The sequence below is a fragment of the Cetorhinus maximus genome, chromosome 23 (assembly GCF_964194155.1).
Source record: "Cetorhinus maximus chromosome 23, sCetMax3.hap1.1, whole genome shotgun sequence".
Classification (NCBI taxonomy): domain Eukaryota; kingdom Metazoa; phylum Chordata; class Chondrichthyes; order Lamniformes; family Cetorhinidae; genus Cetorhinus; species Cetorhinus maximus.
Genome location: NC_135901.1, coordinates 52,075,501 through 52,134,738, shown reverse-complemented (window position 1 = coordinate 52,134,738; position 59,238 = coordinate 52,075,501). Strand labels below are relative to the sequence as shown.

At 45.1% G+C, this 59,238-nt stretch overlaps 1 protein-coding gene and 3 non-coding genes across 4 annotated transcripts; 1 reads left to right on the top strand and 3 right to left on the bottom strand.

Annotated features, from left to right (window-relative positions):
- Positions 1-1,525: 1,525 nt before the first annotated feature.
- LOC144698033 (uncharacterized) lies at positions 1,526-54,852 on the bottom strand. The gene is made up of 7 exons (XM_078569972.1): positions 54,470-54,852; positions 54,050-54,388; positions 53,806-53,976; positions 53,554-53,724; positions 11,968-12,406; positions 3,937-4,150; positions 1,526-1,593 (listed from the first exon to the last, which is right to left on the bottom strand). Exons 1-7 carry the CDS (start codon positions 54,850-54,852, stop codon positions 1,526-1,528), a joined length of 1,785 nt encoding a protein of 594 aa, XP_078426098.1.
- Positions 28,388-28,461, bottom strand: trnan-guu (transfer RNA asparagine (anticodon GUU)). Its single transcript has one exon. It is a non-coding gene; the product is annotated as a tRNA-Asn (tRNA).
- Positions 33,632-33,713, bottom strand: trnas-aga (transfer RNA serine (anticodon AGA)). Its single transcript has one exon. It is a non-coding gene; the product is annotated as a tRNA-Ser (tRNA).
- On the top strand, positions 38,664-38,735 carry trnae-uuc (transfer RNA glutamic acid (anticodon UUC)). Its single transcript has one exon. It is a non-coding gene; the product is annotated as a tRNA-Glu (tRNA).
- Positions 54,853-59,238: the final 4,386 nt, after the last annotated feature.

Sequence of the window (59,238 nt, the reverse complement as noted above, 5' to 3'; positions counted from 1 at the left end):
AAGTATCAGTGCCTGTGAAGAACACTGTTTTTGGCACATTCAAGTCAACATCACCCTCCATAGCCTGTGAGCGGTTTTGACCATCCAATCTCACCCCTTTCTCTGAACATTAAATCTACATTGAACAAAATCTGGGACAGAGGCTACAACACAATTAGAACAATGAGCTGTCTATTGCCAGCTTTGGTGATAGTGGGAGGTTGTAAAATTTCAGAACAACATCCTGGATAATTGCAGCCTCTAATTTCCTCTTGGAATGACTTAAAATGTCAATTCCTCTCATGTTGATGGTCTGTTTGATGAGAGAATTCTGAGACAGGTCACATGGAGAAAGAATATAATGTTGTTTTGACTCTGTATCCAACATTCCCCTGAGTTTGTTCATTGCTGCCCCAATGTCCTGAGACATGTTCCTATGTTCAAAAGGGACTAATTTGTATCAGCAATATTAAAAAAGACTCAATACACCATGTGTTTAACACAAATCTGATTCATCTGATTGTTATTCAAGATATAAACCCCTATAACTGGGCTGGAGTTTATTAACATCAGCAGAAACAGACCCCAATCAACATGGTTCAGACCTGCATGTGATTCACAGCAAAATCCAATCACTTGTTAATTGTGAACTCGCTGGTGTTTCAGCAGGTTAGTGACTGAGTGAATCCTTTCCCACACTCGGAGCAGCTGAATGGCCTCTCTCCAGTGTGAACTCGCTGGTGTATAGTGAGTTGAGATGATCATCTGAACCCAGTCCCACAGTGAGAGCACATGAACGGTCTCTCGTCAGTGTGAACACGTTCATGGAACATCAGTTCACTGGAATTTTAAAGCACTTCTCACAGTCTGGGCATTTAAGAGGTCTTTCATCAGTGTGAATTTGTTGATGTGTCTGTAGATGGGATGACTGAGTAAATCTCTTCCCACACTCAGCAGCTGAACAACTTCTCCCCAGTGTGAACCTGCTGGTGTCTCACAAGGTTGTTTGAATGGGTGAATTTTTTCCCACACTCAGAGCAGCTGAATGGCCTCCCCTCAGTGTGAGTTTGTTTGTGTCTCATCAGGGTGGATAACTGAGTGAATCCCTTCCCACACTCCGTACAGGTGAATGGCCTCTCCCTAGTGTGAATGTGCTGGTGTATGGTGAGTTCTGATAAATATATGCCTTCTTTACCACCTGATCCATTTGTCCTGCCACCTTCAGGGACCAGTGGACATGGACTCCGAGGTCTCTCACTTCCTCTACCCTTCCCAATATTCTCCTGTTTATTGTGTATTCTCCAGCTTTGTTTGCCCTCCCCAAATGCATTAGCATGAATTATCTTTCTGTTTTACAGCTGATTTAAAGTTGCAGATTTTGCTCCAAAGGTTAAATTGGGATTGATATTCAAAGTTAACTATTTAACTGCAGCAACAACTTCAACTGGGAGTCAGTGAATTAAGAGGAAAGATCCCAGACAGCGGTTCTTCAAGGTACACTGCAGGCCCGACAGCTCAATCAGCTCCACTCTCAGCTCAGGAGCGCTCAACAACTCCACATTATGTCCACAGGGGAGATCTCCTGGTGCAGTGAGACCAACATTCGTGCTTTAACTAACACCACCAAAAAAAAAACTGGATTAATCAGTTAGTCTGATTGCTGTTTGTGGAATCTTACTGTGCACAAACTGGCTGTCATGAAACAGAAACAACTTGTATTTATATAATACCTTTAATGTAACAAAACGTGCCAAGATCCTTCACAGGACTTTCATAAAGAAACATTTGACATCGAGTCACATGGGTCGATATTAGGGTAAATAGACAGAACCTTGATTGGAGAGGCAGATATAAACAAGCCTCTTTAATCAGGAGAGAGAGGTGGAGAGGTTTAGGGAGGAAATTCCGGAACTTAGCACCGAGGCACGGCCACCGATGGTGGAGTAATTAAAATCAGGGATGCTAAAGAGTACAGAATGAGATAGGACACACCATCTCAGTGGGTGTGCGACTGGGAGTTAGAGATAGGGAGGGACGTGGCCATGCAGGGATTTGTTAACAAGGTTACGAATTTTAAAATTGAGGCATTGCTTGAACAGGTGCCAATTTAGGTCAATGACTACAGGGGTGAAGGGTGAAGGGGACTTGGCCTGATAAAGCTCACGGACAGCAGAGTTTGGATGACCTCATGTTTCTGTGTGGGGACGGGATGAATGTGAGGGGCCAGCTAGGAATGTATTGGGATTATCAAGTCTAAAGGTAACACGGACATGGATGAGGGTTTGAGCAGCAGATGAGCTGGGGTGAGGTGGAGACAGGCGACGTTATGGAGATTGAAATATCTGGTATTAGTGATGGTGTGGATATGTGGTCAGAAACTCATCTTGGGGTCAAATAAAAGACCTAGATTGTGAACAGTGTGTTTCAGCCTCAGACAGTTCCCAGGGAGAGGGATGGACTCGGTAGTTAGGGAACGGAATTTGTAGTGGTGACCGAAGACAATGGCTTTGGTCTTCCCAATTTTTAATTGGAGGAAATTTCTGCTCATCCAGTACTGGATTTGGGATAAGCAGTTTGATAATTTAGTAACAGTGGAGGAATGGAGAGGGATGGTGGTGAGGTAGAGCTGGATGTTGTCAGTGTACATGTGAAAACTAACACGGTGCTTTTGGATGGACTAAATTCAACAAATGTATCTTCAATCCCAAACTATTTTCTGAGAAATAGGAGTGGCCAAGGATAGATCCTTGGGGGACACCAAGGACAAGGATTTTGGAGAGGAAAGGGAGGTTGGAGATGGGGCGGTAGTTTGAAAAGATGGTCAGGTCAAGCGTTTATTTTTAGGATGGGTGATGATGATAGATTTGGTGATGAGAGGGACATTACCAGAAGAGAGAGAAACATTAACAATATCAGCTAACATGGGGAAGTTGGATAATCAGCAGTTTAGTGAGAATAAGGTCAAGGGAGCAGAGGGAGGGCCTCATGGACAAGATGAGCACTGAGAGGACATGAGGGGAGATGGGAGAGAAACTGGAGAAAGATGCGAGTTCAGGGCTCAGGCAAGAAGGAACCTTAGAGACAGTTTGGCCTAGTGGGAGAGTAGAAGGGAGGGAAGCAGCAGAGGCAGAGGATTGTCTCAATCTTAGTAACAAAGAAGCTCCATGAGCTCCTCACACTTCTTGTTGGAGGTGACAGGGGAGAAGCAGAGTATTGGAGATATTAAAAAGATTCAACACACATTGTATTTCACACCAAGTTGATTTAATTGATTTGTATCAACAATATTAGCCTCTACAACAGGGCTGGAGTTTATTAACATCAGCAGAAACAGACCCCAATGAACATGGTTCTGTCCAGGATGTGATTAACTACAGTAATTGGATTTTGCTGTTACTTGTCAACTCGCTGGTGTCTCAGCAGCACAAATGACTGAGTGAATCACTTTCCACACACAGACCAGCTGACTGGTCTCTCCCCAGTGTGAACTCGGTGGTGTTTCAGTGGGTAGGTTCAATTAATGAATCCCTTCCTACAGTCAGGGCAAGTGAGCAGCCCCTTCCCCAGTGTGAATTCGCTGGTGTCTCAGCAGGTTGGATGACTGAGTGAATCCCTTCCCACACATGGAACAGGTGAACGGCCTCTCCCCGGTGTGACTGCGCTGATGTACAATGAGGTCAGATGATCGCCTGAACCCAGTCCTGCAGTGAGAGCACCTGAACGGTCTCTCGTCAGTGTGAACATGTTGATGCAAGATCAGGTCCTGGTAACTTTTATAGCACTTCCAGCAGACTGAGCATGTAAACTGTCTCTGGTCTGAGTAAACCAGCTGATGTCTCAGTAGGTGGGATGACCTAGTGAATCCCTTCCTACACTCAGAGCAGGTGTACGGTCTCTCCCCAGTGTGATCTCGCTGGTGTGTCAGCAGGTTGGTTGAAGTAATGAATCCCATCCCACGCTCAGAGCAGGTGAACGATCTCTCCCCGGTGTGAACTCTCTGGTGTGTCAGCAGGTTGGTTGAACTAATAAATCCCTTCCCACACTCGGAGCAGGTGAACGGTCTCTCCCCAGTGTGAACTCTCTGGTGTGTCAGCAGAGTGGATGACTGAGTAAATCCCTTCCCACACTCAGGGCAGGTGAATGGCTTCTCCCCAGTGTGAGTGCGTCGATGAGTTTCCAGGTCAGACGGGTAATTGAATCCCTTCCCACAGTCCCCGCACTTACACGGTTTCTCCCCAGCGTGAGCAGCACTTTCTGCTTCCATGTTCAAAGGCTGATAGTATTCAGGTCCTGATGAATCGAGTGACTCTCTCAGGTCTTGGTGTGAGTTTCCCAACAGCAAACCTTCCCCTTCTAATACCCTGTGAAATTGATTTAAAACAGAAAAAAGGGAGTGAGAGAGAACCCACAGAAACACAAAGGCAGGTTGTGAAATTGAGCTGAATGAATCTGGGAATTTGTGGGGCCAGCACGAGGAAAAAGTGACATGAAAACTGCTGGATTGTCATAAAAACCCAACTGGTTCACTAATGTCTTTCAGGGAAGGTACCTGCCACCCGGTCTGGGCCTACACAAGATTCGGGCTTCCAGGAGAGGAGGGAGAAAGAGCGAGAGGGAAGTGAGAGATGCAGGAGAACCCTGACAGAATCTCCCAAACCTTCAACCTCCACCCCCTAGAAGGACCAGGGTAGCAGGTGTATGTGAACATCATCACCTCCAAGTTCCCCTCCAAGTCACACACCATCCTGACTTGTCTGACATCCAGTACTGGATGAGCAGAAAATTACTCCTTTAAATAATGGGAAGATTGAAGCCGTTGTCTTCAGTCGCCACTACAAACTCCACTCCCCAGACACTGACTCTGCACCTCTCACTGACAACTGTCTGAGGCTGAAAAAGACTGTTCACAACCATAGTGAAATATTTCACCCCAAGATGAGCTTCCAACCACATATCCACATCTTCACCAAGACCGCCTATTTCCACCTCAGTAACATCACCCGACTCCAGCCCCTCTCATCTCATCTGCTGCTGAAACTCTCATCCATTCCTTTGTTACCTCTGGACTTAACCATCCTAACGCACTCCCGGCCGGCCTCCCACATTCAACCTCCCTGTAATCTTGATCCAAAACTCTGCTGCCCATATGCTTACTTGCACCAAGTTTTGTTCACCCATCACTCCTGTGTTCACTGACCTACACAGGCTCAGACAAATCTGTTAGAATTCTGTGAGGAGGTAACGAGTAGGTTAGACAAAGGAGAGCCAATGGATGTTATCTGCTTGGACTTCCAGAAGGCCTTTGACAAGGTGCCGCACAGGAGGCTGCTCAGTAAGATAAGAGCCCATGGTTTTAGAGGCAAGGTACTAGCATGGATAGAAGATTGGCTGTCTGGCAGGAGGCAGAGAGTGGGGATAAGGGGGTCCTTCTCAGGATGGTGGCTGGTGACTAGTAAAGTTCCACAGGGGTCAGTGTTGGGATCACAACTTTTCACTTTATACATTAATTATCTGGATGAAGGAACTGAGGGTATCCTGGCTAAGTTTGCAGATGATACAAAGATAGGTGGAGGGACAGGTAGTATTGAGGAAGTGGGGAGGCTGCAGAAGGATTTGGACAGGTTAGGAGAATGGGCAAAGAAGTGGCAGATGGAATACAACGTGGGGTAGTGTGAGTTTATGCACTTTAGTAGGAAGAATAGAGGCATAGACTATTTTCTAAATGGGGAGAGAATTCAGAAATCAAGAGTGCAAAGGGACTTGGGAGTCCTAGTCCAGGATTCTCTTAAGGTTAACTTGCAGGTTGAGTCGGTAGTTAGGAAGGCAAATGCAATGTTGGCATTTATTTCGAGAGGACTAGAATATAAAAGCAGGGATGTGCTGCTGAGGCTTTATAAGGCTCTGGTCAGACCACATTTAGAATATTGTGAGCAATTTTGGGCCCCGTATCTCAGCAAGGATGTGCTGGCCCTTGAGAGGGTCCAGAGGAGGTTCCCGAGAACGATCCCAGGAATGAAAGGCTTAACATATGAGGAATGTTTGTGGACTCTGGGTCTATACTCGATGGAGTTTAGAAGGATGAGGGGGGATCTGATTGAAACTTACAGAATACTGAAAGGCCTGGATAGAGTGGACATGGGGAAGATGTTCCCATTAGTAGGAGAGACTCGGACCCGAGGGCACAGCCTCAGAGTAAAGGGAAGACCTTTTAGAACAGAGATGAGGAGAATCTTCTTTAGCCAGAGAGTGGTGAATCTATGGAATTCATTGCCACAGAAGGCTGTGGAGGCCAGGTCATTGAGTGTATTTAAGACCGAGATAGATAGGTTCTTGATCGGTAAGGGGATCAAAGGTTATGAGGAGAATGGGGTTGAAAAACTTATCAGCCATGATTGAATGGCGGAGCAGACTCGATGGGCCGAATGGCCTAATTCCTGCTCCTATGTCTTATGGTCTTATGGTCTTATGGCTCCGGGTTAAGGAGAACCTAAATTATAAAATTCTCATCCTTATTTTAAAGGCTGTGTTTGCTGCCGTTGTGCAAGCGCAGTTGTTCTGTTTTACTCTGTCTCCATAGGGTTAATCTCTCGTCCTCCTCAGACTCAAGTCACCACTGCAGACTCACCGAGAGGAAACTGAGACTGTCCTGGTTACAGTGTCCACCAATCAACCAATTCAGAACTCAGTCAACAGCAGAGAGCTTTGATTGTACATTCCTAATCTCTAATGCTTTTTATAAATGCATACTGTTCTTTGAAATGCCTTGGAAAGTTTTATTACGTTAAAGGTGCCATATTAGCACAAATTGCTGTTGTTGATTTGGACAGATATCACTGTTCCTTCATTATCGCTGGGTGAATAACCTGTAACTCCTTACCCAACAGCATGTGGGAGTACCTTCACCACACGAACTGCAGCGGTTCAAGAAGGTCAAACATCATTTTCTCCACAGGCAACTGGGGATTGGCAATACTTGCTGGTCTTGTTAGTGAAAGGGCAGGGGAGTGGGACTAGCTGACTTGCTCTTTCAGAGAGCCAGCATGTGCACAATGGGATAAATGGCCTCCGTCTGTATTGTAATCATTCAATGATTCTATGACTTGATGAAAAAGGACCTACACTGGAGGCCAGGGACCAACTTCTGGTAACCAACACCCACCCTGATACAAACCAGCTCTTAATTGGTCCGTCTGTGTTTGTAGACTCGGTTCTGTGACCAACGCCTGCAATAAAATAATAGCAAAATACTGCAGCTGCTGGAAATCTGAAATAAAAAAAAAGAAAATGCTGGAAATACTCAGCAAATCAGGCAGGATCTGTGGAGAGAGAAACAGAGTTCACATTTCAGGGTGTGCAGAATGGATTACAGGGAATAAAAATGGTGCAGAATTTGATGGTCAATATAAGCTCAGAAGTGGAAGAGAAATGGACTATAGCGCAGGAAAAACAATTCCTGACTGGGAAAGATACTGTGGGAAGATAAAGCTGGTAAGACAGCAGCACATGGTCGGGGGATGGGCAGCAGTGGAAACCTTATTTGGACACAATCAGCAGAAGTAAAAGTTAAATGCCAAACACAGCTAAAATGCACCCAGTATTAGAGACAGAGAAAGTTAGACAATGACAGAGAGGTGATCAGGGATGGCAGAGGTGAAACAGAGCAAAAGATGGACATGGATTCAGATCCACAGGAAAGGAGCCACACCAGCCCCAGAGCGATGGAACCTCTAAAAGATAGCAGAGCAGAGAACTAAAAGCTCCAAATTGTAGATGAATGGTCAAAAATACTCAACTCTGAAACAATTTCAGTTTTCGACTTTAAAATCTCCTGCAGCTGAAAAGATATCAGAAGCACTGGAGTCAGAGAAAAATCTCCCAGTGGAGGAAATACCCGGGGAGCGGGGTGATGTCACTGTGTAATTGTTGATGTGTGATGATGTCACCGTGTAATTGTTGATGTGTGATGATGTCACACACACAGACCCAGAACATTTGGGATTGTACAAACCAGTGATCACCACAAATTATGAAGGATGGGAGGGTCCTTGAGAGGGGGCAGAGGAGATTTACCAGAATGGGTCAAGGGATGAAGGATTTTAGTTGCAAGGTTAGGTTGGAGAAACTGGGATTCTTCTCCTTGGAGTAAAGTAGATTGAGGGGAGATTTAACAAAAGGTGTACAAAATTATGAAAGGTTTACATAAAGTAGTTAAAGAAAAGTTGTTCACAGTAGCAGATCATGAAAGGATTATGGGTCACAGATTTAAGATTTTGGGTAAGATGTACAGGAGGGATGTGAGAAAGAAATGTTTGCACAGTGAGTGGTAATGACCTGGATCTCAATGCTTACACTCAGAGGCCGATAGAATCCAGTTCCTGAATTTCTATTCTGGACTGACAGTGACAGGTTTGGGAAATGGTTTGTACAGAGCATTAAAAAAGGAGGATCCAGGTCCTGATGAATTGAGTGACTCTGTCAGATCTCACCCGTCTGTAAATGTTCCCCTTCTAACCCCCTGTAAAAGGAGTTTCCAAAATCCATCCCTGTCAGTCCAGGATAGAAATACACAACATTCTCTCCTCCTGCTATCTGGCCCAGGATGATCGCGCATGCGCCCCGCTGCACATTGCCCCCTATAAAGATGGCGGCCATTACCCCGGGCCTGGCGAAGGGGGAATCCAGATTTTTTCGCCCGTTCTCTGCGAACACAAGACCGGTACCTTGTTATTTGGGGTCTGCGGCCTGCACTGTGTCTTTATGAAGCCTCCCTACCCACTCCGCTGGCTCCATTCCTCCTCACACACCCACTAACTCTGTTATAAAAACAAAAACAGAAATACCTGGAAAATCTCAGCAGGTCTGGCTGCATCGGTGGAGAAGAAAAGAGTCAGAAATTAACTGATTTCTTCTCCACCGATGCTGCCAGACCTGCTGAGTTTTTCTTTTTTTTGCTTTTGTTTTTTCACTAACTCTGTTAGTTTGCTCCACTCGACATTCTCTCACCCGCTCTGAGCAGCTTCAGTCACAGACCAGCACTGCGCATGCTCATGAAACGGACCGCAATGCGCATGCTTCAAGCCCACACCCTAATACGCATGTGTAGGGAGCTCCTGTTGTGAGGATAGGGTACATTCTGGCCCCTGTTGAAGGCTGGGTAACCAGGCTGCCATTAAGAGGTCGTTTTTTTGAATAGAAAATTATGTTTTGTGATCCGATGATGAACGAAGCCCAAGACCAAAATATAAAATTATTCAGTCAATTGGTATGACAAACAAACTGCATGGGTACTCTGCCATAATACTGTCCCGGGTGTAAATAACTGCAGTAAAACTACCTACATTTAGATGTGAACTCACTGGAGTCTCAGTCGGTGGTGTGAACAAGTATTTTTTCTTCCCATATACAGAACATTTAAACTCCGTCTTGTCAGTAAGAACATGACAATTCAGCCGGTGAACAATCCTTTCACAATGTCATTTTACCCCTAAGTTCCAGGACCATTGTGCGTGGATTTGGGAGGTAAGCATGATTTTGGAGACGGAAGACTGGTCGGAGATTGGATGCGAATTGCAAGGATGTCGGGGTCAAGGATGTACTCGTGGGAGGGAGGGAAGCAGGAGAGGCAGCTGATCTCAATTGTCTCAATATTCTCAAGATTGTCTCAATCTTAGTGACAAATAAGCTCCATGAGCTCTTCACACTTGTTGGAGGTGTGGATGCAGGAGACAAGGGAGAGGGAGAGTACGAAACAAGGATTAACTTGTGTTAGAGATGTTTTTAAAAATTCAACATCCTCACAGAATGTTGATTTATTTGACCTTTATCCAGAATATTAACCTTATAACTGGGCTGGAGTTTATTAACATCAGCTGAAACAGACCCCAATGGGTATAGTTCATTCTTCTACATTATTAACAGCAAAATCCAATCACTGTAGTTCACTGTGAACTCGTTGATGTCTCGGCAGGTGGGATGACTGAATGCATATCTTCCCACACTCGGTGCAGGTGTACAGCATCTCCCCAGTATGAGAGCGCTTGTGCAGAGAGGTGAGATGATTGCCTGAATCCAGTCCTATAAAGAAGGCATCTGAACGGTCGCTCATCAGTATGAATACATTGCTGGCGGATCAGTTCCTGAGAACTTGTAAAGCACTTCCCACAGTCTTGAAATTTAAAAGCTCTCTTTGATGTGCAATCAGGTTGGATAAATTAATGAATCTCTTTCCACACAGCACAGATGAATGGCCTCTCCCCAGTGTGTCGGCAGGTGGGATAACGGAGTGAATCCCTTCTGACACTTTAAGCAGGTCAATGGCCTCTCCCCAGTGTGAACGCTCTGATGAGTTTCCAATTTCGATGGGTAAATGAATCCCTTCCCAATGTCAACATTTGCACAACTGCTTTCAGTTGTGACTGCATTTATGTTTTGACCAGGCCAGATGATTGGCTGAAACCTCATTCACATGCAGAACACTGTGAATGGTGCTTTCTTCTCCCATTTTCAAAATCACACAATTCTCTGCGGCCCAGAAACCGCTCTGTCCAATAGAGACGCCCTCTGAAGAAGGGTCATACAGACTCAAAACTGCTGTCAGGCATCACAAGGGCCAAGGACATAAAAGTTCATTCACAAATGTTACAGGAACGGATAGGTTATAATCGCCAGGAAAGGCTAAACAGCCTGAAGCTCTTTTCTTTGGAAAAGAGAAGGCTGAGAGATGACCTGATAGAAATAGGATAAAGAATGGAGTTGGTAGCTCAGGAATGAAAACAATGGCTTCAATCTTCCCAAAATTTAATTGGAGAAAATTTCTGCACATCCACAAACAGTCTGATAATTTAACAAAAGTGGACAAGTCGAGAGAGGTGTTGCTGAGGTAGAGCTGGGCACTGTCAGTGTCTATGTGATAACTGACACTGTGTTTTCAGATGATGTTGCTGTGGGGAGAATTTTGCTGAGAAATAAATGGAGGCCAAGGCTGGATCCTCTGGGGACACCAGAGGTAACTGTGGGACTGGGAATGGAAGACATTGATTATGATTAGATAGAGAAGAATGGAACCAGGAGAGAGCAGCCCCAACCAGCTGGATGACAGTGGAGAGGTGTTGGAGCAGAATGGTGTGGTCAACCTTGTCAAAGCAGGTCGAGGAGGGATAGTTTCCCTTTGTCACTGTCACATAGGATGTCATTGGTGGCTTTGATCTGAGCTGTTTCAGTACAGTGGCAGGGGCAGAAACCTGATTGGAGGGATTCAAGCAGGGAATTCTGGGAAAGATGGAGATGGATTTGGGAGGTGTGCACACTTTTCAGGAGTTCAGAGAGGAACTGGGGGTTGAAGAGAGGTCAATACTTTGCAAGGACAGGAAAGTTAATTAATTGTTTTTTGAGGAAAGGGTGATGATTTGAAGGAGAGAGGGACAGTACCAGAAGAGAGAGAACTGTGAATAATATCAGTGAACATGGGGAAGTTGGGTAATCAGCAGTTTAGCGGGAATAGGGTCGATGGAGCAGGAGGTGTGTCTCATGGACAAGATGACCACTGAGAGGGCAGGAAGGGAGATGGGAGAGAAGCTAATGAAAGATGTGGGTTCACGGCTTGGACAAGGTGGAACATTAAAGAGACAGTTTGTCCCGTTGGGCTAGTGGAAGGGATGGAAGCAGCAGAGGCAGCTGATCGGATTGTCTCAATCTTAGTGACAAAGAAGCTCCGTGAGCTCCTTACACTTGTTGTTAGAGGTGAGGATGGAGGAGGGAGGGGAGAGGGAGAGACCTTCCAGAGAAACTAACTTGTGTTAGAGATATTAACAAGACTCAATGTGCTATATTTAACACAAATATATTTCATTTGTCCTTATCCAGAATATTAGCCCCAATAACTGGGCTAGAGTTTATTAACATCAGCAGAAACAGACTACAATGAACAAGGTTCAGTCCTGGATGTGATTAACAGCAATGTCCTGTTCGTTATTTGTGAACTCACTGGTGTCTCATCAGTTGGGATGACCAGGTGCATCCCTTCCCACACTCGGAGCAGCTGAACGGCCTCTCCTCAGTGTGAATTCGCTGGTGCTTCAGCAGGTCAGAGGACACAGTGAATCCCTTCCCACATACAGGGCAGATGAACGGCCTCTCTCCAGTATGAATTCGCTGATGTCTCAGCAAGTGGGATGACTGTGTGAAGCCCTTCCCACAGTGGGAGCAGGTGAACTGTCTCTCCCCAGTGTGAATTCGCTGGTGTCTCAACAGATCGGATAAATGAACGAATCCCTTCCCACATTCGGAGCAAGTAAATGGTCTCTCCCCAGTGTGAACTTGCAGGTGTGTCAGCAGGTTGGATAACTGAGTGAATTGCTTCCCACAGTCGGAGTAGGTGAACAGCCTCTCTCCAGAGTGAACTCTCTGGTGTATCAGCAGGTTTGATGACCTTGTGAATCTCTTCCCACACTCGGAGCAGGTGAATGGTCTCTCCCCAGAGTGAACTCTCTGGTGTGTCAGCAGGTGGGATGACTGACTGAATCCCTTCCCACACTCAGAGCAGGTAAATGGTCTCCCCCAGTGTGAACTCGCTGGTGTGTCAGCAGGTTGGATAACTGAGTGAATGCCTTCCCACACTCAGAGCAGGTAAATGGCCTCTCCCCAGTGTGAACTCTCTGGTGTGTCAGCAGGTAGGATAACTGAATGAATCCCTTCCCACACTCGGAGCAGGTAAATGGCATCCCCCCAGAGTGAATTCGCTGGTGCCTCAGCAGGTTGGATGCCCGAGTGAATCCCTTTCCACACTCGGAGCAGGTGAACGGCCTCTCTTCAGTGTGAATGAGCTGGTGTCTCAGGAGGGTGGATGAATCAACAAATCCTTTCTCACATACAGAACAAGTGAAAGGCCTCTCCCCAGTGTGAGTGCGCTGGTGAGTATCCAGCCTGGATGGATAATTGAATCCTTTCCCACAGTCCCCACATTTCCATCGTTTCTCTCCAGTGTGACTGTGCTTGTGTTTTGACAGGCCAGATGATCGACTGAAACCTCGTTCACACACAGAACACGTGTACGGTTTCTCCCCACGGTGAACGGTGCTTTTATCTTTCATGCTTAAAATCCGATGAAATTCAGGTTTTGACTAATTGTGCGACACCGTCAGATTCTGATGAAATGCTGGGTTTCCCGATTGAAAATCCTGGGGAAATAGTTTAAACAGACAAAAGTGAATGAGAGAGAAACCACAATATCACAAAAACAGGTTGTGACATTGAAGTGAATGAACCTGGGAATTTGTGGGGCCGGTACCAGGAAAAAGTGACCATGAAAACAGCTGGATTGTAATATAAACCCAACTGGTTCACTAATGTCCTTCAGGGAAGGGAACCTGCCAACTGGTCAGGGACTATACAAAATACCAGCATCTACTGGGGGAAATAGAGAGGGAGATGGGAGAGGCAGGGGGTGAAGGAAAGGGATTTTATGCATCTACAATTCCACCAACATCTCCCAAACCCTCATCCTGCACCCCCTAAATGGACCAGGGTAGCAGGTGTATGTGAACACCATCACCTCCAAGTTCCCCTCCAAGTCACACACCATCCTGACTTGTCTGACATCCAGCACTGGATGAACAGAAATTTCCTCCATTTAAATATTGGGAAGATTGAAGCCATTGAGTTCAGTCCCCTCTATAAACTCCACTCCCTGAGCATCAATGCCGTCCATCTCTCTGACAACTCTGAGGCTGAACCACTGTTCACAATCTTGGTGTCATATTTCACCCCAAGCTGAGCTTCTGACTATACATCACTAAGACCGCCTATTTCCACCTCAGTCATTTTGTGTAACTTCATCTGCTGCTGAATCTCACCCATTCCTTTGTTCCCTCTAAACTGGACTATTCCTAGCCACCCACATAAAGATGAGGTCATTAAAAGCTCTGCTTCCCATGTCCTTGCTCTGCACGGCTGGATCTGAAATTTAAAAGATAAAACACTGAAAATATTGAACAGGTCAGGCCGCATCAATCGAGTGAGAAACAGAGCTTGGCCGTGAGACTGTCAGAAAAATCTCAGCGACAGTCACTGACTAATGTGGCCATAGTTCCCACTATTCTATGCGTCCAAGGGACCGCTGTATCTAAAAGTTGTTCATCATTTGCGAATTGAATGTCGGTTGTCGGAATCTGCAGATGACAACAATCCTATAATTCCAGCTAAGAAGGTGAAGAACTGCAGCAAAATACAGGAAGACATAAACAGCCTGGCTGATTGCACGGATAAATGGAAAATTAAATTCAAAATAGTAGAATGAGGGCGGACTGGGCTCCTGTATTTGAGACAGACCGTATTCTACCTCAGAGCATTCTGGGTAGCATCACCCACCATTACTGCAGAACAATAAGCCTTCCTTCTGCGCTTGCGCACCCACACTAGGGCCGAGACTAACAACCATTCCGCATCCAGAATCACCGCAACCTGCAGCCTGGAACTGGGAGTGGGAGAAGCGGGAAGAATGAGGAGAAACAATATAATCTAACACTCACAGCAACCTCCAATCCACCTCCATTCCCGGGATAGTGAGACAGAGTTTAGAAACACTCACCAACACGACTCCAGTGAAACTTCCACGAGGAAAAGAGGGAGCAGTGACTGTGCCTGCTCTGATATAGCCCCAGACCTGTCACTCAAACCCCCCAACTCCACCCAGTTCACAGCTCAACCTACCAGCTTGCAGCTTCCTGCACCTTGACCCCCGCCCAGCCCAGGTGTGGGACAGTCCAAGGTGAGTCGTTTGTGTAACCAGGGGAGTGGGGGAGGGGTGACCTCCCGCCCTTTGTTTTGTCCCAAATGGTTCCATTCTCCCCTCCCCCAGGGCCCTCTACACACTGCATGCAAATGGCTGATGGACCTTGGAGATCCTCACTGACCTGCACAGGTACATTATCCTGTACCCCACTCATGAATCACTCTGTGAACAAGTTGTTTTACTTTTTTTTTCTGCTACCCCTTCATGTAAACTTCTTGTTACATACAGATCTTGTTCAATCTTGGTTAATCACAGGCTCTGGGAAAAGGGAGGGAGGTGGCACCAGGTAAATTGTTCCTTCAGTGGGCCAACACAGGCATGACCCACCGAGCGGTCTCCTCTGTGCTGTAACCATTCTATGATTCTCTGATGTATCTGGATGAAAATCTGGAATTAAAAGTCTAATGATGACCACAAAACCATTGCCGATTGTCATGAAAACCCATCTGGTTCACTAACGTCATTTAGGGAAGCAAATGTGCTGTCCTTACCTGGACTGGCCTACATGACCAGACCCACATTAATGTGGTTGACTCTTAAATGTCCAGAGGACAAGGGGAATTAGGGATGGGCAATAAATGCTGGCCTAGCCAGCGACACTCACATCCCATGAACGAATAAAAAAAACCCCTTTTGTCAGTTAACCTCTCCCAACCTGCAGCCTTTCACAGTCCTTTCCTTCTGTTCTTCTTCCCACCTCCCCTCTTTCACTGGCTCACAGTCCTGAAACGTTAATTCTGTTTCCATCTCCATGGATTCTTTCAGATCTGCTGAGAGTTTCCAATTTTTACTGTTTTTATTTCAGATTTTAGTAATCAATAAATTTATAATAATTGACACTAGCCCTCTCTGTGGCAATTGTCCGAGGCTGAACCAGACTGTTCACAAACATGGTGAAATATTTCACCCCAAGATGAGCTTCCAACCACATATCCACATCATCACCAAGACCGCCTATTTCCACCTCAGTAACATCACCCGACTCCACCCCAGTCTCAGCTCATCTGCTGCTGAAACTCTCATACATTCCTTTGTTAAGACTTAACTCTCCTAACGCACTCCTGGCTGGCCTCCTACATTCAACCTCACTGTAATATTGAGCTCATCCAAAACTCTGCTGCCCGTGTGCTTACTCGCACCCCTGTGCTCACTGAACTACAAAGGCTCCTGATTTATAACACATCTGTGAAACTCGTTGGAAAGGTCTAGTACACAAAAACATTCCATACAAATGCAAATTGTTGTTGTTGATTTGGACATATATCACTGTTCCTTCATCATCTCTGGGGGAATAACCTGTATCTCCTTACCGAACAGCATTGTGGGAGCACGTTCATCATACCACATGGACGGCAGCAGTTTAAGAAGGTCAAACATCACCTTCACAAGCAACTGGGGATTGGCAACATTTGCTGGTTTTGTTAATGAAAAGGCGAGGGAGAGGCTAACTGATTTGGTCTTGCAGAGAGCCAACAGGGGCACAACAGACTGAATGGCCTCCGTCTGTATTGTAATCATTCAATGATGCTATAACTTGATGAGAAAGGACCTACACTGGAGGCCAGGGACCAACTTCTGTAACCAACAGCCACCCTGATACAAACCGGCTCTTAATTGGTCTGTCTGTGTTTCTAGACTCGGTTCTGTGAGCAACGCCTGCAATAAAATAATAGCAAAATACTGCAGCTGCTGGAAATCTGAAATAAAAAGAGAAAATGCTGGAAATACTCAGCAGATCAGGCAGTATCTGTGGAGAGAGAAACGGAGTAAACATTTCAGGGAGTGCAGAATGAATTACTGGGAATAAAAATTATGCAGAATCTGATGATAAATATAAGCTCAGAGATGGAAGAGAGATGGACTATAGCACAGGAAAAACAATTCCTGACTATGAAAGACATGGTGGGAAGCTATAGCTGGTAAGCCAGCAGCACATGGTCAGCGCAGCAGTTGGCAGAAGTAACAGGAAAATACTAAACAGAGCTAAAATACACCCATTATTAGAGACAGAAGAAGTTAGACAACAGCAGAGAGGTGATCAGGAAGGGCAGAGGTGGAACAGAGCAATGGATGGACACAGAATCAGATCCACAGTAAAGGAGTCACACCAGCCGCAGAGCTGTCGGACCTCACACAGATAACAGAGCAGAGGACTAAAAGCTCCAAATTGTAGATGAATGGTCAAAACTACTCATCTCTCAAACAATTTAACTCTTTTCAGCTTTGGAAATTCCTGCTGGAGCCTGCAGCTGGAAAGATATCAGAAGCACTGGAGTCAGAGAAAAATCTCCCAGTTGAGGAAATACCCGGGGAGCGGGGTGATGTCACCGTGTAATTGTTGATGTGCGCTGATGTCACCGTGCAATTGTCGATGTGTGATGATGTCACACACACGAACACAGAACATCTGGGTCTGTGCAAACCAGTGATCATCACACATGATGAAGGATGTGAGGGTCCTTGAGAGGGTGTGGAGGAGACTTACCAGAATGGTTCAAGGGGTGAAGGATTTTAGATTAGTTTGGAGAAACTGGTGTTGTTCTCCTTGGAGCAAAGTAGATTGAGGGGAAATTTGATAGAGGTGCACAAGTTTATGATTGGTTTACATGAGGTAGTTATAGAAAAGCTGTTCACATTATCTGAGCATAAAAGGGTTATGGGACACAGATTTAAGATATGAGGTAAGATTTACAGGGGGGGGGGTGTGAGGAAGAAATTTTACACAGTGAGTGATAATGACCTGAAACTCATTAGTTACTCTCAAAGGCCGAAAATATCCAGGTCCTGATGAATCAAGTGAGTCTGTCAGATCTTGATCTGATGTTTGGTTTGAGTTTCCCGTCAGCAAATCCTTCCCAGTTAATATCCTATGAAAAGATTACAAAACTATCAGTCCAGGACAGAGATTGATAAGAGAGAAAAATTTCTCGTGGTTTGAGTTTGCTGTGTGTAAATCCTCCCCTTCACACTCCCTGTAAAAGGAGTTTCCAAAATCCATCCCTGTCAGTCCAGGGTAGAAATTCACAACATTCTGTGGAGGCCAGGTCATTGAGTATATTTAAGACCGAGGTAGATAGGTTCATGATTGGTAAGGGGATCAAAGGTTACGGGGAGAAGGAGAAAATTGGGGTTGAGAAACTTATCAGCCATGATTGAATGGCGGAGCAGACTCGATGGGTCGAATGGCCTAATTTCTGCTCCTATGTCTCCTCCTGCTACCTGACCAGGATGATTGCGCATGCGCCCTGCTGCTCAGCCGCTCCCCCGGGCCGAGCAGAGGGAGAGATCCAGCCATTGCCGGTCTGTTCGCTGCAAACGCGGGGCCGGTAGTTTCTTATTAAGGCTCTGCGGCCTGTACCAAGTGTTTATGAAGCCTCCCTGTCAACTCTGTTGGCTCCATTCTTCCCGTCCACCTAATAACTCTGGTATTCTGCTGCAGTCGCCATTTTCTTACCCTCTCTGCGGCTCCAGACACGGACAGCTCTGCGCATGCTCAGACAGGAGACCGCAATGCGCAGGTGCGAATCAGATTCCGCAATGCGCATGCGTAAGACCCTGGCGCTCTGGGAGGATGTAATTGCATATACAATAAATTTTTATGAGCCGATGGTACTTGCAGCTTTAAGGTCAAGATATAAAATTATACAATCAATTGATAAAATAAATTGCATCGGCTTCTACCATACTTCTGTTCTAGGTGTAATTAACAACAGAACAAACCCCTACAGTTAGATGTGAATTCACTGGATTCTTCGCAGGTGAAGTGAAGAAGTGATTTCTCCTTCCATACACCAAACATTTAAACTCCGTCTTGTCAGTCAGAATGTGCCTATTGCGGAGCAAATCCTTTGAACTTTTATAGCTGGATTGTTCACTGGAGGTCAAACTGAGTAAATGCCTTCGGACACATGAAATCTCTGAATTTTCACCATCAGATGTGACTGCTGCTGTGTCAACTAATCAGATGATCGAGTAAACCTTTTTTTCCATAATTAGCTGCTGAATGATGTTTTCACAGTGTGACTGTACCTAGGCGTGTCCAACACAGACTTGGATCTCTAATCCTCCTGGCAATGGGCTCTACATTATCATCTGAAGAAAAAAGGAAAGCGATGCTCTAAATCTGAAATAAAAACAGAACATTTTCGAATTCTAAACAGGTCTGGTAGTGTCTGTGGAGAGAGAGACATAGTTTTCATTTCAGGTCTGTGACTGGTCAGCAGAACTGTACTGAATCAGTGCACAGACCTGAAAATATAACTGTGGTTCTCACTCCACAGAAATTCCCAGATTTGCTGAGTATTTCCATTATTTTCTGCTTTTATCTCTGGTTAAAGACGTTGCTTCTGAATTGGACATTGGATTTCCTGTTAACCAACTTTTATTTATTCTTGTCTATCCGCAAGTAGAAACATCTTCCAAACCCTTTTGGAATATTAAAGGCTTCGATCAGGTCATTCCCTCACCCTGTTTTCTAGAGAAAACCTATTTAATCAGTTCAATCGTTGTTGAATGTTAAAAGTTTTCAGTTTTAACATCACTCCAGTAAATCTTTCTTGTACCTTCTCCGGTGCTTCTAGATCCATCTCATAATATGGAGACGGAGCTAATCTGTGTATCAAACTGATAATTGCTCCCAAATGCCTGTAAATTGGAAGGATCAGCATTGCAGTGGGAGAGAGGAACATGGTTACAAGCTGTTATTCACCAACCACTATTTTGGCCATTTTCCCATCTGCAGAACTTAAAATGAAATGAACACATCCAATAAAAAGATTTAGAAAGTTGGTGTTAGTTTTGTTTGTGACTCATTCACTCGGGTATTCAGTAAATGCTGCTCGGAGGTTAGGGACTGGGATATAATACATTTGCATTTCCTGAGCCTATGTTCGGTGAATTGGGAAGTTTGGCCCGGGTTGGAGTGACTTGTGTCCCAGGAACGGGCAGTAACCCACTGATTGAAGCTGCAGTCGCCTCTTTCTGCTGGCAGCGGGTGACTGGAGAGTGCAGGGCTGGAATATTACTGCTTTTCTGCTTTTCCCTATCTCACTCACTGTGGAGCTAAGGAAGAACGAATACCTGATGGGTTTGTTTGAATCCAATAATTCTATAGATTTCGAAAGCGCTCGATGTAGGCCTAAATGTTTTTTTCATTATGTTGCAGATTCATGAACGTTGACCAGGACACATGGCTGTGAGATCAAGCACCTCCTCATTTTCCTCTGTCGAAATATACAATCTAATTCCCCTTGCTGTACAACCTGTTACAGAGATTGTTATAGAAAAGATGGAAAGGTTACAGTTATACAAAGCCCTGGTTAGATCACACCTGGAGGACTGTGTATAGTTCTAGGAGCGGCACCTTATTAAGGAACAATATTTGCCTTGAAAGTTTCAGAGGAGCCGCATTGATGAGGTTGGTGGGTTTTGGAAATTGAAAGTTGTACATCCGCAGCTTGTGGCACTATTTCACCTCACTGTTCATTTCATGTTCATGTCTAACACACTCGATGCTGTTAGTGGCTCTACGAGTCTTCTCTGTTTTGACTAAACATGCTATTATTTTGTAGGAGGAACGAGGAGAGACAGTATAAATTGCAGGGTTCTGGAGAAAAGGTCGGGTAATGGCAGTGACAGGACGGGCAGAAGGCCCACTTTCCCTGCTGTAACCATTCTATGATTTTAAACAAATAATATTAACATGCTAGCAAGTTCTGTAGTTGTGGCCCAGTCTTTAAGGTGAATGGGTTTAAAATCCATTGGGGCCTCCTGACATAGGTTCGAATCTTGCTGACTGTGCTTCTCGTTATTTCTGCTTGACTGTAGAATGAATTCTCATTCAAATAGAAGAAAAGCCATCCAAACAAATCCATTTATGTGTCAGTCTTCTACAAGCCTCCAGTCGGATATGAAATAAAAACTGAGCCAAGTTGGTGACATCTCGTTTTCTGGGCGTTTGTCTCTCCTTAGGCCTCTGTTACTCTCGGTGTATCCCTCTGTGTGTATCAATGTGGTTCAGTTTCCCGAGGGGTTGAACACATTTTACCAGCACAAACTTTATTTACTTTCATTGTGCAACTTCATGTTAAAATGTTACAAGGAAAAACTCTCAGGGTAAAAGATGCAAGAGGAGTTTGTCTATTTCTCTGTATGTTAAACTGCAACAACAATTTATATTTATAAACCGCCTTTAACCCAATGAAACGTCACAAGGTGTTCCCCAGGATCATTATATTACAAACTGTGACACCGAATCACATATTCGGTCAGGTGACTAAAACCTCGGTCAAAGGGGGAGGCTTTAAGAACTGTCTTAAAGGAGGAAACTATCGATTTCATGTTCCAGATAACAGCAATGGTTCTTCTCATTGGCTCATTGTATTGAACCTGAACAGACCATTTGGTCAGAGAAATTTATCTCTGGTGAAAGGGATCGGGAATGAAAAAATGCCAAAATGAGCCTCCATAAGCCATATTTCCAGCCCTGTCAGCAGCTTCCCTGATGGCCGACTGGTTAGGGTTCAGCATTTTCACTGCTGCGTCTCAGGTTTGGTTCCCTGTCAGGGAATTGAGATTTACTGCTCTTGGGCAAACTGTTAAAACCAACATTATTTTCTTCCAGTCTGAAAACAACACAGAACAGCTCTGCCAGAGTCAGGGGAGTGAGAGTTAAAGTTTCACATCAGAGCTGGAAATGTCACACGGGCAAAACTCGGGAACAAATGCAGAGTCCGAGTGAGGGAGTGAAAATAAGAGAAGGGCTGTGATTGGTTACAAAGCACTGACTATCGAGTTGGTGGTGGACGGCAGAATATTATTCCTGCATTACCCATGTTACTTGCAGTTCTAATTTCCTGATTTATTACAGTGCCCAACATTACCACTGCAGTTTGGTGACCTATAAACAAATCCCACCAATGTTTGCTGCCACTTGTTGTTTCTTAGCTCCACCAAAATTGATCCTACACCTTGATCCATCAATCTAAGATCCTCTCTCACTAATGTACTGATCTTGTCGTTATTAACTGCGCGACCCCGCCTCCTTTCCCTTTTTGTCTATCCTTCCTAAATGACGAATACCCTTGAATATTCAGATCAATCACACTGCTCTTTGAAAGCAGCACACAGGGCCGAATGGCCTCTTTATTTGCTGTAACTTTCTGGCATTTTGTGTTTCCTAACACCCCGGTTGCATCTCTCTAAGTTATTCTGCCATTTCATAACTCAATCTAGCGAGAAGTAATCCCTGCCCTTCTATCTGACACTTTGAATTCCAGACACTAAACAAATTCATGACCGTGTTTAGTATTTGATGTATGTCAGTTGCTTTTAGTGATGAATATCTGCTGTGAGTTCCCTTGTCAGTTTCACAGGAGCCGCAGTGATGAGATTGGTGGGTTTTGGAAATTGAAAGTTCTACATGAGCAGCTTGAACAGCGAGTTGAACAAGTGCCAGCGCAAATCGAATTGTACGGTTTGTGTGCGGTGTTTCATTTTAACAGGAAGAACGAGGAGAGACAGATTCAAAATAAATTGCTGTGGGGAAAAAGGCGGGATTATGGAATGAGTTAAATTGCTCTTCCAGAAAGCCGCCACGGACAAGAATGTTCTCCTGCTCTGCTGTAGCCACCCATGATTTCATACTAACAACATCACCCTGTGCATTGAGTCACTCGTGGTGACTGAGTGGTGAAGGCGATAGAGTCCAGATCCATTGGGGTTCCCCGCTTCTCATTATTCCTGGTTTTAACTCTGTGTTTACAGAGTTAATTATCGGTTACATTGAATCAAGTCCATCCAAACACTCGGGCGTTTTCCTATTTCTGTTCATTCACAAAAATATTCGCGAAACTTCCAGTCAGAAATGGAACAAAAACGGAGCCAGGTTGGTGTCATGTTTGCTTTCTGGGTGTTTGTCTCTCCTTAGAAACAATCGCTTGTCCTCTGTCACTGTCGGTGTAAATGTCTGTGTGTGTTCCTCTGTGTGTGTCAATGTGGTTCAGTTCCTCATTTTTACCATCCAAACATTATTTACGATAGTTTTGTGGCTTCAGATTAAGATGGTCCAGAGAAAACAAAAGCGCTGTTTTAAAAGATGCAAGAGGGCATTTCTTTCTGTTTCTTTTTGGGTGGAGACTATTCAGCTACTAAATGTCCGGATGTTACAAAGCGGATGATGATTGAAGTTTTCACATGATCTTATTAAGTAGCTGAGAATGCCCGAGGGGCCGAATGGCCTATTCCTGATCATATTTTTCCCACACTCTAATTCAGAGCCGATGCCGGTCAAGGCAATGGTTGTTTCTGCTCTAAATGTGGTACTGAGTCGCCGATTGGGCTAAGATGCTGGCCGAGGCTTTCCTGCTTTGGGCTCCAGTCCTGCGGCTGTTAAACTTTCCGGCGGTTTGTTGTTTGAGACGCTTCCAAAAAATCCTCTGTGTGGCCAGGGGACGGCTGACCTGTGCAGTGTTGCATTTTGGTTGGGGGAATTGGGAGAGGTGGTTGGGGCAATGGCACGGACTGAAAATCTCTTTTATCTGTTACTCCCTGTCTCCATTCTATTATTTTATACAAACAATAGCGAACTTTCACTAAGTATTGTGGCGAATTGGTTAAACTGATGGACTGGAAATTGGCTGGAGTTTTCTCACGCAAGTTGGAGCCCTGTAGTTTATGCTTCTTATCATTCCTGATTTTAACTGACGGTCTGTAGAATTAGTTATCGGTTAAATTGAATATAAAACATCCAAATACCCCGTGATTCTTATTTCTGTTCATCTGCAAATATTCATCAAATTCACAGTCGGAAATGGAAGAGTAATTGACCACTCCTGATCAACCAATCACAACTGCTCTTTGACAGCAGCAGCCCAGGCCGAATGGCCTCTTTCTTAGCTGGAACTTCTCATAATTTTATGTTTCCCAACAGCACGGATGATCTTTCCCAGTCATTCTGCCATTTTATAACACATTTTATCGAAATGTACTTTGTTACTTTGTGTCCTGTCCTTCTGAAGTCAAGACCCGGAGTGAATTCAGTGAGAAGTTTTCTTGTCATTTCCAGCAGGAGATTTGGAACCAGACCAGTTCATTGAGTTTAAATGGTCCCGACTCTTCACTGCAGCTCGTTGTATTTTTGAGTGGAGATGATTTTTGTTTGTTACGAAGTGCAGGATGATCTGATTAACTGACGGAGCAGATTTGAGGTTCGGAATGATCTATTCCTACTCTGAAACAAAACCAAAACATGCTGGAAAAACTCAGCAGGTCTGACTGCATTTGTGGAGAGAAAGACAGAGATAACGTTTCGAGTCTGTATGACTCTTCTTCAGAACTAAAGGGAAGTAAGACTTCATATTTCTACTTCCCTTTAGCTCTGAAGAAGAGTCATACAGACTCGAAACGTTAATCCTGCCTTTCTCTCCACAGATGCTGTCAGACCTGCTGAGTTTTTCCAGCATTTTTTGCTTTTGTTTAAGATTTCCAGCATCCGCAGTAGTTTGCCTATTCCTAATCTATAGTTTTTGTTCTATTTCAGTGCCAAAACTTGTGAAGGAAACAGTTCATAAATTTCGCCCAGCGTGGCTGAGCGAGCTAAGGCGCTGGCTTAAAGTATGTATGAAGTCGTGAGTTTGCGTCCCACTGCTGCTCAACATTTAGCAGCACCATTAGCACAAGCAAGATGCCACCTCATATTGACAGGGAGAACGAGGAGAGTAGCTGTGGGGAAAAGGCGGGGTGTGGAATTACAATAGTTGAGTTGCTCTTCCATAGAGACGACATGCTGAATGACCGTCTGATGTAGCCGTCTCTGATTTTATACAAACAGCAGTGACGTCATTATCGGCCCTGTGTTCACGGTGGAGTGAATAAGGGGTTGGAGTTGGAATCCTGTGGGGTCTCCTCACAGAGGTACAAATCCTACCGTCTCCAGTTCTCATCATTCCTGATTTTAATAAAGTGCCCATGGAATTAATTATTGGATAAACGGAATCAAAACCACGCAAACACTCCCGTGGTTTGTTCTTTCCGTTCGTCTGTGTGTGTGTCAATGTGGTTCAGTTCCCCAAGGGAATGGACACATTTTTAACATAACAAACTTTATTCACATTAGTTGTGCAACTTCAAATCAAAAAAATATCAGGGTGAAAGTTGGAAGAGGAGCTTGTCTCCTTCTCTATATGCCCCATTACAACAACAGCTTAGATTTAGATAGCGTCTTTAATGTACTTAAACCTCCGAAGATGGTTGACAGGATCATTATGTAACAGAGTCTGACACCGTCACACATATTGAGATGTTGGGCCAGGTGAACAAAAGCTTGGTCAAAGAGATAGGTTTTACAGAGCGTCTTAAAGGAGGAAAGAGAGGTCGGGGGAATTCCAGAGTTTGGGGCCTCGGTAACTGAAACCTCGGTCACAAATGGTGGAGGGATTCTGATTGGGAACTTACAACAGGCCAGGATTAGAGGGGCACAGATATCTCAGAGACGTGTGGGGTTCGAGAAGATCTCAGAGATAGGGAGGGGCGAGAACAACGGGAGATTTGAACACAAGGATAAGAAAGTTTGAAGTAAATGCATTCTTTCACCGGGAACCAGTGTAGGTCAACGAGTAGAGGGTGATAGAGGAATGGGACTTGCTGTGAGTGAAGACATGGGCAGCAGTTTTGGATGACCTCAATTTACGGAGGGGAGAATGTCCACTTACATTCCAGAACTGACATTCTGCTGGATCAGCACTGCCCTGTTTCCAAGACCAATATTGATCCTTTATAAGGTGCCATTCCCTGAACTATACACAATCCTCCAGGTGTGATCTAATCAGGGCTTTGTTCAGCTGTAGCAAACCTTTCCCTCTTTTCTATAACAGCCTCTGTAACAGGCTGTACAATAAGGGGAATTACATTGTATATATCGACTGAGATGCTTGGTCAGAATAAACTTCATTTAAATATTCAATAGGAAATCAATTGCACAAATAAATATTCCTCTTCATTTCGAAGACAACATCTGAATCCCCAGTCCAACTCTCCGTGTCATTGGGTCAGGGAAACTTTGTTAATTTTCACACACTGAGCATGGACACTGCAGAAGCTCCTGCACCTCTTTCAATATTGTTTTCCTTAACTCAGAGTTTTCAAAAAGGAATTCATAATTATTTGAAATGGAAAAAAATACCTGCAGGGTTATGAAGGAAGAGAATGATATTGGAACTAAGTGGTTAGCTATTTGAAGAAAGCACAAACCCGATGGGTCGAATGGCCTCCTAATGCACTGTGTCAGTTTACAATTAGATCAATTTCTCTGCAGCATTCCAAAATGTCCCGCCCCAATTTTATACCTGTGAAACAGGATCTTGCAGTGCAGCAGGTCTACACAGTTTGAAATTCTATACAGGTCCCTTTGGCTTTTTCTCGCAAATTGTTTCTGTGGTGCATCGCCAGCGATGCCCACGTCCCATAAATGAATAAAAATACAAATAGTGGTTATCACATTCGCTTCACATGCACAATGTCACTGGTTCAAAAGCTGGCAGAGACATTATCAAAACTGAATCATCTAATTGTGAGAAGTTGCACAATTCCCGTTTGTTGCTAAACAATAACTGAATATATTATCTCACAGCCATGTGTCATTGGCACTTCACCAGGCTTTGGATGATTTTCTCCAAAAGGCACAGTTATGAGAAAGAGACAAAAATGAGACGAATTACAGTGAGATAGTTCGCACATGTGTGAAGTGTTGAATGACCTGCTGATGTGCTGTGTCATTTTATGATTCTAATTTCAGATCAATTTCTCTGCCCCATGGCTGTGTTTTTCAGTCGAACTGCACTTCCACAAACCAGGGTCCGGAAGTGCAGTAAGACTGCACGGTTTGACATTCTAAGTCACTCTCTGTGGTTCTGTCCATCGTTTCTGTAGTGTAGTGGTTATCAAGTACATGCAAAAAGTCCCCTGTCTGGAAATTGGTGGAAACATTATCGAGATTTACACATCTAAGTGTGAGGGAAAGTTCCATAATTCACATTTGTTGCTGAATATTAACTGAATATAGTACCTTGCCGCCACATTAAATTTGCCCTTCGCCAACTTCAAAAAGCATTCTCAAAATCAGGAGGGATGAAACTGACTAGGCACAAAAAAATGCCAGTTTCTTTAGTCAACAACAGAAATTAATGAGTTTACAAATGCAAATTCACAGTTACTTACTGACTGAAAGATTATTACTAGTGTGAAACAAAGACTAGCATTACCCTAAAGGCAGGTGCAACTGATACTGTGATTGAACACAAGGGAATGGGAGACATGGTACAAAATCACTTTTCATCGCTCCTCATCATGGATCTTCATTCTTTCATAGGCACGGCTGGCCAGCATTTGTTGCCCATCCAGAATTGTCCTTGAGCTGTGTAACTTGTTAAACCATTTCGGAGGGCCGTTAAGAATCAATCACATCACTGTTGGTCTGGAGTCACAGGCAGGTCAGACCAGGTAAGGACGACCGATTGAATTCCCTAAAGGACTGGTGAATCGCATGGGTTTGTACGACAATCCGTGATAGTTTCATGATCATCATGACTGAGAAAATACTGAGGACATGTCCGATCAGAATAAACGTCTTTTGTAAATTCAATATGAAATTAATTGCACAAATAACTAATGTTTATATCAAAAACTTCAGAAGGAACCAAAGTCCAACTCTTCATTTCATTGGGTAAGGGAAATGTTCATTAAGGCAAACTGCACGGATTCTGCAGAAACTCCTTCTTCAAAAGGGAATTTGGCAATGGTTGAAAGAGAGAAATTTCTGATTCATGGAAAGGGAGAAGGAAACTGGGACTAATTGGCAAGATCTTTGTAGAAGGCTGGTTACAAATAGAATGGGTGGAAGGTCCTCTTACTGAGCTGTGTCATTTGATGATGATATTGTTGATCAGTCTGTCTCCAGCATTCCTAATGAGAACAGCCGAATTCCATTTCTTCATAACAAAGACCCAAAGTGATGCTGAATGACGTCACCGTTTAACATTCCAGACAGCTCCATTGGGATCCAGGCAGGGAAATGTTCCTGTAGCGTTGTGGTTACCCCGCTCATTTCGCATGTGCAAGTTACTCCATTCGATGCTCGGGGAAACATTATCACCCAGCTGTGTGGAAAAGTTACATCGCTCCCATTCCTGTTTGTTGTTGAATGTGAACTGAATGCTGGATCTTGCAGCCACATTAGATTCGCTCTTCACCATTTCTGAAGATAACATTCAGCAAAATAAGAAGATGTTTCCGCTGGCAGCGGGTGATTGGAGAGTGCGGGGTTGGAATATTGTTACTTGTTCCTGTCTCACTCACTGTGGAGCTGAGGAAGAGCGACTAACTGATGGGCTTGTTTCAATCCAATAGCCTCATAGATCTGTATTGATTTAGATGGGGGTTCACGATCGTTCATATTCTTTGTTATGTCTGAAATGAATATCCAGAAACAGAGCTTGGTGTGGGAACTCAGTGGGTGACAGCCGAGTTTTCAACGTGGGAGGTGGGATGGATTTTCTTGTAGTTTCAGGGCCCCGAAACAAATCAGAGCGTTAATGAGTAATGATGGGGAGAAAAAAGTGCCAGCTTCGTCCCTGGGTGGTCTCGAACCACCAACCTTTCGGTTAACAGCCGAACGCGCTGACCAATTGCGCCACAGAGACTCGATAGAAGAGCTTGCACTCTGTAAGATATCCTAAACCAATGGCTCAGTGAGAGAAAGCTTCAGATTGCCGTGACTGCAATGACAATTATTCCCTATCAGTTTTACTCTTCCCAAATAAAGGTTGGGACATTCATTGTGGGCACATGGAAAAAGTCTGATCCCACCCATTGCAGACACATCCATGTCACCGGGAACCAGCTCTCCTACAACCGGTGCCGTCTCCCTTCGAGTCTTTCCGTGTTTTGTCTGTTACCAAGTATTCTGATAGTCCCGAAGCCGGTAATTCTAAAGGGGTTTCTCTGTTACACAGCGAGTGGTTAGGATCTGGAATGCACTACGTGAGAGTATGGGTGGGAGGCAGATTCAAACGCGGATTTCAAAAGAGAATTGGACATAATGCAGGTCTCCAGGGACAAACGCGGGGGAGTGAGACCAGGTGAGTTAGTTTCCAGAAGAGAAAGAGATCTCCCCTTTCAGACGGAGTTAAGGAGATTTATTTCCTCTCATAGGGTCATTCGCCTGTGGAATTATTTTCATCAGAGGTTTGGTCATTGAATTTACACAAGCCAGAATTAGACAGATTTTTGATAGACAAGGGGGTCAAACGTTATGGGGAGCAGGCAGGAAGGCGGAGTTGAGACCACAACCAGATTTGTCGTGACCTCAATGAATGGTGAAGCAGGGTCAAGGGGCTGAATGTCCCATTCCTGCCCCTGAGTCTTTTGTTCCTCCGACCCAGGCTGAATGGCCTCCATCTGTGTGTAGTCTTAGCACTGATTCTCTGACACTATGAGGCGCTGGAGAGGCAAATGGCCAATTCCTGCTTCTATTTGTTATGTTCTATTTTGGAGCTGTTACCACCCAAGGCAATGGTTAGTTTACCTTTGATAGTGGGAGCGTGGCCGGCTGGGTTAAGGTGTTTTATTTGGCCTCTGTTCTCTTCGTGGGTTCGAATCGAAATTTCATTTGATTTGTTCTTTCAGTCACTTCACCTGAGCATCGGCTCGTGGCCGTGATGTACTAAGATCTTCATCTTGGCAGGAAGAACAAGGAGACGCAGTATGAATTGCAGGGTGACTAGGGATATGTGGGGCCGAACTCCCTCTTTCTCTGTTATAACCTTTCTGTGATTTCATATGAACAAGATTGAAATTGATGTGAGGTTTGTAATTGCGGATGAGTGGTTAAGACAATGGGTTTGAAATCTATTGGGCTCTCCCCGTGTAGGTTTGAATCCTCGCTGTCTGCTGCTCCTTATTTTAGATGAATCCAGAATTAAATTAATTGTTGGTGAAATGGAATAAAAACTTTCCAAAGACTCCCGTGTGTTTCTCCGGCTTCTGTTCCACATTTCTTCATTTCCGTTCATCGGCAAGCATTCACCAAATCTGCAGTCTGAAATGGAACAATAATTGGAGAAGCTGGTGACATCCTAACTTTCTGGGTGTTTGTGGATCCTGAGGCCTCTGTCACTCTCGGTGCATGTGTCTGTGTGTGTTCCTCTGTGTGTGTCAATGTGGTTCAGTTCCCTGTGGGGATGAACACTTTTTTACCATCACAAACTTCATTCACATTATTCGTGCAACTTCATGTTAGAATGTTATGGTCCCCCGTCTTTTCCCCGGAGACCTGAATTTTCTGTCCAATTCTCTTTTGAAATCCGCGATTGAATCTGTCTCCCTCACACTCTCAGGCCGTGCATTCCAGATCCTAACCACTCGCTCTGTAACACAGAAGCCCCTTCAGAATGGTACACTTTATGTGATGTTGCCTCTCTTCATTCTTCTGACCAACATGAATCACTTCACACTTCCCTACATTAAATTTCAGGTTCGCTTTAATAGTTTACACGAGGAATTCCTGTGCATTGTGTCAGTTCACACAGCGGTAAGAAAAAAGTTAGCTCCTGATCAGGAGTTGAACCTGGGCTGCGGCGGTGAAAGCACCAAATCCGAAGCACGAAGCTCTCCGACTTCCAGTGAAGCCGAGGCTGTTTTCACTCAGAGGCCAGCAACTGTGATATTAACAAAGTGGGATGGAGAGAGACTCAGTTTGAGCGGTGACACTGCTGGAGGGATGGGGAGTTGGGGATCACCCATCAAAGCTTTAAAAAAACAGCAGCGCCCAGAGTGGGTCTCGAACCCACGATGCTGAAATTAAGAGTCTCACGCTTTACCAGGTAAGCTAGCCGGGAATGCAGAGTCATTGTTCCCTATGCAAAAATTCAGGGAGATCAATGTTCCTTCCTCCCTGGAGCCTCAGCTTGTTCTGAATTTCAAAGTGTGGGAGATAATCGGCCTACAAAAGCCCCAAGGTTACAATGCATTCCTCTCAATCATCAATAACATTCACATCTTCCACTTCTTAGCTGCACCTCCTTCCAAACATAGCAAACTCTCTCTTGCATCTTTCATCCTGATATTTTTCTCTTTGACATTTTAATATGAAGCTGCACAATTAATGTGAATCAAGTTTATGAAGTGAATATGTGTCCATCCCCTCGGGGAACTGAACCGCATTGGCACACACAGAGGAACACACACAGACACATACACCGAGAGTGACAGAGGCCGAAGGAGAGACAAACACCCAGAAAGCAAGGATGTCACCAACTTGGCCAATTATTGTTCCATTTCAGACTGCAAATGTAGTGAATGTTTTCAGAATAACAAAAGTAAGAAACACGGGGGTATTTGGGTGGTTTTCTTTTTCATTTGACAGATAATTTATTCTGCAGGCAGTTTGTGTCAATCAGGAATGAGAAGAAAGGGAGTTGGCAGGATTCGAACCATGTGTAAAAATGCCTTCAGCACTCGGCCCGGACAACTGGGTAAAGGCTGCATGTTGTTTGTTTAAAATAATAGAATGAATACAGGGAGTTCCAGTGAAAGGAGGTCTTCCAGTCCGTGTCATTGTCCCACCTTTTTCCAGTCACCCTGGGATTTACACTGTCTCTCCTCATTCTTCCAAATGATATACAATACTGCACAGATCAGCTGCCCCTTCACCGCACGGAGAATTTTTGGGAAGCGCCTCAAATAACAAACCACCAGAAAGTTTGGCAGCGGTGGGAGTGAAGCCCAAATCACCGGGGAGATCGAAACCTGAACCAGCGGCTGAGCATGCTCGGCCTCACTACCACATTCAGATTAGACACAAACATTGTCTTCACCAACATTCACACTGAATTAGAATATAAAAAAATATGATCAGGAATTGGCCATTCGGCCCCTCGAGCGTTCTCAGCTATTTAATAAGATCATGTGAAAGCTTCAATCATCACCAAGTAACATCTGGAGGTTTAGTTGCTGAACAGTCTCCATTCAAAGGAAAGGGAGAAATGTTTTAAAACTGCTCTTTTTTTCCCTGTACCACCTTAACATGAAGCCACAGAACTAACATGGCCAATGTTTGGGTGGTAAAAATGGGAAACTGAACCACATTGACACACGCAGAAAATCACAAATATGTGTGTTGTTGAGATTTGAAATTGTGCTTATTTTCACACTGTCTTTCAATGTTCAGAAAGTGGAGCTGTGATCAGCTTATAGCTCAGAAGATGTACAGCAAGAATGTACATAACAGGCTAATGCTAACAGTGCCTGTTTTAACTCGGTGAGCTGCATCTGACGATTGAGAACATTTAATTGCCGCTCAACGAGTCCGGTTCCAAATTCCCTGCCATAAATGAAAAGAAAACTCGCTGAATTTGCTGAATGTCTTGAATTCAAAGCATCATATGGAAGGTAAGAAAATTAATCTTAACCGTGGTATTAGGAAAAATAAAATGACAGAAAGTTACAGCAAAGAAAAAAGGCCATTCGGCCCTGTGTGCTGCTTTCAAAGAACAGTGTGATTGGTTGACCTGAATACTTTTAGGAAGAATGGACAAATCGAAAACGAGGTGGGGTCGCGCTGTTAATAAGGAACGAGATCGGTACATTAGTGACAGAGGATCTCAGATTGAAGGATCAAGATGTGGAATTAGTTTGAGTGGAGCTAAGAAACAACAAGAGGCAGCAAACATTGGTGGGAGTTGTTTGTGGGCCACCAAACTGTAGTGGTAATGTTGGGCATGGGATAAATCAGGAAATTAGAGCTGCATGTGACATGGGTAACACGGGAATAATATTCTGCCGTGCACCACCAGCTCTATAGTCAGTGCTTTGTAACCTATCACAGTCCTTCTCTTTTATTTTCACTCCCACACTCCGACTCTGGGTTTATTCCCGAGTTTTGCCCTTGTGACATTTCCAGCTCTGATGTGAAACTTACACTCTCACTCCATCATTTCTAGCAGAGCTTTACAGTGTTATTTTCAACCAGCAAATCAATCACTTTGATTTGAACAGCTCGCCCAGGAGGAATAAGTTTCAACTCCCTAACCAGGAATCGAATGCAGGCTGTACTGATAAAATTACCGCATTCTAACCACTAACCTAGCAGTTTGACACATGCAGGCTGCTTGTGGAATTTTCCCTTTCCAGATCCCTTTTACCAGGGACAAGTTTCTTTGACCAAATGGTCTGTGTCATTTGAACACAAGTGACGTCTTCAGCCAATGAGAAAAACCATTGCTGTTTGCTGGAACATGAAATCGATACTTTCTTCCTTTAAGACAGTTCTTAAAGCCTCCCCCTTTGACGGAGCTTTTAGTCATCTGACCGAATATGAGGCTCAGCGTTGTACTTTGTTATACAATGCTCCTGGGGAACGCCTTATGACGTTTCATTAGGTAAAAGGAGCTTTATAAATATAAGTTGTTGTTGTAGTCCATACATAGAAAGAGACAGACTCCTCTTGTCTCTTTCATCCTGATATTTTTCACTGTAACATTGTAATGTGAAGTTGCACAACTAATGTGAATCCAGTTTGTTCTCGTAAAAATGTGTTCACCTCCTCAGGGAACTGAACCACATTGACCCACACAAAGGAAAACAAACAGCGGTGTACACCGAGACTGACAGAGGCCTAAAGAGAGACAAATGCCAGGATGAAATCATGTCACCTAATTGGCTCATTTTTGTTTTCCATTTCCGGCTGGAGATTTGCAGAAGGCTGACAATCAATGGACATAAGAGATCACGGATATGTTTGGATCACTTTTCCTCGATTCAAACGACAATTAGTTCTGTCTGCGCGTGGTTAAAATCAGAAATAACAGGAAACGTAGTCAGCAGGATTCGAACCTGCGCAGGATAACCCCAATGGATTTCTAATCCATCGCCTTAACCACTCGGCCACGACTACAGAAGTTGTTCCTATTCTACTATTAGTTGTATGAAATCATAAAAGTTACAGCAGAGAAAGCAGTCTTTCTGCCCATCTTGTCATGGCCATTACCTGGCCTTTTCCACGGAACCCTGCAATTTATCCTGTCTCTCCTCGTTCTTCCCACCAAATTGGGAATGAAAAAGTGAGAATGATCTAACCTGGCCAATTACCGCCCCATCAGTCTACTCACCATCATCGGTAAAGTAATGGAAGGGGTCATCAACAGTGCTATCAAGCGGCACTGACTGAGCAACAACCTGCTCACTGATGTCCAGTTTGGGTTCCGCAAGTGCCACTCAGCTCCTGACCTCATTACAGTCTTGGTTCAAACATAGACAAAAGAGCTGAACTCCAAAGATGTGGTGAGAGTAACTGCCTTTGACATCAAGGCAGCATTTGATCGAGTGTGGCATCAAGGAGCCCTTGCAAAACTGGAGTCAATGGGAATCAGAGGAAAACTCCCCGCTTGTTGGAGTCATACCTAGCACAAAGGGAGATGGTTGTGGTTGTTGGAGGTCAGCCATCTTAGCTCCAGGACATCACTGCAGGAGTTCCTCAGGGTAGTGTTCTAGGCCCAACCATCTTCAGCTGCTTCACCAATGACCTTCCTTTCATCATAAGATCAGAAGTGGGCATGTTCGCTGATGATTGCACAATGTTCAGCGCCATACCCGACTCTTCAGATACTGAAGCAGTTCATGTCCAAATGCAGCAAGGCCTGGATAAATCCAGGCTTGGGCTGACAAGTAGCAAGTAACATTCACACCACACAAGTCTCAGGTAATGACCATCTCCAACACGAGAGAATCCAACCATCGCCCCTTGATGTTCAATGGCATTACCATCACAAATCCCGCACTATCAACACCCTTGGGGTTAACATTGACCCGGAACTGAACTGGACTAGCCGTACAAACACTGTGGCTCCAAGAGCAGGTCAGAGGCTAGGAGTCGTGCAACGAGTAAGTCACCTCCTGACTCCCCAAAGCCTGTCCACCATCTACAAGGCACAAGTTCGGAGTGTGATGGAATGCTCCCTGCTTGCCTGGATGAGTGCAGCTCCCGCAACACTGAAGAAAATGGACACCATCCAGGGCAAAGCAGTCTGCTTGACTGGCACTACATCCATATTCACTCTCTTCACCACCAATGCGCAGTAGCAGCAGTGTGTACCATCTACAAGGTGCACTGCAGGAATTCACCAAGGCTCCATAGACAGCAGCGTCCAAACCCACGACCGTTGCCAGCTGGAAGAACAAGGGCAGCAGTTAGATGGGAACACCACCATCTGGAAGTTCCCCTCCAAGTCACTCACCATCCTGACTAGGAAATATATCGCCGTACTTTCACTGTCACTGGGTCAAAATCCTGGAACTCCCTTCCTAACAGCACTGTGGGTGTACCTACACCACATGGACTGTAGCGGTTCAAGAAGCCAGATCACCTTCCCAAGGGCAATTTGGGATGAGCAATAAATGTTGGCCCAGACAGTGAAGCCCACATCCCGTGAATGAATTTAAAAAATCATTCATGTTAGCCTGCAAATTATATTGCCTTGTTCTTCTGGCCAAAGTAAAGCTCTGCAAACGTCAGTGCCTGGAGCAAGTCTGACGTATTTGCTCAGGTGAGGAACCAGCTGAAGCTTTCAGTATTGGCTTTCTTGACTCCGAGTTTCCAAGTGGGAATTGAACAATGGCTTGAAAGTGAAAAAGAAACAGGGCTAAGGAGAAAGAGAAGGCAATTGTCGTTAATTATAAAGCTCTGTGTGCAAAACTGACAGAGACACCATGGGTGGAAGGTCCTCTTACTGAGCTGTGCCATTTGATGATAACATTGTTGATCAGTCTGTCTCCAGCATTCCTAATGAGAACAGCCGAATTCCATTTCTTCAAAACAAAGACCCAAAGTGCTGCTGCATGACGTCACAGTTTAACATTCCAGACAGCTCCATTGGGATCTTTACAGCACAGGGTTTGTGCAGGGCAGTGGGGATCATGGTCATTTCACATGTGATGGAGCTGCGGTTTGAAACCTGGCAAGAGCATTATCCAAACTTGTTTATTTGAGTGTGAGCGAAAGTTCGATAATGTATATTTGTTGTAAATATGAACACAAGGGTTGGAATCCTGCTGACTAAAGTTTTCACCATTTTTGATTTTAGCAAAATTAATTATCAGTTGATTAGAAGGAAACCTATCCAAATACGTCGGTATTTTCTGATTCCCATTCATTTGTCAGCATTCAGGAAATTTGCTTTCGGAAATGGATCAAACACTGAGCCGAGTCGGTGACATCCTTGCTTTCTGGGTGTGTGTCTCTCCTTCGGCCTTTGTCACTCTCGGTGTATATCTCTGTGTTGGTTTCTCTGTGATTGTCAATGTGGTTCAGTTCCCTGAGGGGGTGAAAAAGTTGTTAACGTCGCAAATTTGATTCACATGAGTTGTGCGAATTCATGTTAAAATGTTGCGGAGGAAAGCATCAGCGTGAAAGGTAAAACTGGAGACTGAACCTTTCTATATATATCCTACACAACAACAGCTTATATTTATAAAGCGCCTTTAACCTAATGAAAAGTCAAAAGGCGTTCCCCAAGAGCATTATATTACAAAGTGTGACACCGAGACACATATTCAGTCAGATGACTAAAAGCTCGGTCAAAGGGGGAGGCTTTAAGAACTGTCTTAATGGAGGAAAGTATCGATTTCATGTTCCAGCCATCAGCAATGGTTCTTCTCATTGGGGAAGAAGTCAATTGTGTTCAACCCAAACAGACCAATTAGTCGGAGAAAGTTGTCTCTGGTGAAAGAGATCGGGAATGAAAAAGAAAATGTCATGAGTTGCCTCCATAATGCAAATGTCAAGCCTTGTTGGTAGTTTCCCTGATGTCCAGTGACTGGGAATCGGCGCTTCCATTAGACCAACAGCGAATAGGGTGGAGAGTTTTGGAAATTGAAAGTTACACATGAGCAGCTTGTGGGACTATTTCACCTCACTGTCAATTTCATGTTCCAGCTCACAGCAACCGTTGTTTTTATTGGCTGACAAAGTCGTTTATCTTGAACCTGAACAGACAGTTTTGTGGTGAAAGAGATCTGAACTGAAAAGCAATAGGCAAAAGCAGCGTAGCCAAGCCAAATCGAAAATTATTGGTGCAGCTTCCCTGGTGGTCTAGTGGTTAGGATTCGGCTCTCTCAGCGCTGCGGCATTTGATTCCCGGTCAGGGAATGTCAATTTGTTGGAACGAATGTTGATTTTTCATTGATTGGAAACGTTTAAAAGCTCCACCAGAATCAGAGAAGTGAGAGTTTAAGTTTTGCCTCAGAGCTGGAAAACATCACACTTAGTTCAAGTGGAGAGAGGGAATGAAGGAAGAAGAGAGGAGAAGGGCTGGGTGCAAAACACTGACTGTAGAAATGTTGGTGTGAGGCAAAATATGCGTGGGAGAAGTGCGAATTTTGCTGCCTACTGTTTGCACTGACACAAATTTTACTCCTGATGGATCAAACAATCACTACTAATCTTTGAAAGCAGCACGCCCGGCCGAATGACCTCTTTCTGCGCTGTAACTTTCTATAATTTTATGTTTCCCAACGGCACGGGTCATTCTGCCATTTTGTAACCCACTCGAGCGAGATGCGCTTTCTTACCTTGTATTCGGCTCTTTTGAAACCTAAACACGGAACAAATTCAGGGACTTTTCTTGTCATTTCCAGTGCGAGATTTGTCACAAGACTAATTGAGCAACACATTAATGGTGCCAATCCTTCCCTGGAGCTCACCGCGTCCAAAGAGCACTGTTACCATCAGCCTGTTACGTACCTTCTTGCAGTACATCTGCTGAACAATATAAGCTTATCACAGCTCAGCTTTCTTCACATGGAAACCCAGTGTGTAAATCTGTTTCAAAGCTGAACAACTGGGAGGAGTGTGACTGTGGATAATAGGCGCTGTGCACATTCCTGTAATCAGTATCTGGGAGAATCAGGAAGATGAGATCCAGGTGTCTCTTTACCCACGAGTTTTACCCATTCCCACGAATTCACTGTGTCTGCATGAAGCACCTAATTGACCTGGGGACTGGACGGGTAGAGGGAGCTGGAGGCGAGACAGGGACAGAAGCAGAATGAGATGTGACATGAAAGTGTTTTGAATTAGATGTGTGTCAGTTGCTTTCAGTGATGGATGACAGTCTTGTAAGTTTCACAGGAGCCGCAGTGATTAGTTGGTGTTTTTTTTTATTTCAAGCAGCAAGATTTTAAAAGTAAAAAGATAAAAGTCTGAACCTTTCCATATATATCCTACAACAGCTTATATTTATAAAGCACCTTTAACCTAATGAAACGTCATAAGACGTTCCCCAGGAGCATTATATATCAAAGTGTGACACCGAGACACATATTCGGTCAGATGTCTAAAAGCTCGGTCAAAGGGGGAGGCTTTAAGAACTGTCTTAAAGGAGGAAAGTATCGATTTCATGTTCCAGCCATCAGCAATGGTTCATCTCTTTGGTGAAGAAGTCACTTGTGTTCAACCCAAACAGATCAATTGTTCGGAGAAAGTTGTGTCTGGTGAAAGAGATCGGGAATGAAAAAGAAAATGTCATAAATTGCCTCCATAATGCAATTGTCAATCCTTGTTGGTAGTTTCCCTGATGTCCAGTGACTGAGAATCGGCGCTGCCATTGGACCAACAGCGAATAGGGTGGAGGGTTTTGGAAATTGAAAGTTATACATGAGCAGCTTGTGGGGCTATTTCACCTCACTGTCAATTTCATATTCCAGCTCACAGCAACCGTTGTTTTCATTGGCTGAAGAAGTCGTTTATCTTGAACCTAAACAGGCAGTTTTGTGGTGAAAGAGATCTAAACTGAAAAACAACAGGCAAAAGCAGCGCAGATAAGCCAAATCAAAAACTTCTGGTGTAGATTCACTGGTGGTCTAGTGGTTAGGATTCGACGCTTTCACCGTCGCGGCCCGGGTTCGATTCCCGGTCAGGGAATGTCGAGTTACTGAATTTGTTGGAACAAGTGTTGATTTTTGATTGATTGGAAACGTTTAAAAGCTCCACCAGAATCAGAGAAGTGAGAGTTTCAGTTTTGCCTCAGAGCTGGATAACATCACACTTGGTTCAAGTGAAGTGAGGGAATGAAGGAAGAGGAAAAGTTGCAAAGCACTGAATGTAGAAATGTTGGTGTGAGGCAAAGTTTGGGTGGGAGAAGTACGAATTTTGCCGCCTACGGTTTACACCGGCACAAATATCACTCCTGATGGATCAAACAATCACTACTGCTCTTTGAAAGCAGCACGCCCGGCCGAATGGCCTCTTTCTGTGCTGTAACTTTCTATAATTTTATAGCAACAGCACGGGTCATTCTGCCATTTTATAACCCACTCGAGCGAGATGTACTTTCTTACCTTGTATTCGGCTCTTTTGAAACCAAAACACGGAACAAATTCAACGGGTTTTCTTGTCATTTCCAGCACGAGATTTGTCACGAGACTAATTGAGCGACACATTAATGGTGTCAATCCTTCACTGGAGCTCACCACGTCCAAAGAGCACTGTTATCATCAGCCTGTTATGTAACTTCTTGCAGTACATCTGCTGAACAATATAAGCTTATCACAGCTTTGCTTTCTTCACATTGAAACCCAGTGTGAAAATCAATTAAAAAGCTGAACAATTTGGAGGGGAGTGACTGTAGATAATCGGCACTGTGCACAAGAGGTGTCAGCTGTGGCTCAGTCCATAGCACCATCGCCTTTGAATCAGAGGGTTGTGGGTTCATGTCCCACTCCCGGAAACCAAAAACCGTGACTGTACTTGAAAGAGTTGCAATCTGTGACTATTGATAACTCGAAAGAGTTTCCTGTAATCAGTATCTGGGAGAATCAGGAAGATGAGATCCAGGTGTCTCTTTCCCCACGAGTTTTACCCATTCCCACGAATTCACTGTGTCTGCATGAAGCAGCTAATTGACCTGGGAGCTGGACGGGCAGAGGGAGCTGGGGGCGAGACAGAAGCAGAAAGAGATGCGACATGAAAGTACTTTGAATTTGACGTGTGTCAGTTGCTTTCAGTGATGAATATCTGCCATGTAAGTTCACAGGAGCCGCAGTGATCAGTTGATGTTTTATTTAAGCAGCAAGATTTCAAATTAAAAAGATAAAAGCAAATTACTGTGAATGATGGAAATCTGAAGCAAAAACAGGATATGCTGGAAAAACTCAGCAGCTGAAGTGAGGGTCAATGTTTCCAGACAGTACGACTTTTATTCAGATTTTCAAAGTATTACAGCAACAGCGAGGAGTTCGAACCCATGACCCAGAGATTAACATTCTCATGCTCTGCCGACTAAGCTAGCTAGGAACATGAAACATTGTTTTGTATCCCAATATACATGGTTAAACCTGTTGCTTTCTACCTGATACCTCAGCTTGACCGGAATTTTAAAGTGTGGAACGTAATTGGCCTACAAATGCCCCAAAGTTGCAATGCATTCCCCTCAATCATCAATCACATCATTCACATCTTCTGCTTCTTAGCTGCACCTCCTTCCAAATACTGTGATCCATTTTCCTCAGGATTTTCTCCTGCATTTAATATTTAGCTACTTCGGATCCTCATTTTGAAATCAGAATCGCATCAATATCCAACACAATTTGAATTGCAAACCTGACGGGAAAACAATGGAAAACAAGTCACTCAGTAACACAAATCCCATGGTGCTCATTTTCAGATTCACAACAGTCAGCTTTTCAATAAAATGAAGGAATTTTACAGTGAAAAGTTTAGAAAGGTGGTGCGATTTTTATTTGTGACTCACTCACTCGAGAACTCTGTAAATGCTGCTCGGAGGTTTAGTGACCGGGATATAATCTACCTGCGTTTTCCAGAGCCTGTGCTCGGTGTATTGGGAGGTTTGGCCCGGGTTGGAGTATATCGCATCCCAGGGATGGGCAGTAACCCGCTGATTGAAGCTGCAGTCGCCGCTTTCTGCTGGCAGCGGGTGATTGGAGTGTGCGGGGCCGGAATATTGCTGCTTTTCTGCTTTTCCCTGTCTCACTCACTGTGGAGTTGAGGAAGAGGGAATCATTGAGTGGTTCGTTCGATTCCAATAATTTCATGAATTTCTGATGGGTTAGACGAAGGTACATAGTGGGTCCAAATCTTTTCTCATTGTATTTGACAGAGAACGTAATTTTAAAAAGAAGCTGTTTTTGTGGGAGCTCACTGGACAACAAAAGACCTGCCACCGTTTGGGGATATCTTGCAGCCCAAGTACCCAATGACAACCTGGAACTGTGTGACAATGAATGGTGATGAGGGGAAAAAACAGTAAAAATCTTCACCCCCTGGGTGGTCTTGAATGACCAACCTTTCAGTTAACAGGCAAACACGCTGACCAGTTGCGCCACAGACACTTACACAAACCGAACTGATGAGGTATCCAAACCAGGGTGTCAGTGAGTCTAATCTTCAGATTGCCACAACCCAGATAGCTATCACGCTCTATCAGTTTTACTCTTCCAAAATAAAGGGTGGGAAATTCATTCCAGATACTTGGAAACAGTCTGATCCCACCCACTGCAGACGCATCCATGTCACCGGGAACGAGCTCTCTTACAACCGGTGCCATCTCCCTTCGAGCCTTTCATTGTCTTGTCTGATACCAAGTATTCTGATTGTCCTGAAGCCGATATTAGGTTTGAATTCCTGATATGCAGTAACGAGAATCCTTTCAATGTCTCAAATCAGTTAATTTCACTGATAAAATTAGAGTCAATGTTCCAGCGTCTTAAAGAAGGGAAAGGTGCCTTGACTGTCTCTGGTCAGTCGGGCAGTTCACCCTTCATTTGCATTGGATTCCATTCCTCAAAGGGGATTTTCATTTCCTTCTTGAGTTCCCTTACTACATCTGGCAACATCTTTGGATTGAGAGGCATTATGAACATTTCAGATGCAGTGCAGTTCTGATGAAAGGTTACAGACCTGAAATGAAAACCATGTCTCTCTCTCCACAGTCACTACCAGATCTGCTGAGAATTCCAGCATTTTCTGTTTTTATTTCAGATAACCAGCATCTGCAGTATTTTGATTTACTTTACCTGATCAGTGAAATATATTAGGTCCTCAGGGTACTTGACAGGGCGGATTTGGAGAGCATGTTACCTCTTATGAGAGAATCTAGAACTCGGAATGGCTGTTTAAAAACAAGGGGTCACCCATTTAAAATGGAGATGAGGCGATTTTTTTTCTCTCAGAGGGTCGTGAAACTTTGGAACTCTGTTCCTGAAAAGGCTGTGGAAGCAAAGTCTTTGAATATTATTAAGGCAGAGGTCAATATATCCTTGGGAAGCAAGAGAGTGATAGGTTATCAGTGATAGGTGGGATACAGATTTCAGGTGACTATCAGGTCAGCCATGATCTTATTAAATGGCGGAGTAGGCTTGAGGGGCCGAATGGCCTACTCCTCTTCCTTTTTCTAATGTAGTGCTAAGAATGTGGAACCCATTACCAGTTGATTTTGAGATCCATGTCTGAGCTGAAAATGTGTAGATAAACTCACACTGTAAACAGATTGTTCACCAGTTAAAATTGGAAAGGGATTCACTCTCATCCCATTTACTGACACAGCAACACAGTCTTGCTGGTGGGAGACCAGTCAGATACTTCACATGTGCAAAGGGCTTTATTCAGTTTGCCCACATGTTAACACTCCAACTTTAAAAGTTCAAAAAATTTGATCCACAATCAGAGCAGAGATGCTGGCAAGACACGGTTTAAATGTTCCATGTATCGGGGGAGATGTTACTAGCTCACCCCATCTGCTGAGACTACACTGAGTTCAGATCTAACTGTCGGGGTTTGTTCTGCATCCAGGCGAGAATTGCGGTGGACTCCGGAGCAATTTGGCCGCTGTATCATTGATTCAACAATTTTATGTCTTTCCCCTATGGCACTCATCGTATTCTTATTACCTTTGTCCTACAACGTGATCTTTCAATGGCGGATCGGCCACGCAGCATTCCCTGCGGGGCAGAATATGCCCTATCTTCACAACAGCAACGCCATACGCATGCGCAGTGCTGGGAGTGGTGAGGCATGCGCATTGCGGTCGGATCCATGAGCATGCGCAGTGCTGGTCTGTGACTGAAGATGCTCAGAGCGGGTGAGAGAATGTCGAGTGGAGCAAACTAACAGAGTTAGTGGGTGTGTGAGGAGGAATGGAGCCAGCGGAGTGGGCAGGGAGGCTTCATAACGATACAGTGCAGGCCGCAGACACGAAATAACAAGGTACCGGTCGTGTGTTTGCAGAGAACGGGCCGAAAAAGTCTGGATTTCTCCCTTCGCCAGGCCCAGGGTAACAGCTGCCATCTTTATAGGGGCAATGTGCAGCAGGGCGCATGCGCGGCCATCCTGTTCCAGGTAGCAGGAGGAGAGTATACTGTGAATTTCTATCCTGGACTGAGGGATGGATTTTGGAAACTCCTTTTACAGGGGGTTAGAAGGGGAGGATTTACACACAGCAAACTCAGACCAAGAGAAACGTTTGTTCTTTCTGAATTTCAATCCTGGATTGACCGTGATGGATTTTTTGAATTCCATTTACAGGATGTTAGAAGAGGAGGAATTCAAGGGATACTTGAGGGAAATGAGAAACTGAAACCAAACATCACGACAAAATCTGAAAGTCTCTTGATTCACCAGGACCTGAATGTAAGTATTGAGGTCATTTTCAGTTACTGGGTAAAAAATCTTTTCCTCACATTGTGGATCTTACCTAAAATCTTAAATCTCTGTCCCTTAATCCTTTCATAATCAGCTAATGGGAACAGCTTTTATTTAACTATCTTTCATAATCCTGTACACCTCTATCAAATCTCCCCTCAAGCTCCTTTACTCCGAGGAGAACAACCTCAGTTTCTTGAATTTAATCTCACAATTAAAATCCCTCATCCCTCGACCCATTCTGATAAATCTCCTCTGCCCCCTCTCAAGGACCCTCACATCCTTCATAATGTTTGGTGATCACTGGTTTGCACAGACCCAGATGTTCTGTGTCTGTGACATCATCGCACATCGACAGTTACACTGTGACATCATCACACATCGACAGTTACACTGTGACATCATCGCACATTGACAATTACATGGTGACATCACCCTGCTTCCTGGGTATTTCCTCAACTGGGAGATTTTTCTCTGACTCCAGTGTTTCTGCTATCTTTTCAGCTGCAGGCTCCAGCAGGAGAGTTTAAATTTGAAAATGGTGATATTGTTTCTGAGGTGAGTATTTTTCACCATCCGTCTACAATTTAGAGCTTTTAGTGCTGTGCTCTGTTTTCTGTGAGAGGTTCCAAATCTCTGGGGCTGGTGTGACTCCTTTACTGTGGATCTGAATCCATGTCCATCCATTGCTCTGTTTCACCTCTGCCCTCCCTGATCACCTCTCTACCATTGTCCACCTTCCTCTGTCTCTAATAATGGATCTATCTGAGTTATGTTTAGTATTTTATTGTTACTTCTGCTGACCGTGTCTCAATGGTTTCCACTGCTGCCCATCCCCTGACCATGTGCTGCTGGTTCCCAGCTTTATCTTCCCACAGTATCTTTCATAGTCAGGAATTGTTTTTCCTGCGCTATAGTCCATTTCTATTCCACTTCTGAGCTTATATTGATCATCAAATTCTGCAGCATTTTTACTCGTGTAAATCATTCTGCAAACCCTGAAACATTTACTCTGTTTCCCTCTCCACAGATACCAGCAAATATTGCCAATCCCCAGTTGCCTGTGGAGAAGATGATGTTTGACCTTCTTGAAACGCTGCAGTCCGTGTGGTGAAGGTGCTCCCACAATGCTGTTAGGTAAGGAGTTACAGGTTATTCACCCAGTGATGATGAAAGAACATTGATATATGTCCAAATCAACAACTTGTATTTATAGAGCACTTTTAATGTAAGATAATGTTCCAACGCATTTCACAGAAATGTTACAAAGCAAGGTTTGACACTGAGCCACATGAGGAGATATTAGGGCAGGTGACCAAGCGTTTGGTCAAAGAAGTGGGTTTTACAGAGTAAATTAAAGGAGGAAAAAGAGGTAGTGACTGGCGGAGGTTTAGGGAGTGAATTCCAGAGCTTGGAGCCTTGGAAAGTGACAGAATGGGCACGAATGTGGAACAATAGAAATCAGGAACACTCAGTAGGCCAAATTAGAGGAGCGCAGATATCTCCGAAGGTTGTGATGCTGGAGGAGATTCCAGCAATAGGGAGCAGCCATGCAGAAATTTTAAAATAAGGGGTGGAGTCGGGCGATGTTACTGAGGTGGAAATAGTCGGTCTTGGTGATGATGTGGATATGTGGTTGGAAGCTCATCTTGGGGTGAAATATTTCACCATGGTTGTGAACAGTCTGGTTCAGTCTCAGACAGTTGTCAGGGAGAGAGATGGAGTCGGTGTCTAGGGAGTGGAGTTTGTAGTGGGGACTGAAGACAATGGCTTCAATCTTCCCAATATTTAAATGGATGAAATTTCTGTTCATCCAGTTCTGGATGTCAGACAAGTCAGGAGGGTGTGTGACTTGGAGGGGAACTTGGAGGTGATGGTGTTCACATACACCTGCTACCCTGATCCTTCTCGGGGGTAGAGGTTGAAGGTTTGGGAGATTCTGTCAAAGTTCTGGTCTATTTATAGGTCTCTGAAAAGCCCTCTCCTCACCCCTGCCTCTCCCACTCCCCTCTCTGACTTTCTCTCTCTCTCCTTTTCTCCAGCCCAGCAGGCTGTGGATGCTCCATCATTGAATATATTTCAGGCTGAGGTGGGGAGATTTTTGGTGTCTCAGAGAGTCGAGGGATATGGGGAGTGGGCGGGAAAGTGGAGTTGAAGCCTAAGAGAAGCCACAATCATGTTGAATGACGGAGCAGTCTCGAAGGGCCATGTTGTCTCCTGCTGCCCCTAATACTTGTTTTATTTTTGACACCAGAGTCTTGTGTCGGCCCAGACCGGGTGGCAGGTTCCCTTCCCTGAAGGACATTAGCGAACCAGTTGGGTTTTTATGACAATCCAGCAGTTTTCATGGTCACTCTTTCCTCGTGCCGGCCCCAAAAATTCCCAGATTCATTCAGCTCAATTTCACAACCTGCCTTTGTGTTTTTGTGGGTTCTCTCTCATTCCCTTTTTTATGTTTTAAATCAATTCAACAGGGTGTTAGAAGGGGAGGATTTACAGTCGGGAAACTCAAACCAAACATCACATCTGGATCTGACGGAGTCGCCCAAGTTATCAAATCCTGAATATCATCGGATTTTGAACATGGAAGGAAAAAGCACCATTCACAGTGGGGAGAAAACATACACGTGTTCTGTGTGCGGACGAGGCTTCAGCCGATCATCAGGCCTGTCAAAACATAAATGCAGTGAGAATGGGGACAAACCATGGAAATGCGGAGACTGTGGGAAGGGTTTCAATTACCCGTCTGAACTGGAAACTCATCGGCACAGTCACACCGGAGAGAAACCATTCACCTGCTCCATGTGTGGGAAAGGATTCACTTGTTCATCCCATCTGCTGACACACCAGCGAGTTCACACTGGGGAGAAACCATTTACCTGCTCCGTGTGTGGGAAGGGATTCACTCAGCCATTCAACTTGCTGAAACATGAGCGACTTCACACTGTGGAGAGACCGTTCACCTGCTCCACGTGTGGGAAAGGATTCACTCAGACATCTGACCTGCTGGCACACACACCAGCGAGTTCACACTGGGGAGAGACCATTCACCTGCTCAGTGTGTGGGAAGGGATTCACTCATTCAACTAACCTGCTGAAACACCAGCGAATTCACACTGGGGAGAGACCGTTCAAATGCTCAGACTGCGGGAAGTGCTATAAAAGCTCCGGGGAAATGATGTCCCATCAACGTGTTCACAGTGACGAGAAACCATTCAGGTGCTCTCAATGCGGGACTGGGTTCAGGTGGTCATCTCAACTCACTGCACATCAGCGAGTTCACAGCGGAGAGAGACCGTTCACCTACTCCGCGTGTGGGAAGGGATTCAGTCAGTTACCCAACCTGTTGACACACCAGCGAGTTCACACTGGAGAGAGACCGTTCACCTACTCCGCGTGTGGGAAGGGATTCAGTCAGTTACCCAACCTGTTGACACACCAGCGAGTTCACACTGGAGAGAGACCATTCACTTGCTCCGAGTGTGAGAAGGTTATCCCACCTGCTGAGACACCAGCGAATTCACAAGTGACAACAGTGAATGGACTTTGCGGTTATTCACATCCTAGACTGAACCAAGTTGACTGGGATCTGTTTCTACTAATGTTAATAAACTCCAACCCAGTTATAGCCATTATTATTCTGAATAAAGTCAAATAAATCAGCTCTGTGTTAAACATACAAATTAGGTCCTTTTGAAGTGCTCTCCCTCTCTCCCCGTCTCCTCCATCCTCACCTCCAACAACAAGTGTGAGGAGCTCATGGAGCTTCTTTGGCACTAAGATTGAAACAATCTGATCAGCTGCCTCTGCTGCTTCCCTCCCTTCCACTAGCCCACCGGGACAAACTGTCTCTAAAGATCCCCCTTGTCTGAGCCCTGAAGCCACAGCTTTCTTTAGTTTCGCTCCCATTTCCTCTCATGCCACCTTAGTGCTCATCTTGTCCATGAGACCCACCTCCTGCTCCATTGACCCTATTCCCACTAAACTGCTGGTTACCCAACTTCCCCATGTTCGCTGAGATTGTCAATGTCTCTTCAGTTACTGTCCCTCTCTCCTTCAAATCTGACATCATCAAGCCCTCGTCAATAAACAAACCTTTGGCCTTGCCCTTACAAATTGCTGTCCCATCTCCAACCTCCCTTTCCTCTCCAAACTCCTCAAACATGTTCACACCTCCCAAATCCGTGCCCATCTTTCCCAGAACTCTATGTTTGAATCCCTCCAATCAGGTTTCTGCCCTGCCACTGTACTGAAACAGCACTGATCAAAGCGCCAATGACATCTTATGTGACTGGGACAAAGGGAAACTATCCCTTCTCTACCTGTCTGTAGCCTTTGACAGGGTTGACCACACCATTCTGCTCTAACACCTTTCCACTGTCGTCCAGCTGGGTGGGGCTGTTCTCTCCTGGTTTTATTCTTCTCTATCTAACCATCGTCAGCGAATCACTTGTAATGTCTTCCCTTCCCATAGTTATCTCTGGTGTCCCCAAAGGATCCAGCCTTGGCCTCTTATTTCTCATCAACATGTTCCCCACAGCGACATCTTCTGAAAACACAATGTCAGTTATCACATGTACACTGACAGTGCCCAGCTCTACCTCACCACCACCTCTCTCCACTTCTCCACTTTTATTAAATTATCAGATTGTTTGTCTGATATTCAATGGTGGATGTGCAGAAATTTCCTCCAATTAAATATTGGGAAGACCAAAGCCATTGTTTTCATTCCCTAGATACCAACTCGATTCCTCTCCCTGGCAACTGTCTGAGACGAAACCAGACTTTTTGCACAAGTGATGTCAGGTTTGACCCCGACATATGTTCTGACTCAGGTGTATGTGTCTTGGTGAGTTTCCAGTCAAATTATGATGTGAAAATTCCCCACAGACAGAACAGACAAACACTTCTCCTTCCATAATCAAAGGCTGGTCATTTATGAATTCAGTGATTCTATAAGATCTTGTCGAGATTTTTGGTTTGAGTTTCCCCATCTGAAAATCCTCTCCCTCTAATCCCCTGTAAACACAGTTTACAAAAGTCAACACTGTCAGTACAGGATAGAAATTCAGAACAGACAATTCTAGTTTCGATGGAATATTCTTTCTCCTTTCATTTCCCCCAAATCTATAAATCCCTGTCCCACACACTCCTCCCTCTCTCTGCTCATTGTTCCAGATTCAGTGCCCAGTCACCTGCTAATTCTTTTCCCCTCTCCAGATTCTCTCTTCCTGTCCTTAAAGTGGTGGCTCAGGCTGTGGGTCAATCCCACTCCTTCACTCTAATTCTAGCAAATAATTCAGCTAAAAACAAATGCTCTTTAATGACTTGATTCGTCGTTTTGAATGTTTGGAAAGCATTCCCTATTCCCAATTGTGGAGAACAGAAATTCTAGTGGCTAATTCAAAGCTTCCTTCTCCCCAGGTCTGTTCCAACAAGCAGTGTCTATCTGAGTTACATTGATACAGACTCACTCACTCAGTTAGTGGTCAGGTCTCACTGAACAGCAAGAACAGAGGCAATACAAGTGCAGAGGCACGAGTGATAATCTTCCAGCCTTCCTCAGACACAGAAGAGGTGCCAGAGGACTGGAGACCTGTGAATGTTACACCCTTGTTCAAAAAGGGATGTAAGGATAAAGCTGGCAACTACAGGCCAGTCATTTTGACCTCAGTGGCAGGGACACTTTTGAAACAATAAGTATGGGATAAAATCAATCATCACTTAGACAAGTGCAGGACAATTAAAGAAAGCCAGCATGGATTCATCAAGGAAAAAAATCATGTTTAACTAACTTGCTGGGGTGTTTTGAGGAGGTAGCAGAAAGGGTTAATAAGGGAAACGTTGATGTGTATATGGATTTTCAAAAGGCATTTGATACGGTGCCACACAAAAGACTTTTCAGCAAAATTCTCGGCCATGGAATAAAAGGGAAAGTAGGAACTTGGATAAGAAACTAGCCGAGTGAAAGGAACCAGAGAGTAGTGGTAAATGTTTGTTTTACAGATTGGAGGAAGGTTTGTAGTGGAATTGCTCAGGGGTCAGTGTTGGGACCCCTGCCCTTCCTGATATATATTAATCACCTAGTCTGTGGTGCGCAGGGCATGATTTCAAAATTTGCGGATGATACGAAGATTGGAAATGTTGTCAACTGTGATAGGGAAAGTCATGAACTTCAAAAGGACATAGACATGTTGGTGGATTGGGCAGACAAGTGGCAGATGAAGTTCAATGCAGAGAAGTGTGAGGTGATTTGTTTTGGCAGGAAATGTATGGTGAGATAGCATAAAATAAAGGGAGACCCTCTAAAGGAGGTGCAGAAACAGAGGGACCTCGGTGTGTACGTACTTAAGTCATTGAGGATGACAGGGAATGTTGAGAGAGCAGTTAATAAAGCATTTAGTATCTTAGACTTCATTAATATGGGTATTGAGTACAAGAGTAAGGAGGTCATGTTGAACTTGTAGAAGACACTTGTTAGGCTTCACCTGGAGTACTGTGTCCAGTTCTTGGCACCATACTTGAGGAAGGATGTGAAGGCTTTGGAGAGAATCCATAGGAGATTAACAAGAATGATTCCCGGGATGAAGAACTGTAGCAATGAGGATAGATTAGAGAGGTTAGGACTGTTTTCCTTGGAGAAAGGAAGGCTGAGAGGAGATTTAATAGACGTATTCAAGATCCTGAGGGGTGGGGACAGGGTAGTGAGAAAATGTTCGCACTCAAGAGAACATCAAGAACTGGAGGGCACAGATTCAAAATAATTGAAAAAAGGAGCAATTGTGATGTGAGGGGAAAAAAATCACCCAGAGGGTGGTTGGATTCTGGAACAAACTTCCTGAAAGGGTGGTGGAGACAGGTTCGATCGAGGTATTCAATAGGGAATTGGATTGTTACATGGAGAGAGAGAATGTGCAAGGTTACGGGGATAAGGCAGGGGAGTGGGACTAGGTGGAATGTTCTTTCAGCGAGTCAGTGCAGACTCAATGGACAAATTGGCCTCCTTCTACACTGTAAAGATAATGTGATACTGTGAAGAACAACAACAACTTCTATTTATATCAAGCTTTTAACATGGTAAAATGTCCCAAGGAATTTCACAGGAGCAGGACATATTAGGCCAGATGGCCAAAAGCTTGGTCAAAGAGGTTAGTTATAAGGAGTGTCTGAAAGGGGGAAAGTGAATGAGAAAGGTGAGAGGTTTAGGGAGAAAATTTCAGAGCTTAGGGTCCAGGCAGCTGAAGGCACGGCCACCAATGGTGGAGTGATTAAAATCGGGGATGAAGGACATCTGGTAATGGTGCTCCATGTATGTGGGCCCCATAGCCCAGGCTCAAGGCCCAAATCTGAACTTTGGGACATAGTTTGACCATCCCTGGTCTCAGAGAAAAACAATTCCCCAAAAAAACATCTTGTAGGATTTTTGTTTATTGATACCATAAAAAGTTTGGACCAGTTGAGTCCTCCTGTGCACTCGATGGAGATTGACATTAACATAATTAAAATTCTCTGTATTTCAGTGTCAGAACAATATGTTTTAGCAAAGATAAAAAAATATATAAATACTGAACAGAACAAACCTGGAGAAATAAACATCAGGTCAATCACCATTGGAAAGTGATAAGTTAGTGGTCACTGTTTCAGGTGGGACTCCTTCAGAATGAACACTTCCCACCACCAGCACCAACCCCCCTCCCCCATCCCCCTCCCTGTGAACTGAACATTCCTTCAGCCACTCATCCACCCATTGCCCATCCACCCAATGGCTCCCAGCCTGGATTGACATTCAGCATGAACCCAGTGAGAGGGTGAGCTGGCCCACGGGATGTCAGAATGGACAAGAGCTGGAAGTGGTTCCAATCAATACATTTTCTGTGTCCTTGTTAAAAACAGGAAACTTAATATTTTGTCAAACCCCCCATGTGCACACCCTTGGTGAATTACAATTTCTCACCCAGTCCTTTCCTCTGGTTTCAACATGGTGCATCCTGTCTGGGTTCAGCAGAGGTAGAGACGGGCTACTCGAGAGATGGGGGCAGAGTGTCGGGAGATGGGGGCAGCATGTCAGGAGATGGGGCAGAGTGTCGGGAGATGGGGGCAGCGTGTCAGGAGATGGGGGCAGAGTGTCGGGAGATGGGGGCAGTGTGTCGGGAGATGGGGGCAGAGTGTCGGGAGATGGGGGCAGATTGTCGGGAGATGGGACAGAGTGTCGGGAGATGGGGGCAGAGTGTCGGGAGATGGGGGCAGCGTGTCAGGAGATGGGGGCAGAGTGTCGGGAGATGGGGCAGAGTGTCAGGAGATGGGGCAGCGTGTCGGGAGATGGGGGCAGAGTGTCGGGAGATGGGGGCAGAGTGTCGGGAGATGGGGGAAGCGTGTCAGGAGATGGGGCAGAGTGTCGGGAGATGGGGGCAGCGTGTCAGGAGATGGGGGCAGAGTGTCGGGAGATGGGGCAGAGTGTCAGGAGATGGGGCAGCGTGTCGGGAGATGGGGGCAGAGTGTCAGGAGATGGGGGCAGAGTGTCGGGAGATGGGGGCAGAGTGTCGGGAGATGGGGGCAGGGTGTCGGGAGACGGGGGCAGAGTGTCAGGAGATGGGGGCAGAGTGTCAGGAGATGGGGGGCAGAGTGTTGGGAGATGGGGCAGTGTGTCGGGAGATGGGGCAGAGTGTCGGGAGATGGGGGCAGAGTGTCAGGAGATGGGGGCAGAGTGTCGGGAGATGGGGGGCAGAGTGTTGGGAGATGGGGCAGTGTGTCGGGAGATGGGGCAGAGTGTCGGGAGATGGGGCAGCATGTCGGGAGTTGGGAGATGGGGGCAGAGTGTCGGGAAATTGGCGCAGTGTGTCAAGAGGTGGGGGCAGAGTCAGGAGATGGGATATATACTGTACGTGTTGCTCAGCTTCATAATCCACATCTATCAGTAATGGACTTGCTGCCATCTCGAACAAAACTGTTTTCACCACTAAGGCTCCGCTGGTATTTAATAGTCTTCATGACATCATCGCACTGGGACTGGATGACATCATCGCACTGGCACTTGATGACATCATCGCACTGGGACTGGATGACATCATAAGAGTCCATTGTTTCTTAATGATCCACATCAATAACAAGAGGAAATATTAATAAACCTGAGCACATTATCTGGGCTGACACTCCAGGATGACATTGAGGGACTGCTGCACTGTCAGAGACAGCATCCTTCACATGGAACTTGTGGAGGCTCTGGTCACAATCTTCCAATCCTCCTTATACTGTAGTGGTGTCAAAGAACTGATAGATTGTAAATGTTACACCCCTGTTCAAAAACACAGCTATTCTAGGACAATCAGCTTCATATCAGTGGTGGGGAAAGGCTGGAGACAATAATCTGGGAGAAAATCAATTGGCACTTGGAAAAGTATCGGTTATTTCCAGCATTTTCTGGTTTTAACACTGATACTTCCCTGGATCCCAAGGCTCTCTGGGAGGTGTGGGGAGCTGGGACGTATCCATGAGAGTAACCAAAGGTCTGAGAACTGAAAGAATCTAGAGTTAAGAGAGGAGAAAAGATCCAAAAATGGAGCCATTAGGAGCAGGACATCAATCAGTCTCCTCTTATCCTGGAGAAATCAAGGACTCGACATTCTGAGAGTTTGAAACAAAACTGATTTATTTAACAGACTTCAAGATATTAAACTTCAGCCCAGTTACAGGGATTATGAACAGCAATAGAAACAAACCAAAACTGTCAGAATGAACACAGTTCAGTTCCGGATGTGATTAACAGCAGCAATAACAGTAGAATCCAACCTCTGCAGACACTTGTGAACTCACTGCTGTCTGAGCAGGTGGGATGACTAAGTGAATCCCTTCCTACATTCGGAGAAGGTGAACAGCATCTCCCCATTGTGAACTCGCTAGTGCCTCAACAGGTTGGATAAATGAGTGAATCCCTTTCCACACTCGGAGCAGGTGAACAGCCTGTCTCCAATGTGAATTCACTGGCGTACACTGAGGTGGAATGAAGGCTGAATCTCTTTACACAGGAAGTGCAGCGGAATGGCCTCTCCTTGTGTGAATTCGCTGGTGTTTCAGCAGGGTGGATGACTGAGTGAATCCCTTCCCACACTGGGAGCAGGTGAATGGTCTCTCTGCAGTGTGAATTCGCTGGTGTGTCAGCAGGTGGGATGACTGAGTGAATCCCTTCCCACACTCGGAGCAGGTGAAAGGCCTCTCTCCAGTGTGAATTCGCTGGTGTACTTTGAGGTTCCATGAAGTCCTGAATCTCTTTTCACAGGAAGTTCAACTGAATGGCCTCTCCTCAGTGTGAACTCGCTGGTGTGTCAGCAGGTGGGATAACAGAGTGAATTTCTTCCCACACTCAAAGCAGGTGAATGGCCTATCTCCAGTGTGACTTCGCTGGTGTGTCAGCAGGTGGGATGACCGAGTGAATCCCTTCCCACACTCGGAGCAGGTGAAAGGCCTTTCTCCAGTGTGAATTCGCTGGTGTACTTTGAGGTTCCATGAATCTCTTTCCACAGGAAGTACAACTGAATGGCCTCTCCTCAGTGTGAATTCGCTGGTGCTTCAGTAGGTGAGAGGACTCAGTGAATCCTTTCCCACATACCGTGCAGGTGAATGGTCTCTCTGCAGTGTGAACTAGCTGGTGAGTCAGCAGGTATGATGACCGAGTGAATCCCTTCCCACACTGGGAGCAGGTGAATGGTCTCTCTCCAGTGTGAACTCGCTGGTGTCTCAGCAGGTGGGATGAGTGAGTGAATTTCTTCCCACACTCAGAGCAGGTGAATGGTCTCTCTCCAGTGTGAACTCGCTGGTGTGTCAATAGGTGGGATGACTGAGTGAATCCCTTCCCACACTCGGAGCAGGTGAAAGGCCTCTCTCCAGTGTGAACTCGCTGGTGTACTTTGAGGCTCGATGAAGTCCTGAATCTCTTTCCACAGGAAGTACAACTGAATGGCCTCTGCTCAGTGTGAATTCGCTGGTGCTTCAGCAGGTTAGAGGACCCAGTGAATCCTTTCCCACATACCGTGCAGTTGAATGGTCTCTCTCCAGTGTTAACTCGCTGGTGTGTCAGCAGGCTTGATGACCGAGTGAATCCCTTCCCACACACGGAGCAGGTGAATGGTCTTTCCCCTGTGTGAATTCGCTGGTGTGTGCGCAGGTTTGATGACTGAGTGAATTCCTTCCCACACTGGGAGCAGGTGAACGGTCTCTCCCCAGTGTGAACTCGCTGGTGTGTCAGCAGGTGGGATAACCGCTTGAATCCCTTCCCACACTCGGAGCAGGTGAACGGCCTCTCCCCAGTGTGACTGCGTCGATGGGTTTCCAGTTCGGATGGACGATTGAATCCTTTCTCACAGTCCTTACATTTCCACGGTTTCTCCATGGTCCAGGTGTCCCTGTGTCTCTCTAAGTTTGATGATCAGTTGAAGCCTCGTCCACACAGAGAACACGTGTACAGTTTCTCCCCACTGTGAATGGTGTGATGTTATTTCAGGCTGTGTAACTGGTTAAAGCTCTTTCCAGTCAGTGCAGTGGGACACCCTCACTCGGGTGTATGTGTGTCTCGGTGCTTTTCCAGTAACACTGATGTTTGAAATCTTTCCCTACAGACAGAACAGACAAACGTTTCTCAGTCCACATTCAAAGGTGATGATATTCAGGTCCTAATGAATCGAGTGACTGTGTCAGATCTTGATGTGATGTTTGGTTTGGGTTTCCTGCCTGAAAATCCTCCCCTTCTAATTATCTGTAAAAGGAGTTTACAAAAGTCATCACTGTAAGAACAGGATATAAATTCAGAGCAGACAATTCTAGTTTCTATGGAACATTTTTTCCTCTCTTGTTCCCCCAAAGCTGCAAATCCCCATCCCACACACTCTCCCTCCTCCCTGTGCTGAAATCCAAACAGAGTTTTGGACAACTCTTTCTGTATCTTTTTAACAAATTTCTATAATTGGAGTTGACAATATGTCTGATCATTCACTTCAGTGATTACTCGTGACAAAACATTAATCTGAAACCCCCTGACTGACCATACAGAATAGCAGATGTTAACCTTGTGTCCAAAACTTACTGTGTGGAGATTTAATGAGCGATTATGAAGGTGGTTTCTCCCAATGTCCCAGAGTTTCCTTCCTTCCTTCTCTCCCTCTCTAACTGAGTTAAACCTGGGATCAGTCTCATGGCCCATTCTGGTTCCTGCTTCTCTTCCTGATGATTAATTAACTCCAATTAAACACTGAGAAGACTGAAGATACTGTTTTCAGTCCCTGCTCCAATCTCCATTTCCAAGATACCAACTCCATCCCTCTCCCTGGGAACAGTCTGAGATTAAACCAGTCTGTTCACAACCTCAGTGTTACATTAGATCTTGAGATGAGCTGCTGACCTCATGTCTGTGCCATCACTAAGATCGCCTGTTTCCACCTCCGTAATATCACCCGACCTCACCCCTGTCTCAGGAGTGTCTCATCTGCTGCTGAAACCCTCATCACTACAATGTTTACCTCCAGACTGGACCATTCCAACACACTCCTGGCTGGTCTCCCACATTCTACCCTCCGTAAATCCATATTTTTGCTGAGTGTGTCTTCACTCACAGCTAGGCCCGTTCCCTGACCTTCCTTGGCTCCCGTTCAAGCAGCAACTTGATATTAAAATTCTCATCCTTGTTTTCAAATCCCCCAATGGCCTCCTCTCTGTGGCTCCTGCAGACCCACAACCCTCTATGATATCTGCACTGCTCTAATTCTAGCATTCCCTGTTTTAAATGTTCCACCATTAGTGTCCGTGCCTTCAGTTCCCGCGACCCCAAGCTCTGAGATTCTCTCCCTCTGTCTACGACACTTTCCCTCTTTAAGACAATTGAGTATTAATAAAAAAAGACATTCTGTTAAAACATTTTATCTTGTACTCATCAGGATAGAGGGAAGAACACCAAATTTCAAAAATTATCAGTCAGGCTAGTAATGTGTCTCACTTACACTTGCTAGAAGCTACATATGTTCATCCACAGGGACCAGGACAGGTGAAGGACACCACGGGCAGAAGGAACAAGTCCAGGCACGGGGTCTTTTGTGGAATTAAACAAAAGCAGAGGGGATTACAGCTCCTGGCTGTATTGTCCATGGCAACAACCAATCAGAGCCGACGGGCCAACCAATCAGCACCCTTTTCTCGTGCAGTATAAATTGTGGTTCCCTTTGAAATTTGGGATTCTTGCGTCTGTCCTGGTGAGTGCAACAGGAAAAGCTTTGACAGCTTGTCTCTGTTTTCGTTAATAATCAAATTCCGTACAAACAAGCGACTATTTAAGTATTTTGGTCACCTCCTTCTGTGTCTGAATGTTATACTTTGTTTTATAATTTCCCTGTGAAGCTCACTGGGATGATTTATGATGTTAATAGAAGTTGCTGTTGTTTCTGACTGTTCCCCTGATCTCCTGTTTTCCAACAACCTATTGATTTCACACCAAACTCTATCTCTTTGATTTATTGTCCTTCCTGCGGGTCATTCATCCGGGCCTGCAGCCTCTGTAAAGATGGCGCCCACGCATGCTGCCTGTTGGACATTGCCCCCAATAAAGATGCTGACCGCACATGCGCTCTGCTGCTTCTTGCCCCCTATAAAGATGGTAACCGCACATGCGCTCTGGAGCTCCTTGCCCCTATAAAGATGGTGACCGCACATGCGCTCTGCAGCTCCTTGCCCCCTATAAAGATGGTGACCGCACATGCGCTCTACTGCTCCTTGCCCCTATAAAGATAGTGACCGCACGTGCGCTCTGCTGCTCCTTGCCCCTATAAAGATGGTGACCGCACATGCGCTCTGCTGCTCCTTGCCCCCTATGAAGATGGTGACCGCACATGCGCTCTGCTGCTCCTTGCCCTCTATAAAGTTGGCGGCCGTTAACTCGGGCCTACTTCCGGAGAAATGGCCTAATCTGTGGTTGGAAGGATGGTTCCTCATTGGTTTAGGATGGTTTAGGACAGAGACCGTGAATTCATAAAGCCTCCCAACTCACCCGCCAGCCCTATCTATCCTACGGGGTTTTTTTCCAGCTCTCAGTCCGCACTCGGTCTTTGTAAATCCCGCATTTTAAATCCGCTCGCTCCAGCTCTCCTCACGCCTGATTTCACGCGCTACACATACTCCAGCTCACAATGATTGACGGCAGCTCCGGACCAATAGGGACAGGGGGCGGGCCTGGAGGACCAGCGGGAGCAGCTGTTCCTCTGGCCAATTGGAGTGAATGAGGGGCGTGGCCGGGTATGAATTGGAGCATGCGCAGCGCGGGTGGGGATCGGGATCAAGGCGGTCGAGTTGAAAGTCCAGCGGGTGAGAAAGGGCCGAGTGCAGGAGAGGAATGGAGCCGGAGGGTGGACTGGGAGGATTCACAAACACCCGGTGTAGGACTCCAAACCCGAATTACAAACTCCCGGAGCCCAGTTTACACCGAGTGTTTGGAAACTCCTTTTCCAGGGGGTTAGAAGGGGAGGATTTACACACAGCAAACTCCAACCCAGAGAAATGTTTGTCTCTTAATTTCTATCCTGGACTGACAGGGATGGATTTTTAATAATCTCCTTTTTACAGGATTTTCAATGGGACGGATTTGGAGAAGGGGAAATTCAAACCAAACATCACATCAAAATCTAACAGAGTCACTCGATTCCTCAGGTCCTGAATATCATCGGACTTTGATTGTGGAAGGAAAGAAGTTTGTCTGTTCTGTTTGTGGGAAAAGCACCGACATTTTCAAAATCCTGGTTAGACTGCACCTGAACCACTGTAATAAAAATAAAAAATGCTGGAAGTACTCAGCAGGCCTGGCAGCATCTGTGGAGAGAAACAGAGTTAATGTTACGAGTTAACATGACCTTTCATCAGGACAGGAATACTGTGTTCAGTTCCGGGCATCACACTTTAGGAAGGATAGACCATATTGGCCTTAGTGGGAGAGCAGTGCAGATGTACCTGAATAACAACTGGACTCCAAGGGTTAAATTATGAGGAGTGGTCAAACAAATGCATCAGAGTAATTACAGCACAGAAAGAGGCCATTCAGCCCATTGAGTCAATGCCAGCTCTCTGTAGAGCTGTCCAGTCTGTCTCATTGCCCCGCTGTGTCTTCAACCCCCTGCATGTTTATTTCTCTTAAATGCTGGTCCAATTTAATTTTAAAGCATTGTTCATGTCTGCTTCACGCCTGCTTGTAGGCAGTGAGTTCTGGGTTAATACCACTTGTTGTGTAAAATGTTCCTCCCTGCATTTGCCCTGTATCTATTGCCCATAACCTTCAATCTGTGTCCCCCTAATCCTTGTACCATCACCAGATGGAAACAACATTTTCTTTGTCCACCTTATCTGAACCTATCACAATCTTGTTCACCTCTGTCCAATCTCCCCTCAACTCTAACTCCAAGAAGAACAACTTCAGCTTCTCCAATCTCCCTTTGTAACCGAATTCCCTTTTTCCTGGAACCATTCTGGTAATTCTCCTCCGCATCCTCTCAAGGACCCTCCCCCCTTTCCTAAAGTGTGGAGACCAGAACTGGATGCAATACTCCTGTTGTGACCTAACCAGAGCTTTATGACGGGTCAGCTTATTTTCCCTGCGTTTATGCACATTAAATCTGCTTATGAAGCCCACGATCTCATATATTTTGCGAACTGCTCTCTCAATATGTCCTTTCGCCTTCAAATGTGTATGCACATCAACCCCCCAGTTCCCCCAGTCCCTACACACTCTTTAGGACTGTACCATTGA

What these genes read in the sequence shown, in the direction of transcription:
- LOC144698033 (XM_078569972.1), bottom strand. Translation starts at nt 54,852, where the DNA reads ATGGAGAAACCGTGGAAATGTAAGGACTGTGAGAAAGGATTCAATCGT. An exon ending in TGTGGGAAAGGATTCACTGA is followed by an intron (nt 53,977 to 54,049) that starts GTCCTCTCACCT and finishes TCCTGTGGAAAG; the next exon opens with AGATTCATGGAACCTCAAAG. An exon ending in TGTGGGAAGAAATTCACTCT is followed by an intron (nt 53,725 to 53,805) that starts GTTATCCCACCT and finishes AAAGAGATTCAG; the next exon opens with GACTTCATGGAACCTCAAAG.